The 64,687-nt window shown below is 47.3% G+C and overlaps 2 pseudogenes; both read left to right on the top strand.

Moving 5' to 3' along the window:
• Positions 1–9,584: 9,584 nt before the first annotated feature.
• Positions 9,585–30,615, top strand: LOC102146184 (zinc finger protein 669-like; annotated as a pseudogene).
• A 5,052-nt stretch (positions 30,616–35,667) lies between these two features.
• LOC135968962 (uncharacterized) lies at positions 35,668–40,675 on the top strand (annotated as a pseudogene).
• Positions 40,676–64,687: the final 24,012 nt, after the last annotated feature.

Genomic DNA, 64,687 nt, shown 5'->3' with positions numbered 1-64,687 from the left:
AAGTAAGTTCTGGTAAGATTTCTTTCTTTCTTTCTTTTTTTTTTTTTTTGAGACGGAGTCTGGCTCTGTCGCCCAGGCTGGAGTGCAGTGGCTGGATCTCAGCTCACTGCAAGCTCCGCCTCTCGGGTTTACGCCATTCTCCTGCCTCAGGCTCCGGAGTAGCTGGGACTACAGGCACCCGCCACCTCGCCTGGCTAGTTTTTTGTACTTTTTAGTAGAGATGAGGTTTCACCGTGTTAGCCAGGATGGTCTCGATCTCCTGACCTCGTGATCCGCCTGTCTCGGCCTCCCAAAGTGCTGGGATTACAGGCTTGAGCCACTGCGCCCGGCCAAGATTTCTTTCTTTATCTTTGGTATCTCAAATGTTTTCATTTAAATAATCTTTATAACAACTTTTTTTTTTTTTTTTTTGAGACAGAGTCTTGCTCTGTTGCCCAGGCTGGAGTGCAGTGGCATGATCTTGGCTTACTGCAAGCCCCACCTCCCAGGATTATGCCATTCTCCTGCCTCAGCCTCCTGAGTAGCTGGGACTACAGGTGCTCACCACCACACCCGGCTAATTTTTTTTGTATTTTTTTTTAGTAGAGACGAGGTTTCACCACGTTAGCCAGTATGGTCTCGATCTCCTGACCTCGTGATCCACCTGCCTCGGCCTCCCAAAGTGTTGGGATTACAGGCATGAGCCACCGTGCCCGGTCCCTATGACAACTCTTGATGTCTGAGTGGGTTCCCACACAGTCATCTGTTATAAGACTTTCTGATTCCTTTTTTTCCTTTGGTCGTTATGAATAGGGCTTCTGTACGTAATTGCATGGTAGCTTTTGTTTGGAAATAATAGCAAAGTAGCTGTCAAAATACTTATGAATGTGATTTTTGGATTGTAAGGTGAGACTTGTTTAACTTTGGGAAAAACTGCCCAACTTGTAATAGGGGAGGAAAAATAATTTTCTCTCTACCTTTATGGAATTCTTAGATGGGACCCTCTGTAACAAATGACAGATTAAAATGAGAAAAAAGTAGACAAGTTTAAAAACATGTATACCTTATGGATACATGGGAGATACTCAGGGAAAAATGAGTAAATCCCCAGCAGGTGGCTTTCAATGAAGTGTAAGTGCTATCTTCAACTTAAAGAAAGAAGATTTGAGGCTCAGTAGTGGGGAGGTAACAAGCAAAAGCACAGTAGACAAGGGTAAGTTTTCTTATACAGACTTAACTCCATGCGTTCTCTGTTGGTAAGACTCTGTAGTGATTTAGTCATCCTTCTCTTCTTGGTTGGTGCCGAGAGAGAGAGAGAGAGAGAGAGAGAGAGAGAGAGAGAGAGAGAGATCTTTTAAATGGGGATTTCTTTTATAGATGTAAATTTTCCTTACACAAGGGTAACTTCTACTCTGTTTGCAGAACTTCCTTTTTTAGCATTTTTTTCAAAGTAATCAGCTCAGAATAATTCTTATGCCAAAGGGACATATTTTGGGGTGGCATATTCTGGTTTCCTACCATCATATTTTGAGGTGGCATATTCTGGTGTTACACACTGTCTTCCACCAGCAATGAAAAGAGTTCTTGTTTTTCCTCCAGCAATTTGTGATTTTTTTTAGAGTTTAGCAGTTCTAACAGATATAGAGCAGCCGTGCTATCTCATTGTGGTTTTCAGTTCTGTAGTACGTTGAGCATCTTTTTGTATGTTTACTTGCCATCCGTAGATCGTCTTTGGTGAGGTGTCTGTTCAGAACTGTGTGCATTTTTAATTGAGATGTTTAACTTATTGTTTAGTTTCAAGAATTTTGTCTATATTTTGAATACAGATTCTCAGATCTGTATTTTGCCAATTTTTTTTTCAATATGTGGCTTGTCTTTTTATTTCCTTAACAAGGTCTTTTCCAGAGTATAAACTGTAAATATTAAGAAATCCACATTGTCATTTCTTCGGCGTGTATCAACCTTGTGTGTCATTTGTTAAAATTCATGACCAAACCCAAAGGCACATAGCTTTTCTTCCATAGTTTCTTCTAGAAATTGTATAGTTTTGCATTTTTAGTGTAATGATGATTTTGAGTGATTATTTGTGTACATTGTAAACTTTTCATCTACACGCATATAATTTCCTATGGTTTCCAATAATCGTTCCCTCACTATTTTTGGGAAAGACACAGGGTAGTGGGCTCTGTTAGAGCAGATAGACAGCTAGACATGAACAGGAGGGGGAGCTCCTGGAAAAGGGAAAGTCTGGGAAGGCTCACCTGGAGGGACCACGAAAAATTCACGTTTAGTGGCATCTGTAATGCTGGAGTGGATGGGCACTTGTGAATTGCGGGTAGGAGGGAGAAGCAGAAAGAAACACCCTAGAAATCCTCTTAAGATGCCCCAGTCATCATTCACTCTGCAGTAATAATATCACAATATTGCTGGCTACATGCTGATAAGGACAAAGGGGACATTCTTCAAAGAAACCTGGCACCATAAGTACAGATTAGGGCAGAGAAGCACATTGAAAAGAGATAGACGCAGTAGGTCCAAATGTGACCGCCGTCAGCCTGCCTGGGATGGCGGGAAGGAGCCTGGTGCCAGAGTGGATTCCAACCGATCACCACATACGTGCCTCATCCAGCAGTGAGGAGGTCCCACAAGCCTAAGTGGGGCAAGTTGGGGACCTAAGGCAGTAGCAGGAAAACCAGACAAAGAAAACAGGGGGAGACTTGAGACAGAGGCAGGAATGTGAAGAAGTCCAAAATAAAATTCCCTGCACAGGACTCTCAGGCTGCTTTCCTGCACGATCAGCCTACTCCTATTTTTCTACAGTAAGCTCTTCACACTGTATTTTTTTGAACGAAGTTATCTGCCATCTTGTATTGCCTCTTGGTAACAATCTTTCTTCCAAGTTAGACAAGAACCGGGACATCAATTTCCAGAACTGATGGCGATTAATAACTGGCGCTCCGACTTTAAGCGGTACAGGAGGCGGCCTTTAGGGGGCGCCAGCCATCACACGTGGAGCAAGAGGGCCCTGCATAGTCCCCATGTGCCTGCAGGTGTTCTGCTGCGACGACATTGCCAGCAAGAGGGCCCAGCAGTGTCCCCAGCTTCCAGCAGGGGGCGTACGACGACTATACTGTGAGCAAGAGGACCCTGCAGTGTCCTTAGCTGCCAGCAGGTGGCGTACCACGAGTATACTGTGAACAAGAGGATCCTGCAGTGTCCTTAGCTGCCAGCAGGTGGCGCACGGGCACCACACCATGAGCAAGAGGACCCTGCAGTGTCCTGGTTGGCAGCAGTGGCGTGCTGCCACCACACTGTGAGTAAGAGGATCCTGTAGTGCCCTCAGCGGCCAGAGGGGGCGTGCCCCCACTACAAGGCAAGCAAGAGGGCCCGGCAGTGTCCCCAGCTGCCACTTCACTTGGAGCAAGAGGGCCCGGCAGTGTCCCCAACTGCCAGCATCGGGAGTGCTGCCACTACACTGTGACCCAGAGAGCCCTGCAATGTCCCCAACTGCCAGCAGGCGGCGCGCCGTCACTATACTGCGAGCAAGAGGGCCCGGCAGTGCCCCGGCGCCAGCAGAGGGCGCTGACCACCACTGTAAGAAAGAGGGCCCTGCAGTTGCTCTAGACGCCAGCAGGCGGCGCAGTGGCACAGCACCGTGAGCAAGACAGCACTGTAGTGCGCGGCTGCAAGCAGGGGGCACCCGAGCCCGGCTTTTCAGATTACTGATGTTCCCCCGTCTCTCCGCCGCTCCCCCGGCGGCGTGCGTCTGTGCGCCTGCACCGCGCCCCCTCAGGCCCACACAGCGTGCGTCTCCGCGCCTGCGCCGCCCTGCCCCGCCGCCCCGACTCGCGGGCGTGCTACCCTGCGCCTGGGCCGGCCTGCGACTCTGCGCCTGCGCCGGCCTGCGCCGCGCCGGCGCGCGTCTCTGCGCCTGCGACTCTGGGCCTGCGCTGCGCCGGCGCGCCACTCTGAGCTTGCAACTCTGCGCCCGCGCCGCGCCGCCCCGGCGCGCGACTGTGTGCCTCCGCCGCGCCGGCCTGCGGGGACTGTGCCGCGCCAGCGCGCGACTCTGCGCCTGCGCCAGTCTGCGACTATACGCCTGCGACTCTGCGCCGGCCTGCGACTCTGCGCCTGCGTCGCGCCCGCCTGCGACACTGTGCCTGCGCCGGCCTGCGCCGCGCCGGCCCGCGACTATTCTCCTGCGACTCTGCGCCTGCCCCGGCCTGCGCCGCGCCGGCCCGCGACTCTGCGCCTGCGCCGTCATGCGCCGCGCCGGCCCGCGACTCTGCGACTGCGCCGGTCTGTGCCGGCCTGCGCCGCGCTGGCGCGCGACTCTAGGCCTGCGCCGCACCGGCCTGCGACTCTGCTCCTGCGTCGCTCCGGCCTGCGACTCTGGGCCGGGGCGCGACTGTGCGCCCGCCCTGGCCTGCGACTTTGCGCCCGCGCCGCGCTGGCCTGCGTCTCTGGGCCTGCGCCGCGCAGGCCTGCGCCGCGCCGGCCTGCAACTCTGGGTCTGCGCCAGGCCGGCCTGCGACTCTGTGCCTGCTCCGGCGCAGCCTGCTATTGTGCGCCTGCGCTGCGCCGGCGCGCGACTCTGCGCCTGCGCCGCCTGCGCCACGTCCGCGCCCGACTCTGGGCCTGCGCCGCCCCGGCCTGAGACTCTGAGCCTGCGCCGCGCCGGCGCTGTGCCTCTGCGAGGGCGGAGTTGTATGGTCCTTATCACAGATCCAGAAAGCATCACGAGGGCGGAACTGTGTTCTCCTTTGCGCAGACCTCTGGGGTACCGCGAAGGGGGAGCAGCGTTCTCCTCAGCCCAGGTCAGCACGTGGGGTGCACCGCGAGGGCGGTGCTGCGTTCTGCTCAGCACAGACAAGGGGTACACCGCGAAGGCGGAGCAGCGTTCTCCTCAGCCTCGCTTTGGGGTAACGCGGGGCCGTATCCACGGCGAACAAACTCCTTTCTGTTTGTAGCCTTGAGTAATGAAGGTCAGAGACTAGTTAGAATGGTTCAGTGTGGAAAACGGGAAACCAAAAGCCGCTCTCAATCTTGCGCACCGAGGTTCTCCCCACCCAGGGCTAGGCGGCCTCAGTGCGAGGTCCACACCGTGGCCCGGAACACAAATGCAGCATACGCAGACATGACACCCCAAAGACGACACCCCCAGTGCTCACGGAACAAGTACCTCTAATGCTAATGCACTGCCTCAGTAGAAAAGTTAATGCAAGATCTGCATTCCCCACGCTGCCCTGGAGTGCTAAGACAGCGATCATAATAACACTGACATAGTCAATGCGAACGTAGCAATAGGGTTAGGGTTTGGGTTAGAGTTAGGGGTGGGAGATAGGGGTTATGGTTTAGGGCTAGGGCTAGAGTTTTAGGGTTAGGGTTTTAGGGTTAGGGTTCGGGTTAGGGGTTCGGGTTCGGGCTAGGGCTAGGGGGTTAGGGTTACGGTTAGGGGTTCGGGTTAGTGTTAGGGTTAGGGCTGGGGGGTTGGGGTTAGGATTAGGGTTTAGGGCTAGGGTTAGGGGTTAGGGTCAGGGTTAAGGGTTAGGCTTAGGGTTATTGTTAGGGTTTTAGGGCTAGGGCTATGGTTAGGGGTTAGGTGTTAGGGTTTAGGGGTAGGGTTAGGGGTTGGGGTTAGGGTTAGGGGTTGGGTTAGGTTTAGGGTTAGGGTTTGTGTTAGGGTTTGGGTTAGGGTTAGGGTTATGGTTAGTGTTAGGGGTGGGACAGGGCTTCGTCCCTCAGCTCACCTGAGACATATACCTATATGATTGCTTCCTCTGCCCTGTGTAAAATGCAGCTTCACTGAGCCACACTAAGGTGTAAGTCACTATTCCTCTACCCCCACTCACAAGTCAGTTGTGTATTCACCGAAACGCTTATGAAAGACTGAAAACAATGCAATCTTTTGTCTCTTGTCCACCTATATGCTGGAAGGCCCCCACCTTTGTGTTTTCCTGCCTTTCCAGATGGAACTCTGTCTTTGAAAAACAAACAAACAAAATGTGGTTTTGAGACATTTGGATGTGGGAGTTCTTCTTGCAGGCCAGATGTCAGACCCTTGCCTGAGACGGCGGTGGGGCCACCAAGGAGATGGTGGCCCTCATGCTGCCCCAGTCTCACTCCTACAGGCTCACCCCCAATCTGGCCCACGATGCAATGCGACTACAGAGAAGTGGAACATACTCACTTTAGGTACTGCTGATACTCATGCGCATTCTTCCCATGAACAGCATTCTTCCCATTGACCAACTCCAGCGTAATGAGGAACCGGATCAGGCTGAGCACAGGGGACAGTAGTCTGATACTAAAAACAGATGAAAGGAAATTCAAACCTGAGGAACGTTGGTATTTTCCACCTTCATCAGGAAAAAGATGTTTCACCTCATCAACATCCTTAAGTCCCAACTTCTCAAAAATAATTTTCCTAATCCTCAGAGCCCAATGCCTGCTTCCAGCCCCCAGGCCTGTGGCTGGCGGGAGTGCCCAGTGTAGCCCTTGCTCCTGGCCCATCCTGCACGTCCGCATTCCTTGCTCATCAGTCATCATCTGAGACTCTCAGACATCTGACGGTCTACCTCAGGGCTGCCAGGGACTCTGCACACTCACGGAGCACCAGGCAGGCCCAGTCTGCGCCTAGCAGCCCCCCTGCGCCCTGCCCTCTGACATCTAGGGAGGGACTCTCACTAGAGGAAAACAAATGGCCTCAATACAAAAGCAGGCTCAATGCCACCAGATTAAAGAAATCCCAACTAAAGTAAGATCTTATTTTTCCTGTGAAACTAGTTGAGACATTTAAAAATATTCTGGTTTTGGAGAGTGGTAATAATAGAATGACCTTGTCTTATAAACTGCTGGTAAGAGTGTAAATTGAGTAGCACCCTTCTGGAGGGGAATCCAGTGATATCTATTTAAAGCTTTAAAAACACAGATACCACTCAACCCAAAAGTTCTAGAAATGTATCCAAAATGGTCATTTCTTAAGGATGTAGCACATTCTAAAATATACACTGTAAGTGAAGGAACCATAATGCTGTTAATCTGCTATTAAATTAATCTGTTGTTATATTTTAAATCCAAATCCAGTTAATCCGCTGTTATACTTTAAATCCAAATATTCATTTAGGTAGATAGAACCCACATTTCCATAGGCCAAATTACAAACACTATTTAAAATAGTATGTACTATAACTTTCTATGAAAATCAGCATGGGGAGTCCTCACAGTCCTCAGATAACATCATTTCATTCAACACCGTTTCATCACAACATCAGTGAGAAAAGAAATTGATACGCCGTGAGGGCCATGGTCTGTGTGGAGAAGCACGTTCTGCATGGGTTTTCTCCCATCCCCCAGTTTCCTCCCACATCCCAGAGCCGTGCACATTAGGTGAACTGGCCTATCTCCATGGTCCCAGAGTGAGTGTGGGTGTGTGACTGGCCCTGCGAAGGAACCACGTCCGGTCCAGGGTGGGTCCTGCCTTGTACCCGGAGCTGCTGGGATAGGCTCCAGCCACCTACAACTCTGAACTGGAATGAACAGGTTGGAAAATGAATGAATGAATGAATGAATAGAAATTATAAGAACTTGTAAAGTCTACCATCATCATGCAAGTGCTCGACAGTGCATGTCGGTACAAAAGTGCTCAGTGACCCACACATTGGTTCCTGTTGGTGCTGGAGCTGTGGGTGGGGGGAAGGGGGCGGGCCTGGGGAGGTCTCGCTCTACAAACATTTACTGCCTCATTTAACCACCACAGGACTGCCGGACTGCCGTCACTCACTGCCTCGCCAAACAGTGAGTAGTTCTCACTTGTTTTTATTCATCTTTCTTAAATGTCCATAGAGCTCATATGTGCCTCAATGTTTAACACTGTAAGTGTTTTGGGTCTTTCTTTAGAAGTTTGGCAATATTTTTATGACCAGAAACATGCTGTGGGAACTTAACTTTTGTTTCCACCCTGCAAGGAAAATAAATCTCAGTACCCCAAACTCACTAAGCCAAAGGGAAAAGTCAAGCTGGGAACTGCCTCAGGCAAACCTGCCTCCCATTTTATTCCTAAATAATGTGGCTACAAGAGAAAAAAGCTACATACAGACCTCCCTCACAGTTTGTCCACAAGGAAATGCCTCGTGGGCCTCAAGATCTCTACCCGGAAAGACTTCTGCTGAATTTCACCCTGGCAATGCAGTTGCCAGCTGATCTTCCCAGGGGTGGGACAGGGCGTCATCCCTCAGCTCACCTGAGACAAATACCTATATGATTGCTTCCTCTACCCTGTGTAAAATGCAGCTTCACTGAGCCACACTAAGGTGTAAGTCACTATTCCTCTACCCCCACTCACAAGTCAATTGTGTATTCACCGAAAGGCCTATGAAAGACTCAAAACAATGCAATCCTTTGTCTCTTGTCCACCTATATGCTGGAAGGCCCCCACCTTTGTGTTTTCCTGTCTTTCCAGATGGAACCAATGTACACCTTACACCTACTGACTGATGTCTTATGTCTCCTTAAAATGTATAAAAATGTATAAAAGCGAGCTGCGCCCCAAGTACCTGGGGCACATGCTGTCAGGATCTCCTGAGGCTGCCACAGCACGTCCTTAACCCTGGGAAAGTAAACTTTCTAAAAGGATTGAGACCTGTCTCAGATACGTTGGGCTCATACTTTCAGTTGTGAACTCCAAGTATATCAACACCTGTCGATGGGTTCAGTGAGGGGCCTACTGTGTGTGTCTTCAGTGGGGACTGGAACTGCATCTGTGACAACTTCCTGCCCCACAGTGCCCCTCCAAAACAGGAAAGTGAGCGCACACCTACTCCATATACGCAGGTAGTTTTGCCGCTGGCGAGACCGCAGCATCCTCTCCACCTGCAGAGCTCACGGAGCAGCTGGGGCCACCTGCAAACAGAGCCAGACTTGGAGCAGGCATTGTGATCCTCACCTGTACTTCAGTCTCCTGTACCTGCAAGGCTGCGGCTTTCTGGGAGCCAGGACTAGCTGCGTATCACTGGTGGGTCTGCAGGGACAACCGTGACAGGGGGCAAGTGTTAATTGAATACACTGAATTGTGGCAAACAGAATGTGACATTCACAGCCTCATCAGATGTGCCACGCTTGCACAGAGATTGTCAAAACTGATCTCATAATTCCTCTTGAAGTAGTAACAGTGAGATTCTAAGACTACTTTATAAAATCTAAAACATAGAAAATGTCTAAGTTTGCTATGCTAATCTGCAGAATCAATGTTTTAACAGTTGTCAGGATGTCCTGGAACTTACGTCTCAGTAGGAAGATGATCCAAGTCCTTTAAAACACAATGATTCTCAGGCACATGGTGATACAGCTCATCCGTCATTTTTGTAATTAAAGAGTGGCTGGCATTTGTTTCAGAATTATCTTCTAATCTGAAAAATAGAAAATATTTAAAGATACATGACAATTAAAATGCCCACATTAGGGCCCATGCACAATAATGGTTAATGGTTCACTGAGCAGCAACCTGACTGTGAATCTTAGTTTCCCCAAATATAAAATGTAAAAAGCCACCATCACGGGACAGTGGAGAAAGAAATGATGCCCCATGCGAAAAGCAAAGTCCAATGATGACTGATGACGAGACAATGAACAACCTGCGTATTCCTCCTGCTGAACAAGTATGTCTGCTGTTGTCTACGATTCCAGAATGCATGCCTCCATCCCCACTTCTCTCCTGAGCTTCAGACCCATCTTTCTTTCTGCCTACTCAGTAGTTCTCATGGACGCCATTGTCTACCCCCACAAAACCTGCCCCTCGTTCCATGTTCAGTCTCCACCAGGGCCCCAGGCCAGCTGGAAGATCTCATTCAGCATCACTTGCAGCTCCTCACAGCCACCAAGGCCCAGAAATTCCCACTTCCCCTTTTATCTTCCAACAGCCTCGCTAAAGAAGAAATGCTGCTGAAACTAACAGTACCAGACAAGCTTGATGTCAGCCAGGCCCCAGGATGCCACGTACCTGACTGTTTCCCAAGTGGGTTCTTTTGGGAAAGGCAACAGAGCCCAAACCCTGATACTCTCCTCAAAGCTCAGCACCTGGGATGAAATGTTTTATTGACTTTGTAGATTTCACGGTAACTTCCTAGAAAATCTGTTTTTAGATTGTTATGGATGTTACATCACTCTCTAGAAAATACGTATCTATAAAATTATTACAAATTCTAAACATTTTAAAACCAGAGGGCAGGTGTCAGTTCTTCAGTACAGATGGGGGAAGGCTGGGGAAACTACCAGGGGATTGGTAGGAAGTGAATGTCTGGGGTGGCTATGACCATATCCACAGGTTCTTTCGACACCTGCCATTGAGAGGGAGGACCCCACCAAATCTGCACGAGCTCTGATGACTGGCCTGGAACCAGCAGAACACAGCAGGTGTGAAGATGCTGCGTGTTATGCAAAGCCATGTCAGAGGGGCAGGTGCCTCTCCAGTTCAGGCCGCGCTCGAGGTGCAGCCACTGTCACCTTGAGACTGTCCCTGCAGGACCCCCATGAGGCCTCTGGCCAACTTCCAGTCTTCTCAGATGCAACATGCACGAAGCCCTGGGGGACCACAGCCGTCCACACCCAGGCCAGGCCACAGGACAGATCCCTCGGCAGATGCTCCCCATTTCTAACCCACTAGCACATGAACAAGTCAAACGGTGGCTGCTGACACCACGGAGCGTGAGTGGTCTCAACAGCAGGAATAACCGAAGCCCAGGATGCAAAGCTGCCTGAATACCTGTGAGATGCCAGGAGGGGGACAGGAAGTGGTAAGGACCCAAATAGCCACCGTGGGGCGCAGGAGAGGATGGTCTGGAGCCTCAGCAGCTCTGGTTGGAAGACAAAGGCTGCCTTCTTGAAGCTCCTCTTCCTTCCTAAGTCTTCCCTCCTCCCTACCTGCCCACCTCTACCTTCCTAAGGGCTTGCGCTTGGAAAGCATGGCAATCCCCACTGGTAAAGCTGATCTGAGGCGCCAATGGGGAATGGCATCCGACCAGTGCAGCCCGATGCTCTGCCTCCAAGCCACACCTCCAGGAGGCTGTTTTCCCAACTTCACTGCTGACAACCCCCTTCTGACTATTTTCCTTAAGGCATTCTCAAGGAGGCCTCCGACTTCTCAAGGCACCATTTCTTTAAAGTGCCTTTGCAAATCTCTCCTGACCCGCTGTGTGTTGATTTTACAGCTTCCTTTTAGAGGTAGTCTCATTTATGCATTTTCACCTGCACAGCTGTCACGATGCTTATATTCTTGGGGACTGTCTTTTTCATCCCCTTGCACTACCCTTGTATCCTCCCGTATGTAGAATAAAACACCTTCACTGATTGCCAAATTGGAACTTCCTGGCAGAAATGCTTAAAAAATTGTTTGTTTCAGTAAGTTAACAAAAGCTAGTCCGTGTAGGAGAAGAAAAACTGACATTACTCACCACTGACAAATAAAAACTGCTCCCAGCTCTGCGTTACTGCCTACAGCAATAAAAGCCTGGCAGGGGATTCAGCAAAAACACTTCCCAGTGCTCATCCATTTAACACTAAAAACCTCAGTGCCATCAGCACTGCATTACTTTCAACAGCGAGACACGGAACTTGAGGCTCAGAAGACTAAGCAACCAGGCCAGGGCCACAGCAAGCACCATGCTGGCTAGAAAGCTGGATCTGCCCAACTCAAAGTCTGACTCAGCAGTCAAACTGCACCCTTCCAGCATCTCTGCAAAAGACAGGTGGTTTCAGAGACGTACACATCCCTCCCAGCACCCTGCATTCGGCATACCTGTTTTTTAGGCTGAAAAACCGGATGGCAGCGAGAACCTTCTTCAAGACTAATCAACAATTCTACTGCTGCTTTTTCCTAGTTTAGAGAAAACAGTGGCTACTATCGTGTTTGGGTAGACTTAGTTTTCTTCTATTGAACTGTAGGCCAATTAGAGTCCCCATTTCTCATTATCTTTCTTCAAATAATTTTTTGCAGCTAGAAAAGCAAACCCTTCACTAAAGTAGGTTTCACATGGCAAGGAAATCACAGCAAATAAAATGATTTTAAATGGAGGCCATTAACAATAATAGATCACAAATGCCACACCCAACCTCTGTGCACAAAACTGGAGATGAATAAGAAAAAAAGGATTTCAAACAATTGGAAATTTAACTAGGAAATAGTTATTTAAACACTAAAAAACAATACAACTAAAAAAAATCACATAATCATTTAATTGCTAAGCACATACATATTTTTACAAGAATAAAAATTAGATCATTTGAAGCTGATATAACCACATAACTTAAAAATCCAAGTCAGTCAACAAACCTATGAGAAACAAAGTCAGTGAATTGATAGTTGACAAATTAAAAAATCTGTAACTACCTACAATTCTTTTTTCTTTTCTTTTTTCTTTTTTTTTTTTTGAGACACAGTCTTACTCTTTTTGCCCAGGCTGGAGTGCACTGGTGCGATCTCAGCTCACTGCAACATCTGCCTCCCAGGTTCAAGTGATTCTCCAGCTTCAGCCTCCTGAGTAGCTGGGATTACAGGCACCCACCACCACGTCTGGCTAATTTTTTTTGTATTTTTATTAGAGACGGGGTTTTACTACGTTTGGCCACACTGGTCTTGAACTCCTGACCTCAGGTGAACCACCTGCCTCGGCCTCCCAAAGTGCTGGGATTATAGGTGTTAGCCACTGCACCCGGCCCGCTACCTACAATTCTTAAAAACACAAAACAAACAACTCAAGTAGCTAGATGTTAACTATGGAAGAAATGTGCTGGCCTTCCCTTCACTCAGATGTGTGAGCCTGGAGTGCACTAGGGAGTGTGCTGGGCAGAACACGGGAGGCACACACATGTGCCTGCATGGGTGATGTCCCCACAGGGCAGACCCACATGCAGCATATGTGTGCCACTGCAGAGCAGCGTATGTATCCCACTGCAGAGCGGTGTATATGTGCCACTGTAGAGCAGCCTATATATCCCACTGCAGAGCAGTGTATGTGTCACTGCAGAGCAGCGTACATATCCCACTGCAGAGCAGTGTATGTGTGCTACTGCAGAGCAGCGTATGTGTGCCACTGCAGAGCAGCGTATATATCCCACTGCACAGCAGTGTATGTGTCACTGCAGAGCAGCGTACATGTGTCACTGCAGAGCAGTGTATGTGTGCCACTGCAGAGCAGTGTATATATCCCACTGCAGAGCGGTGTATGTGTGCCACTGCAGAGCACCTGGCTTCTGTTCCAAGATAGAACCCATCTGAGTGCTTCTGAGGAGAGGATGACATGTTGGGGAAGGATCAGTCTGGCTGCTGTGTTATGACAAGGGGAAGGGCTCGCAGAAGTCTGTGGGCAGACCAGTCAGTGCCAGCGACATTCCAGGGAGGGACCAAGGCGGTATGGCCAGGTGGTGGCACAGGAGGGACAGGAAGAAGCAGATGTGGAACATATTTCTTTTTTTTTTATTTTTCTTTTTTTGAGACGGAGTCTTGCTCTGTCATTCAGGCTGGAAAGCAGTAGCACAATCTTGGTTCACTATAACATCTGCCTTCCGTGTTCAAGCTATTCTCAGGACTACAGGCACCCACCGCCATGCCCAGCTAGTTTTTGTATTTTTATTAGAGACAGGGTTTCACCATGTTGGCCAGGCTGGTCTCGAACTTCTGACCTCAGGTGATCCACCTGCCTTGACCTCCCAAAGTGCTGGGATTACAGGCATGAGCCACCGTGCCCGGACTGTGGAACATATTTCTAAAACCTGTTCCAAGGACGGAGTATGAAGAGAGGAGAGGAATCTGAGGCTTCCAACCTGAGCAGCCACCTGGGAGGCTGGAGGTGCCACATAGATGGGAGGACTTGAGTAATGGAGATGGGGAGACACTGTGTCCCTGAATAAGCTTCAATATTGTGAAAAATGTCAATTATCCCTAACTCAATCCATGAGGTATTCTTATTTGTTTTCGGGGTTTTATGTTTGTCCAAGTTTATACAGAATAATAACTATTAATTTTTTTTAAAGTAAAGCTAGACTCTGTACCTTACTCTCAAGATGAAATAAATTCCAGTTGGATCCAAAGACGTAAATGGAAAAATAAAGAAAAAATAGGTAGGGCACGTTGGCTCATGCCTGTAATCCCAGCACTTTGGGAGGCTGACGCGGGTGGAACATAAGGTCAGGAGTTCAAGACCAGTCTGACCAACATGATGATACCCCGCCTCTATTAAAAATACAAAAAAACTAGCCGGGCGTGGTGGCAGGCACCTGTAATCCCAGCTACTCGGGAGGTTGAGGCAGAGAACTGCTCGAACCCAGGAGGCAGAGGTTGCAGTGAGCTGAGATTGTGCTACTGCACTCCAGCCTGGGTGACAGAGTGAGACTGTCTCAAAAAAAAAAAAAAAAAAAAAAAAAAAAAAAAGAAAAAGAAAAAATAGAAGTACCAGAGAAAATGTATACCTATATTTTTAATTTTGAAAAGCCAAGATTCTTTTCAGAATGACTCCAAATGTGAAGCCAGAGAAAAAAAATCAAAACCTATGAACAAATAACAAAGCAATATGTACACAAATAAGGCTAATGAACCAGTGGGAAAAATGAAACTGAAATAAATGGAGAAAATACATTAATAGGCAATTAATGAAATAATTATAAACATCTAGTAAACATAAAAAAAGAATGAAAATAAAAACAATCTTGGCTGGATATGATGGCTCGCGCCTGTGGTCCCAGCTACTCGGGAGGCTGAGGCAAGAGGATGGCTTGAGCCCAGGAGGTCGAGGCTATCATAAGCCATGACTGCACCACTGCACTGTAGCCTGGGCGACAGAGCGAGACCCTGTCTCATAAAAAATAAATAAATAAAAGAAAAGAATTTTAAAAACCTTATTGATATCTTTTGTCTTAGAACTTTACTTTTTAAGAGTATTTACGTAAGTGCCCAAATGAACAAAGATGTTCATTTCAGCATAATAATTAGGAATTTTCTACATCAGGAACATTACAACTCATCCATCAATGAAGGACTGCTTAGGTAAATAATAACATATTGATAAAATGGAATATCAAACAGCTGACAAAAAGAATAAGGCACAACAAAGATGCCAAAAACACACTGTTAATGAAAAATGCTAGCTATAAAATACAGTACCTTCCTACAAACTCACTTTGGTAGACTCATAGCAAAAATGTGGTAGCAACACTACCTAATTATTAACAGTAATTATTTCTGGGAGATGGAATTCTTGAGGGCTGTTACTTTTCACATTAGTTTTTCTATTTCTAGTAATTTTTCTTTGAACATTTAAACATTTTTAAAATAACTGTCAAATGTATAATTTGAAAAAAAGATTAAAATGTCAATAACAAATATTCTAACCTAAATTATTTACTTTGAAATAATAAAAGAATTAGTTTATTGATGATGCAAATATCCTACCCCATCGATGCAGCAAACATCTGTAAAAATTTCCTAATATTTGGTTAATCCTGTTTTATAATTTCCTCTTTGATTTTCAATACTTAACTGATGTTACATACAAAAGCAAATGTGGTTTTAAGAAACAAGTTAAATTGTTTTAGTTAAGATTAATATTGATTGATCTGTGATAGAGAATATAAACTTATGTGTAATCCAGTCACTTTTTTTTCTGATGGAAGATACTGTAACTCAGATATACTAAAAGATGATTAATAGTTAATTACATTTGAAAAATAAACTATATCCTTTCATAGCTGAATGAGTTAACCTAATTAATGATTTTCTTCCCTGTAAATTACCTTAAAAACTGATAGTAGACCTTCATCAACAGATCTGAGTAACAGTACAACAGAAAATGCAAGCAACTGATTGGTTGTTTCTTTTGAAAATTCATGTAAGTTAATCTCCCCGTGGCTTAAATGATCTCTTATGCGGGGACCCTCCTGATGGTTCAGGAAATCCCAGATAAATTCCTTTAAGAAATTAAACAGAGAAAATGTTTTCTTCGTATCCGCAGCAGAGAGCCATGCCTGGTGTTGCTAACAGAAGGAAAGAGTGAATCCATCAAGTCCTCTGAAGCCCTGGGTGGGACCCTGCTGCGGAGAGCTGTTCTCCTACACCCACGGGACAGAAAAGGGAGCTGGAGAGACTGTGGGGGAAGGCAGAGCTGCCCAGGTGGTACTGGAGTCTCATCAAATTCCAGTCTTTCTTGTTTTCACAAGGTGTGCCTCACAATATCGCAGTTGGTTGTACACCCCCTGCAGTACAAAGAATAATATTCTTTTCTCTTCCTTTAGCTCTTGAGAACAATATCACATGGCGGGGGACACGCCATGCACTATTGGAAGTAATATCATTCTCTCTTATTCTGGATAGTAGGAACAATATCTCAGGCGGGATGGACAACCCCTGTGATACTGAGAGTAATATCATCCTCTCCCAACGAAGATATTAGGAACCATATCACAGGGGGCGTGTACACTTCTTTGATATTGGTAGTGATATCATCCTCTCCTCCCTGGGTATAGGAAACAATGTGACAGGCGGGGTGGACACCCCCCACGTCTTGGGGAGTAATTTCCCTCCCTGGATATTAGGATCCATGGTGGACACACAGCGTGTTTACGATTCTAAGAGTAATATCATCTCCCCCTCTAGACATTATGAACAGTATCAAAGACGGGTGTACACCCTCTGCAATATAGGGAGGAATATCATCCTCTCCCTGCCTGAATATTAGGAACAATATCAAAGGAGTGTTTATGACCCCTACGATATTGGGAGTAATATCATCCTCTCCCAGGTGGAAATTAGGAACAGTATCACTGGGGGTGTGTACACCCCTGCGATGTTGAAAGTCGTATCATCCTCTCCCCTCTTGCATCATGGGAACAACATCCCTGGGGGGTGTACACTTTCTGCGATATTGGGAGTAACATCATCTTCTGTGCCTTGGAATATTCAGGATAATATCACAGGGGGAGGGGGCGTGTACATCTTCTGCAATATTGGGAATATTATCCTCTCTACCCCTGCAAATTTGGAAAGATATCACAGAGTGGGTGTTCACCTCCTGCAATATGGGGATTAATACCATCTTCTCCCCTTCGGGATATCAGGAAGACTATCACACAGGGGTGTACAGTGTCTGCGATACTGGGAGTAATATCAGCCTCTCAGCCTTGAGATATTGAGAAGAATGTCACAGGGTGGATGTACATCCCCTGCCATATTTGGAGTAATATCAACCGCTCCCCTCCATGGATATTTGGAACAATATCCCAGGCTGGGTGTACGCCTCCTGCTCTACGGGGAGTAATATCATCCTCTCCCTCCCAGGATATTCATTACAATATCACTGGGCGGGTGAACACAGCCTGTGAATTATTATCATCCTCTCCCCCTCCGGATACTAGGAACAATATCGCAGAAGAGCTGTACCCTCCCTGTGATATTGGGAGTAATATAATACACACTTTCCATGAATATTAGGAGCAGTATCACCGGGTGGCTGTCCATTCATTGCTATGTTTGGAGTCATGTCATACTCTACCCCCATTTATATTAGGATCAGTGTCACGTGGTGAGTGTACACCTACTGTGATATTAAAACTAAAAGCATGCTCTCTGTCCCTGGATATTAGGAACAGCATCACAGGTAGGTGTACACCCCCTGTGGTATTAGGAGTAATAATATAATTAATTATTAAACATTAATGATTGATTTTAATAATTATCAATGATACTATTAATTAATAGGAATCCATTTATTAATTATGGATAATTATTTTAAATATATGATTATGCATACTTAAAATTAATTATTAACATTAATCACATTTAACAATATTATTAGTTCTTAATATTAATTATTATTTTATTACCACCATCACTTAGTATTGATTTAAGTAACGTTATTGCTGATATCATTATTTTATTAACAGTGATATTACTATTAATTATTAATAATAATCGTTAACATTTTTAACCAGTATTAATTTTTACTATCTTTATTGTGATTATTAACATCGATGATTACTCTTAATTTTTCTTATATTTATTAATATTAATAATTAATAGACTTGTTCCTGATATCCGGTGGGGAGAGGATATTACTCCCAATATCGAAGAAAGTGTACACCCCTCTATGATGTTATTCCTAATAGCCAGGGGGTAGAGGATGACATTATTGAAACTATTGCAGTGGGTGTACAACCCTTCGGTCACCTCGTTCCTTATATCCTGGGTGGGAGAGGATGATAGGACTCCAAATATCGCAGGGGGCGTAGACCTCCCCCGTGATATTGTCCCTAACATCCAAAGGTGGAAAGGATGACATTTCTTCCGATTTCACAGGGGGTGTACACCACCCCTGTGATATGGTTCCTAATATCCAGGAGGCGAGAGGATGATATTAGTTTCAATATTGCAGGAGGTGTACACTCTCTAGTGATATTGTTCTTAATATCCAGGGACGGAGAGGACTATATCACTCCCAATAGAGCAGGGGGTGTACACCCCTTCTGTGACATTGTTCCTAATAGCCAGCAGAGGAGAGGAAGATATTACCCCCAATAACACAAGGGGGTGTATACCTTATATCCTGGAAGGGAGATGATGATATTAGTAGCAATATCGTGGGGGGTGTACACACCCACTGTGATATTGTTCCGAATATCCAGAGAAAGAGAAAATGATATGACTCTCAATACACAGGAGTACACAGGAGGTGTACATCCTCCTGTGATATTATTTCTTATATTCAGGGGGAGAGGATGATACTACTCTCAATATCACAGGGGTTGTACACACCTCCTGCAGTATTGTTCTTAGTATCCCGAAGGGGAGAGCATAATATTACTCTCAATATGGCAGGGGGTGTACACCTCCTTTGTAATATTGTTCTGAATAGCCATGATGGGAGAGGATAGGACTCCCAATATCACAAGAAGTGTACAGCCGAGGCCAGGCGCGGTGGCTCAAGCCTGTAATCCCAGCACTTTGGGAGGCCGAGACGGGCGGATCACGAGGTCAGGAGATCGAGACCATCCTGGCTAACACGGTGAAACCCCGTCTCTACTAAAAAATACAAAAAACTAGCCGGGCGAGGTGGTGGGCGCCTGTAGTCCCAGCTACTCGGGAGGCTGAGGCAGGAGAATTGCGTAAACCTGGGAGGCGGAGCTTGCAGTGAGCTGAGATCCGGCCACTGCACTCCAGCCTGGGCGGCAGAGCGAGACTCTGTCTCAAAAAAAAAAAAAAAAAAAAAAAGAAGTGTATAGCTGCCTGTGATATAGTTCCTAACATCTAGGTAGGGAGAGGATGATATTACTGCCCATATCACACGAGTTGTAAAACCACTTCAATATTTTGCCTACAATCCTGAGGGGAGAGGATGATATTACTCCCAATATCGAAGAAGGCTTACACCCCACTGTGACACTACACCCAATATCCACGTTGGAAGATGAAGACATTACGCCCAATATCACAGGGGATGTACACCCACCTTGGGATATTGTTCCTTATATCGAGAGGGGGAGAAGATGCTATTGCTCCCAATAACACAGGGGCTGCGGAGGTACACCCCTCCTGTGATATTATTCTTAATATCGTAGGGAAGCGAGGAGGATACTACACCCAATATCGCAGGGTGTACACCCACCCAGTGATAATGTTCTTAATGTACTCCACCTCCCACCACCAGGGATATCAGTCCTAATATCCAGGGGAAGAGAGGATAACATTATGCCCAATATCGCAGGGGAGTGTACACACCCTCTGTGATGTTGTTCCTAGTATCCAAAGGTAGAGACGATGATATTACTGGCCATATCGCAGGGGGTGTACACCCTTCTATGATACTGTTTTTGACATTCAGTAGGGGAGAGGACAACATTAATCCCAATATCGCAGAAGGTGTACAGACCCCTGTGATGTAGACCCTAATGTACAGGGGAAAGAGAAGAATATTGCTCTTGATATCACAGGGGCTGTAACCACCCTGCCCCCCATATATTGTTCCTAATATGCAGCGGGGTGGAGGCTCATAGTACTCCCAATATCCCAGAAGGTGCACACACCTGTGATATAGTTCCTAATATCCAGCGGGAAAGAGGCTGATTTTACTTTAGATATTGCAGTGGGTGTACAGCGCCCCCAAACCCGGGGTATCGTTCCTAATATCCAGGCGGGAAGAAGATGACATGGCTGACAATATCGAAGTGGGTGGACACTTCTTTTTTTTTTTTTTTTTTTTTTGAGACGGAGTCTTGCTCTGTCACCCAGGCTGGAGTGCAGTGGCCGGATCTCAGCTCACTGCAAGCTCCGCCTCCCGGGTTTACGCCATTCTCCTGCCTCAGCCTCCCGAGTAGCTGGGACTACAGGCGCCCGCCACCGCGCCCGGCTAGTTTTTTGTATTTTTAGTAGAGACGGGGTTTCACCGTGTTAGCCAGGATGGTCTCGATCTCCTGACCTCGTGATCCGCCCGCCTCGGCCTCCCAAAGTGCTGGGATTACAGGCTTGAGCCACCGCGCCCGGCCAGGTGGACACTTCTTCAGTGATATGGTTCCTGATATCCAGGAGGTGAGTGGATATTATTCCCAATAAAGTAGGAACCGTTCAGTCACCCTGGGATTTTGTCCTTAATAACCACAAGGGAGAGGTGATATTACTACCAATATTGCAAGGGGTGTACATCCCTCCTGTGATATTGTTTCTTATATCCAGGAAAGGAGAAGATGGTATTAGTACCAGTATTGAAGGGATGGGCAGCCCCCATGGGATATTGTTCTAAAGATGCAGGTTGAAAGAGGATGAGACTTCCTCCAATACAACAAGGGGTGTACACCCTGCCTGTGATATGAATCCGAAAACCTAGAAGAAGAGAGAATGACATTGCTTCCAAAAACACACGAGGTGTACACCCACCCTGTGATATTGTTCCTGTCATCTAAAGGAAGAGATGATGATACTACTCCCACTACTGGAGAAGGTACACACCCCCCTGTGATATTGTTCCTCATAACTTGGGGGGAGAGCATGATATTACTTCCCGTATGACAGTGGCTTCACACCCAGTCTGTGATATTGCTCCTAATTTCCAGTAGGTAAAGTATGATGTTCCTGCCAAGAGAGTTTGGGTGTACAGCCGCCCTGTTATATGTCTCCGAATATTCAGGGAAAAATAGGAAGACATTACCCAAAATCTCCAAAAAAGTGTACACCCATTGTGTGATATGGTTCCTAATATTGGGAGGTGCAGAGGATGGTAATCTTTCTCCCATCGCAGGCTGTGTACACATAACCTGTGAAATTGTTCCTAATATCATGAACAAAAGAGACTGCTAATAATGGACACACATTTCAGGGGGGAATAATTATTAAGATCCACATCGTAAAGCGGAGTAATAGCGATCCTCTCTCTCCCCCTCACTGTTACAATCCACATCGCAGGGGGTGAGAAACCCCCCACGATATGGGGAGTAATAGCATCTCCTTCTCTCCCCCTGGCCTTATATAAGGAGGCTGGCCTTATATAACTGCCCCCCAATGCTATCGCAGTCTTTAATGTATTCACTTAAATATTTTTCCTCATTTAGATCTGCCATTCTCTTAATAGTTCTAATTGCTGCCTGACATTCTGTATTAGCATTTTCATGAGCAAGCAGCTGAACGATCACTTTCTTGGCATGAGAATTGGAAATAGCCTTTTGAGCCGTATCCTGCAAACGGGCGATAGAATCAGGATAAGGCTCCCTTGGACCCTGTTGAAATGTGTGAAAAGAAGGATAAGCAGTAGCAGGGTCATGAATTTTTTCCCAGGCTCTTAAGCATGTAGTTCTGAGCTGATCAACAGCCTCATCACCCATTACCATCTGTTGATTTAGAGTACCCCATGCCTGTCTGATTCCAAGCAATTGATCAGGTGTGATATTAACGGGACGTTGGGCTTGAGCATTTCTGCCTGATTTGTTGCTTCATCCGTCCACCAGGTTTTCAATTGGAGAAATTCAGAGGGGGACTGGGTGGATCGGGCGAATGCCTCCCAATCCATACGTATTCAATGTCTGTTATAAACCACACATTGTAACAAGGAATGAACATAAGGGGAATTTGGCCCATATTGTCCAATTGCTTGCTTTAAGTCTTTTAATATTTTAAAAGGAAATGGCTCCCAGCATGCTTGAACAAGTTCTCTAGCCTCCTCAGCTGGTGAAATAATTACCAGAAACTGCCAAGCATTCGAATCTCCCATTTCTTGTGCCTGGCGAATGGATGCCTGGATTGTCCCTGTGCCATAATTTGTATTTGGACCCGCTCGCAGCACTCCTCTACCATAATTAACAGGTGGGCAAGCCTAGATCATTCCCTCATCCTAATTGGCTGTTGGACAAGCCTGAAGCTTCCCTTCGCCATAGTTACTGGCGGGGCCTGCAACAATGGGAGCGGCAAGGCGCGGGTCTCAGGCTCCCCTTCCAAATATTCACGAGGCTGGCCTGGGGGTGGCCATTCCAGACCTTCCCCTAAAGGTGCAGTAGGTGGCACAGTTTATTTTATAAGTCTTTGGAGATTAGCATACATACCTTCCCGTTTCTCGCCCTTTTTTAAACGAGACTGTCATAGTTCACTTAGCTGATAATTAGACTCCTGATTATTCAACTTTGCTATGTCATCCTGAAAATTCTCCTCCTCCTCAGTGTGGAAGGGCTCCAGGGCTGTTTTAATTGCAGACCACACAGACCAAGCAGAGACGGGAATATCGCGGCCCTCTTGTTGTGCTCGTTTTAAGTCTGATCCCACCTTGTCCCAATCTTCTACATTCATGATTCCATATTCTGGGAACCAAGGAGAATACTTGTCTACCAGACGGAACAAAGATGTGAGATTTTGGGTACTGACAATTACCCCTCCGCGGCGCAGTAACTGCTGCACAATGCTTAAGTAATTAGCGAACTTACTTTCAGCTCGACCCACATTTTCCCGAGGTTTCCCTGGAATTCCCCGAGCGCCCTCCTTACCCTAGAGCTTGAAGTGAAAACCTACTCGGGAGTCCGTTGTCGTCGGTTGTCCTCAGCTTTCCATGCTCTGGTGTTCTTTCACTGGATTATTTGTAGAGATTATGGGGATCCCCGCCTTGGGCACCAGAGACCAGCCTGGGCAACCGAGGGAGACCCCGGTTTCTACCAAAAAAAAAAAAAAAAATTAGCCAGGCGGGGTTTCACGCACCTGTAATCCCAGCTACTCCTTGAGAAATTAGACAAAACCTGCCACCAGAGACTGATTTTCTTCTAAAATGCTTTCTCCAAAATATTTTTAAAAGAAAAGGGGGAAATTGGAAAGGAAAATATTTTGGGCCCCCCAAATCACTAAGATAAAGGGAAAAGTCAATCTGGGAACTGCTTAGGGCAAACCTGCCTCCCATTCTATTCAAAGTTATCCGCTGCTGGCTGAGAAGAATGCATATCTTGTTGCCTCCTTTGGAAAGGCTCATCAGAAACTCAGAAGAATGCAACCGTTCCTCTCTCACCTACCTGTGACCTGGAAGCCCCTTCCTGGCTTTGAGTTGACCCACTTTTTCTTCAAGTTGTACCGGATCAAACCAGTGTTCATCTTACATATGTTGATTGATGTCTCCTGTCTCCCTAAAATGTGTAAAACTGTCAGATACAGTCAGTTTCTCTTCCAAGGTTTGGCAAGTTAACGTTCTTGTGTTTTGTTCTCGAACTCAACTTTCTTGTTCTCCATGCCTCCTTGCCCTTTGTTACTGTAAACAACCTTCCCCCCCCCGTCAGTTCTAACCAATCACTCACATCTGTTCCCTTGGTTACCTGCTCTGCACCAATTTCTCCCTTCCAAACCACACGTCCCACCGTTGTAACTCACGACTCCCTTCCCCCTTCCTTATTTGGGAAAGTATTCACAAATAGCCAACGGGGTCAGTTTAGATCTTGAGGTCTGGCCCCAGCCCATGCCAGAGGTAGGGATTGCATTAGGAATAAAAACCCCTGCTTTCCTTTGTTCCGTGTGCTCTTGCGATTGTGATTGATGCGAGCAGCACGCTTCCGCAGAGGTAAATTGCGTTGCTGAGAAAACTTTTGCTTAAGTGCTGGTTTCACTTTGCGTCACCCAGCATTTATCTCCAACAAAACCAAGCTGTGCTCTGACCACCTTGGGCAACTGTCATCAGGACATCCTGAGGCTGTGTCATGCACAAGCATCCCCAACCTTGGCAAAATAAACTTTCTAAATACTCTTATCCCCAAATGCTCAGGGAGACTGATTTGAATAATCATAGAACTCCGAGGCTGCACTCCAGCCTGGGCGACAGAGCAAGACTCTGTTTCAGAAATAATAAAATAAAATAAAATAAAATAAAAATCAAATCTCTGGTCTCCCGCACAGCCGACTCTGCGTGAATTACTCCTTCTCTATTGCTATTCCCCCCGTCTTGAGAAACCGGCTCCATCGAGGTAGCGGGCAAGATGAACCCACTGGGCAGTTACAGAATTGCCATTATATTGCTTGCAATTTTATATCTTATTATGCAAAATAGCTATAATCTTGTATACAAGGTTAAATGCGAATGTGCTCCTTGAGTGGTCAGATCCCAGCGCAGGAAGGACGCACCCCTTATAAACCGCTAGGCCAAAACGGTCATTCTGGCCTCATCCAGCCTCACGTGAGATCGCAATCTCCTGTCACTCAGGGCCTGAGGGGGCGGGGCCTGAAGCCCCAGACAATCAGGGACGCTGGAGTGGGGACCCGTCAATCAGGCGTGCCGCCGGAAAGGAGAGGGCGGCTTCCGGGATCCGGCTGGCGGGCGCTTTGTCTGGCCTCCGCCACAGTAGGCTCTTCCTGTGAGTCTCCGCTGCTACTTCCTGGCTCTGGGAGGCCCGGTGGCTCTGCAGCAGCCTCGGCCACCCTGTGACCTGCGGGTATTGGGCCATCCCTAGCTGACGCCGGGACACCCGGGAAGCCGAGGAACGGTGAGTGGACTGCGCCTGGCTTCCGGAAGTGGGGAAGAGGGCTGGGTGAAACCTGCTGGAACCAGCCATGGGCTGCGGAACCTGCGGACCGAGTCGCCGCGGGGCAGCCGGGCCTCAGTCACTTTCTGCGCAGGGCCGGGCGGCGCGGGCAGCGGGACCCCTGCGTCCTGTCTGTACCTGCGGGCGCCACTTCCGCCGGCCGGAGCCCTCTCCGGAAGCCCGCGCGTCCCCCACCCAGGTAGTGCGGTGACCACGGGAGGGTGATCCGGGAGAGCCCCGACTCGGTGTGCGTGGTTCCAGCGTGGGAGAAACTGTGGTTCATGGAGCTTCCGGTCCCACCTTTCTCCCCCTAAAATTAACCTGAGGCTTTGTTAAAACGTTAAACAGCGTGTTTGAGCAAACGCGATTCATAAACGGGTACCGCAGTCATGGTTTGTGGTTTGGGGTCCACGGGAGGGGCGTAAATGAGAGGCTTTGATAAGGTGAATGAGGAAGCAAACCATACATATATATACACACACATATATATACATATATATACACATATATACACGCACACATATATATATATATATATTTTTTTTTTTCTTTTTTTTTGAGACAGAGTCTCACCTTGTCGCCAGGCTGGAGTGCAATGGTGCAGTCTCAGCTCACTGCAACCTCTGACTCCCGGGTTCAAGCGATTCTCCTGCCTCAGCCTCCCAAGTAGCTGGGCTTATAGGCGCCACCACCACGTCCAGCTAATTTTTGTATGTTTAGTAGAGACAGGGTTTCGCCATGTTGGCTAGGTTGGTTTCGAACTCCTGACCTTAATTGATCACCCTCCTCGGCCTCCTAAAGCGCCGGGATTACAGGCGTGAGGCACCTTGGCCAAAATATTTTTCTGTTTCCAAACATTTTACATGAGAGGAAAGGGGAGAATAAATCATCTGACACTCTACTGTAAAAAAAATCTTTGTGCCTCTCTTCTTTTCATCTTTCCTAAGTGTACATATTACCAAAATGTCTTTAGGTTGAGGTCCCCCTGTGAAAACCTGACAGGGTGTTGTGTCCTCAGCCACTCTCCTGTCTTTTCCTAGTCCTGGCATTTTAGAACTGTCTGGGGATGACCCAGGATACCCACAGTGGCCATGTCTATTGGAGGGTCTAGTGAGTATCAGCCCCAGGGTCATCTCATCCCCAAGGACAGCCTGAGGTAGGGGGTAGAGTCTCTCAGGGGAGCAGCTGGATGCTTTTGGCCTTAGAGGAATCTCCTGGTATAGTTTCATCTAAAATGGTGACCCCTTAGGGTCATTAAAATTTTAGGACATTAAAAGTAATGGACAATACAATGTAATGTCATGACCTACAATGTTAGGTCATTAAAATTATTCCTCCAGCCTGAGTTTTTATTCCTCGAAGACACATTGATGGTTTGCCAATTGGATGCTGATATTGAGAGGAAAAGGCAGAAATGATTTCTGCTCTCTAGCTTGTCTCAGACTTGTGAAGAGAGAAAAACCATCCCAAAGGACAAGGAAAACCCACCCCAGAGAGGATGTGCAAGAACCTGAATATTAAAATGCACTTAAGGCACACCGGAGGACAAAGAGCAGTGCCAGTGCCTCCTAGGTGGTCACTGAGTACTTTACTGAACAAGATGGGTGTCCTAAGGGATAGAATGGCCTGCCGTGACACTTAGAAAGGTCTGCGTTGAAGTCAGCACTGCCTCTCCCTGAGTTTGTTACCTTGAAAAGGCTTGTCCGCTTATTTGAGTTTCAGGTTTTCACTGACTGTAAGATACATTTTGTCAGTACAGCTTGAAAGATAAAAATACTATTTCCAAAGAGGCTAGGTAAAATGATGTATTTCATTTGCTAAAAATTCGTATTTATTTCTTCCCCAGAGTGAGTGTAGTAAGTTTTAAAGTTCTGTTCTTTTTAAGGGTAATTTCAAATGGAATTGTAGGACTTAGCTTTGTAAATGCTACTGGTGAAATAAAAGTGTGATAGATAAATTGATGATTTATAAAGATTCACCAAAATGTCAGTTCCCCTCTTGTAGCTTGATGAAGAATTTATGACAGTGGCCACATGTGTATCCTCTTATCTGGGTGTCTGAGTGTTGTTTTTTGTTTTTTGGAGATGCTGTCTTGCTCTGTAGCCCGGCTGGAGTGCAGTGGCGCCATCTCTGCTTACTGCAACCTCCGCCTCCCAAGTTCAAGTGATTCTCCTGTGTCACCCTCTTGAGTAACTGGGATTATAGGCACCCACCACCACACCTAGCTAATTTTCATATTTTTAGTAAACACAGGGTTTTAGGCCTGGCACGGTGGCTTATGCCTGTAATCCCAGCCCTTTGGGAGGCCAAGGTGGTCGGATCATGAGGTCAGGAGTTCCAGAGCAGCCTGGCCAACATGGTGAAACCCTGTCTCTACTAAAAATACGAAAAAATTAGCTGAGCATGGTGGCAGGCACCTGTAATCCCAGCTACTCGGGAGGCTGAGGCAAGAGAATTGCTTGAACCTGGGAGGTGGAGGTTGCAGTGAGCCAAGATCTTGCCACTGCACCCCAGCCCAAGGGACAATGCGAGACTCCCTCTCAAAAACAAATAAACAAACAAACAAACAACAAAAAGACGGGATTTTTGCCATGTTGGCCAGGCTGGTCTCAACCTCCTGACCTCAGGTGATCCCCTGCCTCAGCCTCCCAAGGTGCTGGGATTACAGGCGTAAGCCACGACGCTGGGCCCACTCTATTTTCTTTTTATTCCCTAAATTTTAATATGTTTGAGTTTGTCTGTTCCTTTATGACTTTTTTCTTACATAAAAAAAATTCTGCCTAATCCTTCGTTAAAAAAAAAATCTTCCTGTGACTTCTGAAAGTATTCTGGTTTTATCTTTTGTATTTGAATATATAATAAGATGATTATTGTTCATGGAATAGAGAAGAATGCAATGCATTTTCCCAAGTAGATGCCAGCCTGGTTTGCCTCATATTTTAAAGTGCATGTAATTTCTTTTTCTTTTTTCTTTTTTTTTTTTTTTGAGACGGAGTCTCGCTCTGTCGCCCAGGCTGGAGTGCAGTGGCCGGATCTCAGCTCACTGCAAGCTCCGCCTCCCAGGTTCATGCCATTCTCCGGCCTCAGCCTCCCGAGTAGCTGGGACTACAGGCGCCCGCTACCTCGCCTGGCTAGTTTTTTGTATTTCTTAATAGAGACGGGGTTTCACCGTGTTAGCCAGGATGGTCTCGATCTCCTGATGTCGTGATCCGCCCGTCTCGGCCTCCCAAAGTGCTGAGATTACAGGCTTGAGCCACCGCGCCTGGCCTATTTTTCTATTCTGTAGTGCCTACTCTATCATTCCTCAACTTTCCATATAGATGCTGGGTCATTAAGACTTTTTTTTTCCTTTGGTCTGCTTGCTCATCTCTCTGCTAACACTGTGCTGTCCTGAATATTTTTGTTTGAAAGTCTTAGAAGTATGTTAGACAAGCCATCACTCTTTTTTTAGATGACTAAAAATGATTAGACATTGGTCATTTTTACTACATATGAAAGAGTAGTTTTTCTTGCCTAAAACCACCTGATTTGGGAATTTATGTGGTTTCATAGGAATAGCATCTGGAAGTGGTGACATTAATGTCATTTTAAAAAGCATGTGTCCTATTTCCTCTTATTCCTTTCTGCCTTGATATTGTGCAATAGAAATTTGAAAAATTGTTGTATTAGTATTGTTAAATATCAATTATTGGTTTTATTTACTACTCAATTAAATTTAATAAGCCTATTCTCTCTTGGCGTAATCACGTGGAATGGGTTCACTTTCACTGTTAACAAGTGACAGCACATGTAAAATATTGTCTACCAGGGAAATTCATTGAACACTTAGTGTTCAGACTGTGTTTTTGTGTCTGGTTCCCTAAGCACCACTGCAGTGACACAAAATAATAGACTTTCAGCAGAAGAAGTTTTGGAAAATATACTGCATAAGCCATTTAGATGCAGTGAGTCATTCTTATTACTTGGGTTAGTGGAATCCCTTTCAAAATGTAAGTTCCTAATACAAACAAAGATTGAAATTTGCGAGCAGGCATTTTTAAGAATAAGTAGTCTCAGGACTGATAATATTAACTCCCTTATGCACATCAGGTAGGACTTTAGTATGACAGATACTAGAAATGTACAAAGTGAAGTTAAAAGGTAACTCCTAGCAGCATATCGTAATCTTATTCCCTGGATTCTCTAATGAGATGGGTGTTTCTACTTTGCTGTTGCCTTTTTGAATAGTTCAATTCTAGCGTTAGTACTTCTGTGTGGGAGGGAGTATGTGTGAACAGAGTAAGAGTTGTGACAATCAAGTCATAGAATAAATGCTTGGAAATTTTAGAATCATGTAAACAGCTTGTGAATTGAGTATACATTCCCAGTGCTCTCAGTCTCACTCATCCTTCTATCCACATGTGTGGAATGTTCTAGGACTCCGTGGCTTTTGAGGATGTGGCTGTGAACTTTACCCAGCAGGAATGGGCTTTGCTAGATTCTTCTCAGAAGAATCTCTACAGAGAAGTGATGCAGGAAACCTACAGGAACCTGGCTTCTGTAGGTAAGAATGACAACACATTTCACTTAATTACAGAAGTATTTCCCTATCATCAGTGCTATTTGTGATTTGGAATGGGGCAACGGAATGATTTGGTGAATAAATCAGGCATGGGCACTGTGTACAATGAACATGAAATCTAGTAATGTTTCTATAGTTTGAAATAATTCATGATAATTTTGTGTATCTGCATTTTAGGAAAAAATGGAAAGACCAGAATATTGAAGATCACTTCAAAAAACTTGGGAAAGATACAAGATAATTTGCACCGAGAAGAGGGAATAAAGTCCTCTGATGGAATCTTAGCATGTAATGAATTTAAAAACAAGCAATCAAAGCAAATAAGAGTCACTTGAAATTCATTTCCTTTTAGAAAAATTTCACCCAAAATGTAACGTGCATCAGTGTAGCAGTCAGTGTTTGGAAAACAGTTTACTTGAAAATAGTATTACAAAATTGTGTATATGAATGTTACTATTTTGTTCATAGCCATGCAGGTGGTAGCTGTGTTTTCAGTAGTAGCCCATTTACTTTCAAATAATTCAGTCATGGCACAAAAACAAAAACAAAACTAAACAAAAATGCATTTTCCCTAGTATTGGTAGCTGTGTAAGTCGAAGACCTATGAATGAGTAGAAAGTTATTACACCAACCAATAATAATGTGCTTGTCATTTTTTTTACAGAAATCATATGGCACAGAGACTGCATGAAAGCAAAGAAGGTAGTCAGTATGGACAAGTTGTCAGCCACATTCCAAATCTTGATCTGAATGAGAACATTTCTACTGGATTAAAATAATGTGAATGCAGTATTTGTGGAAAAGTCTTTGTACATCATTCCCTCCTTAATAGGCACATCCTAGCTCACTCAGGATACAAACCATATGGACAGAAGCAATATAAATGTGAACAGTGTGGGAAACTCTGTTTCTGTTCCAGGTGTTAGAAGACACAGGATAATGCACAGTGGAAATCCAGCTTATAAATGTACGATATGTGGGAAAGCTTTTCATTTTCTCAATTCAGTTGAAAGACATCAGAGAACTCACACAGGAGAAAAACCCTATAAATGTAAACAATGTGGTAAAGCGTTCACTGTTTCCGGTTCTTGTCTAATACATGGACGAACTCACACTGGAGAGAAACCCTACGAATGTAAGGAATGTGGGAAAACACACAGATTTTCTTGTTTTAAGATGCATGAAAGGACTCACACTGGAGAGAGATGTACCAAATGTGATAAAGCCTTCAGCTGTTCCACTTCCCTTCATGACCATGGAAGCATTCATACTGGAGAGAGACCCTATGAATGTAAACAATGTGGCAAAGCTTTTAGTCATTTGAGTTCCCTTTGTAACCATAGAAGTACTCATACTGGAGAGAAACCCTATGAATGTAAACAATGTGACCAAGCCTTCAGTCGCCTCAGTTCCCTTCACCTCCATGAAAGAATTCATACTGGAGAAAAACCCTATGAATGTAAGAGATGTGGTAAAGCCTACACACTCGTTCCAGTTACCTTATGCGCCACTAAAGAAGTCATGATATAGAGGTTGGGTGCAGTGACTCAGCCTATAATCCTAGCACTTTGGGGGGCCAAGGTGTGTGTATTGCTTGAGCCCAGGAGTTCATAACCAGCCTGGATTAAAACAATGTGAAACAACCTGGGCATCGTGGTGAAACCGTCTCTACAAAAAATAAAATAATGCCGGGCTCGGTGGCTTACGCCAGCTACTCGGGAGGCTGAGGCAGGAGAATGGCTTGAACCCGGGAGGGGGAGCTTGCAGTGAGCCGAGATCGCACCACTGCGCTCCAGCTTGGGCGACAGAGGCAGACTCCGTCTCAAAACAAAAACAGAAAATAATTAGCTGGGCATGGTGGCACATTTCAGTTGTCTTAGTTCTTTTTCAAGGACATAAAAGGCCACGGGGGGTTGGGGGGAAGCCCTATGCATGCGGATCACGAGGTCAGGAGATCGAGACCATCCTGGCCAACATGGTGAAACCTCGTCTCTACTAAAAATACAAAAATAGCTGGGTGTGGTAGCATATGCTTGTAATCCCAGCTACTCAGGAGGCTGAGGCAGGAGAATCACTTGAAGCCAGGAGGTGGAGGTTGCAGGGAGCCGAGATTGTGCCACTGCACTCCAGCCTGGCGACAGAGTGAGACTCCATCTCAAAATTAAATAAATAAATAAAGCCCCTTGAATGTAAGAAATGTGGTAAAACATTTACTCTTTCCCATTCCCTCATAAACATGAAAGAGCTCACACTGCAGAGAAACCTTAAGAATGTAGGAAATTGGCCGGGCGCGGTGGCTCAAGCCTGTAATCCCAGCACTTTGGGAGGCTGAGACGGGCGGATCACGAGGTCAGGAGATCGAGACCATCCTGGCTAGCACGGTGAAACCCCGTCTCTATTAAAAAATACAAAAAAAAAAACTAGCCGGGCGCGGTGGCGGGCGCCTGTAGTCCCAGCTACTCGGGAGGCTGAGGCAGGAGAATGGCGTGAACCCAGGAGGTGGAGCTTGCAGTGAGCTGAGATCCGGCCACTGCACTCCAGCCTGGGCGGCAGAGCAAGACTCCGTCTCAAAAAAAAAAAAAAAAAAAAAGAATGTAGGAAATGTGGTCAAGCCTTCAGATTTTCCTGAAGATTTGGGAGGGCTCAGAGTGGAGAAAAGGCTTTTGAATTTAAATTTATGGTAAGGCCTTCGGTTGTATTAGTTCCATTTGAAGACATCAGCTCATTCCTGAGAAAAACCCTATGAATGTCCAAAATGTTTGAGTGTTTCATTTCTCTCATACCCACTCCAGTACATATGAAAATGCACGCTGTAGCTGGCTGGACCTTGTAAATACAAGAACGTACACAAGATTAAAACTAACAGTTTAGAAACTGCAAGAATAGTTTCAGTTTTAACATTTACTTGAAAAGCCGTGTGAAAACTCCCACTGGAAAGAAGTTCTATAAGTGAAGCTTTTCTAATTTGGAAAGCCTGATGCAAATTAATTATCGTGCAGTGCTTGAAAAAAATCTATGAAATGTTACACAAGTTACAAGTATATTGTTTTTATCAGTGGCCCATTCTTAAAGAGTCTTGAGTATGCATTTCACCTTGTTTTGCAGGGAAACCTTGAGGTGAGAGTTCTGTAAATGTTCTTTAAGCAGTAGTACTTGAATTTCATAGATAATGATATTTTCTTAAGTCTGTTGGTAGAATTTTTGTCTCTTCATTTGATAATGTGCTGGATTCATGGTTGAATTTGGACGTTTTTCTAATATGTAGGTAAGTTTAATTTTTTTATTTCATTATTATTTGTTTTTGAGATGGAGTCTCACTCTGTTGCCCAGGCTGGAGTGCAGTGGTGCGATCTCGGCTCATTGCAACTTCCGCCCCCTGGGTTTAAGCGATTCTCCTGCCTCAGCCTTCCGAGTAGCTGGGACTACAGGTAAACGCCTCTACATCCAGCTAATTCTTTGTATTTTTAGTAGAGACAGGGTTTCACCATGTTGGCTAGGCTGGTCTTGAACTCCTGACCTCATGATTTGCCTGCCTCGGCCTCTCAAAGTGCTGGGATTACAGGCATGAGCCACTGCACCCGGTCAGGTAAGTTTCATTTGTATGTGTTGTCCTGTGATTAATGGACCAGTGAATAATGATTGTGAATTCTTGGGATTGTCTTACTAGCCTCATTTGGCAAATTTTGATTATCCCTTGTCCATTATACACATCCCACCTATTTTTATTAAATGAAAAACTACTCTTGATGTAAAGATATTTATTTTTTGCTAATAATGAGTTGGTATTAATTCCTAAGTACATACAGTTTACCCGGGAGACGGAGCTTGCAGTGCGCCGAGATCACACCACTGCACTCCAGCAAGGGTGAGAGAGCAAGATTCTGTGTCAAAAAAAAAAAAAAAAAAAAAAAAAAGGAATATCCTCACTTTTTTAATGTTATACCACTCTCTGCGCTCAAGTTAATCCCTGTTTGGTCCTGTGGGAGCTTACACCATCCTCCTGTATGTAATTAATAACTGATGTCTGGCTTATCTGTTTAGTAATAGATGTTATGTGTTTAACGGTACCAGTAAACATAGGGTGCTAATTCCTTCCTCACCAGTGGGGTGCATGAGACGCAGCCCTCATGCAGGGCACCAGCTCAACTTGACCTACCTGCTGTGGGCTGACTGTTCCGTAACACATCAGCAGTCACCTGGGTCAGAACCATGAGCTGACGATGGGCGTTCCTTTTGGTCTGCACAGTGTTTTGTGGTCTTCAGGTGTTGTCATCTTCTTCCACACTAAAATGCTCTCATCTCCTAGACATCAATGTTTAACTGCACCCCAGCATGACCTTTGGCCTGTGCTTAGCAGGCCGTTTTGAGGCCCTGGCTTATGAATGCACAAAAGCACAGCACATAAGCCAACACTTAAGTCCTAATTAGCAAGAATCAGGCTGTATCTCTGTAGTCCCTGCATCTGCTCTGGTCACCATCTCTGTGTGCTTAGGGCAGCCATGTGAACATTATTAATTATTTTACACTCCAAGACAATAGTTATTATGTAAGCAGAAGTAGTGGCCTTGTTTGCTTCTTGTGCTGCTGCTCCCCTTGCTGCTGTACCATACACCCTCCTGATGAGGTGTACATCTATGGTGCCTCATGGTTCAGGCACTGCTGAGCAAAGAAAATGGGAAGAAATAGTTTGATATTAACCCCTACCGAAGCATATGAAGAAGTGTCTCAGCTGCTTTCATTGAAAAATTCCTGACCAGTGTGTGGGCTTTTCTTATAACTGCTGCTTATCAGCATGTCAAAAGTCTCATCTTCGGACTGCAAGTCCTGACGGCCTTAGTTATAGTGGCCTTACTGCATGTGGAGCTAACCCCAGGAAGATGGAGTGACACTCTCTGGAGGATTAGGTGGTCTCCTCCAATGTGGGTTGATGGGCTTCTGAACTCTTTCCTTTAACCATGCAGAGAGTCTACACTGCCAGTGATCATGTGCCACAACTCTATAGATGTAGAAATTCAAAATATTCTGAAATAGTTTCCATTGAAAGGAAATAGAAAAGCGGTCTGGTGCCACACTCCAGTTAAGAGAACTAGTAGATGGCTCACAAGAACACTCTGTCGCTACTGTCTGTGCCTCTGTCACAGCAAATATCCTGATCCTTCAGTTTTAAGGGTGCAGGGCCATTTTCCTCCCTTTCTTACTGGTAGTTCTCAAGATTACTGTATGATATTCTGGGAAGGCAATATCCTGATAATCAAGTGACATTGGTCAGAACAGCCCAGGCTCTGTTATAGTCCCTGCTCGAAACAGAATGGCCTTTAATGCTTGTGTCCAGCAAACCACATCCTGGGAGAAAACCCAATGTGGGCTGCTTTCTGGGGTCCCTCAGTTGTAGTGCGAGTGAAGCATTTATAGTCAAAACTCCATCCGTCTGCTCTGGGTAGCCTTCCTGATCTTGTGGTAGTGGTTCATATTGAATCCTAGACTTCTGTTGTCTTTTGTTTGCTATTTGTAAGTAATAAATTCACTTCATGGAATTTATCTATGAATGTATTTGGCCTCATTGTACTCAGAAAAGTTGGTAGCCATTGCACAGTGAACCCGCTTCATAATTGGTGAAAACACCTATGGCCCCCTTGTGCCACAGCAAGGAGGTTCATTCAGCCAAACATAGACTTCATGTTTATAAAACCCTATAGCACAATTATTACCATGTGGGAGGCCTTTAACAATGGCGATGCTGATTTGAAAAACTCTGAAGGAAGAAATTTACCCAAATGGGTTGGGTACATGGGAGTTCCTCCTAATTCCAAGAAACCCTTACTCCTCTCCACCTAAAAAGAGTGGAGAGGCCGGGTGCGGTGGCTCAGGCCTGTAATCCGAGCACTTTGGGAGGCGGAGGTGGGCAGATCACAAGGTCAGGGGTTCAAGACCAGCCTGACTAACATGGGGAAGCCCCATCTCTACTAAAAATAAAAAAATTAGCTGGGTGTGGTGGCAGGCACCTGTAATCCCAGCAACTCGGGAGGCTGAGGCAGGAGAATCGCTTGAACCTGGGAGGCAGAGGTTACAGTGAGTCGAGACAATGCCACTGCACTTCAGCCTAGGTGATAGGGCAAGACTCCGTCTCGGGGGGGGAAAAAAAGTGGATAATAACTGAAACAGGTTTAAAATTTCAACTAATTGGAAATGCAAGTTTACAAAAATAATATTTAAAATAAAAGGTTAAATGAGTGCTCATTGAATTTTATGCCTCCACAAAATAGGTTGTGAGTTAACTTCCACATTTATTGAAAGCCACCAAAGTTGGGAAGCCTCCGTGTCTGAAATTCACAGGTGGCTCAAATAAGAATTATACCTGGGGATACCCCAAAGTTTAAATATGGTATCCCCTATGATATTATGAGGAATTACTGTACATAAATCAGGTTGTCTTCCTTTAACTCTGAAAATCATATTATCTTGCCTAAATTCTCCATAACGCATCGCTCTGCAGTATCCCATAGTGGACATGGCTTTTCTGACCAATGAGCACTAAAATTAAGTGTGTGAGACTCACCTATGTTCTTATCAAAATGGAAATCCCTGAATCCCACCAGTTAGAATAATATGACAGAATGTCAGATTTGTGGAATATATAAGTTTTCTGTAATGTTATTAGGTATTGATTCCATTTTATTAATAGATATCAATATATATAGATTACCTATTTCTTCTGTGTTTTAGTATTAATAGATTGTGTCTTTTAATTCATCCAGTTGTCTAAGTTACCAAGTTTGTGGGTTATGGAGATTGTAATATTCTTTATGATTTTATCATCCATGGGCTCTCTAATATAAAGGCTTCTTTTAATTCTTAAAGTATTAGGTTGGTGCAAAAGTAATTGTGGTTTTGGACCATGAATTTTAAATTTGTATAACTAGGCTGCAACACATCTTTATTAATCAAAATAGAACCCATTACAATGGGCTGGGCACAGTGGCTCACGCCTGTAATCCCAGCACTTTGGGAGGCTGAGGCAGGCGGATCAGGAGGTCAGGAGTTTGAGACTAGCCTGACCAACATGGTGAAATCCCGTCTCTACTAAAAAGACAAAAAGTAGCCGGGAGTGGTGGCATGTGTCTGTAATCCCAGCTGCTCAAGAGGCTGAGGCAGGAGAATCTCTTGGACCCAGGAGGCAGAGGTTGCGGTGAGCCGAGATTGCACCTTTGCACTCTGGCCTGGATGACAGAGTGAGACTCTGTCAAAAAAAAAAAAAAAAAAAAAAAGAAAAAAGAAAAGAAACCATTACAATGAATACGTTTTTGCCAATGAGAAATAAACTTGTTTATTCTGTGCTTTCAGGGTTGGATGAACTCTTGAAAAGCATTTTCTGCATCCTGCTGGTTGTGTACTTGTTTTCCCTGCAAAAAGTTGTCAAGATGCTTAAAGAAGTGGTAGTTGGTTGGCGGTAGTGGGAGTAGTATCATCATCTCTTCCTTTAGATGACAGGAACAATATCACAGGGTGGGTGTACACCCTGTGTGTTTTTGGAAGCAATGTTATTCTCTCTTCTTTTAGGTTTTACGATTCATATCACAGGCGGGGTGTACATCCCTTGTTATATTAGATGGAATCTCATTTTCTTTCAACCTGTATCTTTAGAACAATATCCCATGGCAGCTGTCCATCCCTTCAATATTGGTACTAACACCATCTTCTCCTTTCCTGGATATAAGAAACAATATCACAGGAGGGGTGTACACCCCTTGCAATACTGGTAGTAATATCACCTCTCCCCTGTGGTTATTAAGGACAAAATCCCAAGGTGGCTGTATGATTCCTACTTTATTGGCAGTAGTATCATCTACTCACCCCCTGAATAAGAGGAACCATATCACTGAAGAAGTGTCCACCCACTTCGATATTGTCAGCCATGTCATCTTCTTCCCGCCTGGATATTAGGAACGATATCCTAGGGTTGGGGGCTGTGTACACCTACTGCAATATCGAAAGTAAAATCAGCCTCTTTCCCGCTGGATATTAGGAAGTCTATCACAGGTGTGTGTGCATCTTCTCGGGTATTGGGAGTACTATGAGCCTCCTCCCCGCTGCATATTAGGAACAATATACCGGGGGCAGAGTGGTTACAGCCCCTGTGATATTGAGAGCAATAGTCTTGTCTTTCCCCTGTACATTAGGGTCTACATCACAGGGGTCTGTACACCTTCCGTGATATTAGGATTAATGTTGTCCTCTCCCCTACTGAATGTCAAAAACAGTATCACAGAAGGGTGTACACCCCCTGCGATATGGCCAGTAATATCATCGTCTCTACCTTTGGATACTAGGAACAACATCACAGAGGGTGTGTACACTCCCCTGTGATATAGGGCATAACGTTATCCTCTCTTCCCCTGGATATTAGGACCGATATCCCTGGTGGTGGGAGGTGGAGTACATTAAGAACAATATCACTGGGTGGGTGTACACCCCCTGCGATATTGGGTGTAGTATCATCCTCGCTTCCCTAGGATATTAAGAACAATATCACAGGAGGGGTGTACCGCCACAGCCCCTGTGTTATTGGGAGCAATAGCATCTTCTCCCCCTCTCAATATAAGGAACAATATCCCAGGGTGGGTGTACATCCCCTGCGATATTGGGCGTAATGTCTTCGTCTTCCAACGTGGATATTGGGTGTAGTGTCACAGGGGGGTGTATGCCTTCTTCGATATTGGGAGCAATATCACCCTCTCCCCTCAGGATTGTAGGCAAAATATCAAAGGAGATTTACACCTCATGCGATATGAGAAGTAATATCATCCTCTCCCCACCTAGATGTTAGGAACTGTATCACAGGCTACTGTACATTTCTTGCGATATTGGGAGTCATATCATCCTCTCCCATCATGGATATTAATAACAATATTACAAAGGAGGTGTACACCCCCTGCCATATTGAGAGAAATATGTTGCTCTCCCTTTTGGGATATCAGGAACAATATCGCAGGAGTTGTGTATAACCACTGTGATATTGGGAGTAATATCATCCTCTCTCCCTGAATATAAGAAACAATATCACAGGAGGATGTACATACCCTGTGATATTGGGAGTCACATCATTTTCTCTCCCTCTGGATATTCGGAACAATATCACAGTGGATATGTACACCCCCTGCGATATTGCCACGAGTATCATCGTCTCCCTCCCAGGATATAGGGAACAATATCACAAGGGGGTGTACATCCCCTGCAATACTGGGAGTAATATCTTCCTCTCCCCCGCTGGCTGTTAGGAGCAATGTCACAGAAGGGGTGTACACTCCCTGCTCTATTGGGAGTGACATCTTCCTCTACTTCCCTGGATATTAGGAACAATGTCACTAGGGAGTGTACACCTCCTGCAATATTGAGACTAATATCATCCTCTCGCCCCCTGGATGTTAGGAACCATATTGCAGGGGTGGTGTACATCCCCTGCGAAATCGGAACAAATAACATCCTCTCCACCTTTGGAACACTTTTTAACATAGCTTCGTATGTGGGGAGGACTCGAGTGATTAATCGAATGTTTCATCAGGTGCGGTTCTTCTGTTTCCCAGTTTTGACGCAACATTTGGTGAAATTTCCAGGGACTCCTGTGGTCAGCTTCACGGTTTCACTCTGTCACTTTCTAATGCAGTATTCTTTGGGAGTCTTTCAAATTAAGCGCCATCATTTAAAAATAAGTTTTATAATATGCAGTTTCAGGTGAATTCTTTACCTTCATGTCTCAGGCAGTAGCTACCTACCTGTGGGTAGTCAGAAAGGTTCACACGGTTTTCCAAGGCGACCTTTGCATTTAGTGGAACTATTAAGAGCTCATTCCTGCTTCGGCTGTGATTGACACGCAGTGCGCATGAGGCCATGTGTGGCTTAGTGTCTTCTGCAGGCTTAGAGGTCACTTTCTGTTCTTCCCCAAGCCTGCTCTGCTGTGCCGAGTGTTCACTGCGGGCGACGGTCACACTGTCTGGCACAGGCCACCGATGCCACAGGGCAGGCTCCACGTATCGGAGCCTGCAGAATGGCAGAGTCCGGCCTCCTCGCCGCCCTTCACGGGGAGCAAAAAGCGCAAGCCTGTTATCAGAGCTGTGCTAGCCCAGAAAGCCTCTGAACAGGTTTAATTTAGGAATCAGCTCCTACCAACTGCCCATGTTTAGGATGTGTTTGAGTTTTTGTGATTTTTCCTGCACTGAAGCTACTGGGCTGGCTCTGAGTCACTGTCATGGGACTTCAGGTTGCCCCGACGGGAAGCGCAGGGGGAGGAGGGCCGCACAGAGGCTTTCGGCCGTGATAATGAAGGGCTTGTTGCCTCTTGGGACAGCGAGTTCAAACTCTTTGTAATTGTCAGCGTAAATAGTGACCCGCTGAGGACATGGCTGTAATTCAGGGTGGCATGGTGGATTGTCATCCTTGATATCAGGTACCTGCCTCTAAAATGACGGTACCCGTAGTGCGGCTCCAGGAGGGCAGCTCCTGCCAAACACACGTGCTCCTGGGCCGGCACCTGAAGCCACGGTCGTGCTGCCAGCCAGGCCTGCAGCTGTGGGTGCAGCGGGGTCTTCATGGCACTGAGCGCCTCCCTCGTTTGCTTGTGGGGCCCAACCCTCCGTCCCTCCCTGTCCCCAGTGCGGCTTCTCCCAGGGTTCTCCCAGCCCCGTGCACACCTCCGTCTTCACAGCTTCCCTAGTTTTCTCGTGGGCTGCTCAGGTGGGCGCCTGGGCAGGGATCGTGTGTTAGTCGAGTTCTTTCCAGCCTTCCTTGGCTAGTGGCTCAACAGGTTCCTTCAGATGAGTCAGCCAGCTGTGTGCCTGCATGTTCAGGATACTTGTCAGGGGCCTTCCTCAGAGCAAGACCGACACTCACCTCCTCCATAGGACTTTGGAGCCCGCCCTGGAGAGACGCCAGCCACATCCAGAGGGGCCGCCCGGGTCCCCGTGGGCTGGTGGGAGTGACTTCTGAGCCACTCGAGGCCCCACTTTGTGTTCCTACACCCCACAAAGTCACTTAAAGTGCCATGTTCTGGTGCCGTGTGCCTCTCGAGTGTGGCACACAAGCCTGGACGGGGATCTGAGAGGGCGCTGCCTTCCTCAGGCTGCGCTTGTGTTTTAGGGCCCCTGGAACACTCGTGGCTGTGATTCTAGCCACAGTCTCGGCTTCCCTAGAGGGTTTCACCCGCAGCCTGAGGGCCACATCGGCAGCCACCGAGGAGCCAGCAGACGTTGGTCTCACGCAGTCCTTCTCGACTTTGGTGACAGAGGAGACAGCAAAACTTCAGCTGGGAGCCCCAGGCCTTCTCTGCTTGGGGCCCTGGGACTGACATAGCACAGATCCTGCCATCCACGTGCTGGGGGCCCTGCTGTGCGTCTCCCTCTTCTGGTCAGGGGCCGCTCCCTAGGGCTGGGCAGCTCCGGGTCCTCGCACTCAGGGGCTCAGGGCGGGTCCTGGATGCAGAGAGAAGGAGAAGGGCTGCGGTTTGAGCCCAACTGTGTTGGCTTCATCTTCTGCCTCTTGTCGCTAAATACATTTGCAAAGTTTTCCAGATGAAAACTCAGAAGGGATTTTTAATGACTGGAATCTGTGAATTCCATGGAAGCCAAGTCTGTCCACCTCTTTCACCCATCTCACTTCTCCCCGTTGGGGCTGATTTTGGCAGCGTTCATAGGGGCAGGGACGCAAGGGATGGTGGCCAGCCCTTGGCCCTGTGTCCCTCCTCTCGTTCCCTCAGCGCCACAGCATTTCGGTGTCATCCCCTTCCCTGCATGTGTCCTTTTGAAAACCAAGTGTGGCTGGAGGGAGATGCCTGTGCCCACTCCCGTGACCTTCCCGGCCAGCCCGGCTGCAGTGGCCCCTGGGCAGGCATCTTTCTGGTGCTGTCTCCGTGCCCCTCCCACCACCTGACGCTCGTGCTCCTGAATCTTCACGCGTGTGCTCCGTGCAGCCACCTCACGGGCTCCCTGGGAATGGAGACAGTGTCTCACGCTGGTCAGAATGCTCTTCTCTGTCCACTGAATAGTCCAACACAGAATCATTCCTCTGTGATTATTTACGCTTTGTTATGTAGAACTGGAATAAAGAAAAAGTGAATTTAGACATTACAGCCATCAGGTTGAAGCTTAGTAATTGCATTAGGGAATTAAATGGAAGCATTTGAGCTTCTCGAGTTCTAATTCCACATCTTCGTATCCCCATCACCCCATACCCAGTGTCTAACAGAGCTCTTGGTCTAGGAGTTTCTTGATAAATGCTTACTGAATTGAACTGGACTGAGCTTAGCATTCCCACCCAGAGTTAGAAGCCAGTCCCTGAACAAATTGCATTTAGAACATGAGTTTGACGTTACTGTGGTAAGGGGTATCCTACACGTCATAATTCCTAGTCAATATCGGGTATTTAGTCAAATAGACTCAAGTATAGAGAAGCATAGGCCCATCTGGCAAAAGGGCAAGGCACGGTGCTTTAGGTCCAGGTCCCCAATATCAACTATGAAAATAAAACGTCAACTCCAATGACAGCCCTGTCCTCAGCTGGTCACTGCTTACGCTAACAATTATAAACAGCTTGAACTTGCTGTCCTGAGAGGCAACACACCCTCCATTCTCTCTGCAGTGTAGCTGCCTTGGTGGATGGAACATGCGCCTCCTCCCTCCCTCCCCCATCCCTCCCTCCCCCCTCCTCTCTCCCTCCTTCCCCCCTCCTCTCTCCCTCCTTCCCCCCTTCTTCTTCCTATCTTCTCTCACTTTTCTCCCCCCACCTTCTCTCCTGGACAAGGGGCAGAAGAGAGGAGACCTCCGGAATCTTCTGCTTCATCCAAGCAGCTTGGGGGCAGCATCAACAGCTGCAATTTGGCTGCCCCAGCAGGTGCCTCAGGGCAGCCTTTCTAATGGGAATCCTGGAATCATGTCTTTCCTTAATGTGTCCTAAAGGCTGGAGGACATGAAGTGAAACAATGCTCCATGCTCAGTCCTGTGATTTTGTGTATTTACTGGACTTACTTTGAAATTTAACTAAATGATACCCAAGGTAGAGCATGAAAAAAAAAGAAAAAACAGGATATGGTGTTTGAAAAACAAACAAAACCATTTGGTTTGTTGGTTTGTTCTTAGACCTTCACAGGCTCCTAGGTCACACGTTTCAGTTTCTCAGCAAGTGACATTCTCTGCAGAAGCTGTGTCAGTCTCTTCTTTGATGATGTCAGTCACAGCAGAAAGAAACACTCCGTAGGCCCCGTGCTCAGCACCTTGGCGTGAGCTCCTGCCATCTTCTGTTCATGCTCATCACAGCTCTGTGCAGTGGGCATCCTCCTGATCCCTGTGGGAGGATGGAGGATGGAGGCGTAAGGGTGAGTGATGGCAGGATCACATGAGGGGTCTCTCCCGAGGTAGGGAGGGGAACCGGCCCAGGACCTTAGTACCCATGGCATCCTTCTTCCTCCTCCTCTGCCTCTCTGTGACTGTTTGACTCAGGCTGCAGGGACAGATGAGTATGTGCAGAGCCTGTGTGCACCCCTGGGAATGTGTGCTCATATTGGCAGGGAGGGATGTGAGTGTGTACAGAGCGTGTGTGCACACCTTGGCGGTGTATGCTGGCGTTGGCAGGGACAGATGTGAGCGCGTATGGAATGTGTGTGCACACCTTGGGGATGTGTGCTGGTATTGGCAGGGACAGATGAGTACAGAGCGTGTGTGCACACCTCGGGGTATGTGCTGTTGTTGGCATGGACAGACGTGAGCCTGTACAGAGCGTGTGTGCACACCTGGGGGTGTGTGCTTATGTTGTTTTGTAACCGGCAAATACGTGGCTCATTGCGTCGGGTGGCCCTGCGCCCATGCTGAGTCCGTCAGTGGCCCTCGGGTTGGGGTCTCCATCTGCCCAGACAGCACTCGAGTGGCTTGAGGTTTCAGATTCTTCCTCTATGGATACTTGGGCCTCCTCAGGACCAAACATCAGAACCAGCCAACTGCAAACTACAAGAACGTTCAAATGCATCTTCAGTAGGAAAAACAAAAGCAATTGGAAAAATTTTCCAACGTGACCCCGTGGTTAAGCCGTTAGATACTCCAGCCAACAGATTGAGTCACTTTAAAATTCACACCAATTAAAATGGTTGTGAGAGTTGCAGAGCTTTACCGCTAAACCTTGAAATAATTGAAGCATTCTGCTCCACTTGCTTAGAAACTAGGGTTGGGGATACCTTTCAGTCCAAAGTAGCAACCTTCTAAATCCAGCTTAGATGCGAGGCTCCCACTGACACAGGAAGAGACAGTGGCCCTTGATTATTCTCCTGTGTTCAGATACTGTGTAATTTTTTTTTTTTTTTTTTTGTATCCTGATCATCACTTCTGCTTTTCCAATTCAAACTAAAGGGAGTTTAGTTCTGTTTTGGAGAAGCTGTGGTTAGTGGTTTCTTTTCATGGTTTGCTTAATCTCTTAAGTCTGGTGCTTACATTACCCAAATAGACTTTTCTTTAGTACGACAGTGCCATAACCCAGGGCTTCTCCCTCCATATCTGCTCCCCAGGGGGCTCCCTAGGAATGGGCGCTGGAGATCCAGCCCCCCTCCATGTGCCATTTTCTTTGAGTCCAAGGTAGCTTTGGCTCAGAGAAGAAAAGAGGCCTCCGGGTTAGGTGCCTCTGACTGCTTGCTTGTGAAATGTTTAATGATAAGGCGACTTCCAAACTAATTTACACATTGATAGTTGTAGCTTGAAGTATCACCGCAGTCATAAGAACAAGAAACACTCCCATAAAGTAGATAAGCAGAAAAAAGCCATAGAAGTTTAATAAAGCGCAAATAAAATGGTGTTGTAAGAATGTCCAGTGGGAAATGCTCTCAGTCCAGCCAGATCCAGCTGTGGCGTCAGTCCAGCTGTGGCATCCTCCTGTAAAAACATTCAGCCACGTGTGGCCCTGATCGCAATCACTACTCTGAATTGTGATCCAGAATGTTGTTGGGGGCCGATGCCGGGACTGTTCCAGCAGTTGAGTCTGATTGGGCGTCACGGTGGTGATGTGCTTAGCGCGGCCAGCTGGGCTGAGTGGTGGCCACCCGTGCACTCGCCACGTGCAGCCGTTATTCTGGTGATGGGGTTGCATGCGGCGCGGCTTGTCCACCTGGGCAATTAAAGTACTGGGAACCCAACCGCGGGCGGGTGCCTCCCGACATGGGAGCTGTCTTTTTTATCCAGGGCCCTCTGGCGCTGCAGACCCCTGCCGCCAGTCTGAGCTCACAAGGAGGTACCGGAGGGCTCTGCTGGGGCATGGAGGTCCCTGAGCAGGTGGTCACTTATTGCTTGTGGAGTGGTCCATGGCCTGTGAGTTTATTCTCGGGGTTTGTGTGGGCGAGGTTAACCAGTTCACAGCTGGGCACTTACCCCTTACACAGGTGACACTAGTTAAAGTGGAATCTATATTAGCTCACACGGGAGTGTGTGAGGAGCTGGGAGGGTGGGGAGGCTTGGCCTTAGCACTAGATCCCGGTCTCCTGACATTTCTGCGTCTTCCAGTTGCGGGGCCGTCAGAGCCGCTGTGGGTCCTGAAGACAGTGGGTGCCATATGGACCAGGGGATGCAGAAGCCTCTAGAGGCTGCGGGAGGCAAGGAGACGGTCGCTTCCCCAGAGCCAGCCCTGCCGACACTTTGACGTTAGCTGGTGGGACCTGTTTTGGACTCCAGCTTCCAGAAATGTGAGAAAATAAGTCAGTGTTTAGGGCGCTAAATTTGGGGTGATTTAGTGGAGAAATAGAAAACTAGCCCACAAAGGTGCACGCATTGAAATGTGCTCTGTCCAGGTGTTCACAGTGGTGTGAGGGGGATGGCATCAGGGTTCTGGGAACTGTGCAGTTTTACTGAAGGAAGGGGGCTCGCCACGCCTTTCCTCATATAACTGAAGGTATGTATGCCTGCCACACTGCCCAGGAGACAGGGACTAGAATTCTGACTTTATTTCTTATGGGAACCAAGCCACAGTCAGAACACGGTGAGGGCCGAGACGAGCTTCCTACAGCCTGAACTGGGAAGAGGAATCGCAAGTAGTTTGTGTTTTTCTACACAGACCTGTCCTTTTCAGGTTTTGTTAAGTTTTGGAAAAAGGGAGAAGCCAGGCACACCTCGGCGAGGGACAATGTTTCTGGAGGTGGTGCGGCTTCAGCCTGAACGTGGCCGTGTGGTTGGGAGGCTCAGAAACTGCCCTCCATGGGCACTCATCTATTCCTTATTGCAGTAATACCTCGTTTACAGAAATCCACAGAAATTACAGTGCGAGAGGCTTCTGGTCTGGATGGGTTTGTGTGGACCGAGGTCACGGGGTGTTGTCCCAAGTGCTAATCCTGATCTGGCAGAGGCTCTGTTCCCAAATAATTATTCCACAGTTTCAGAGCCTATATCTGAGTGATAGTCTTTGAACTTTGTTGCATAAAAGGAAACAAAGTATGTCTTGAGGGTCTAAAAATCCATGTGGTAATCATGGCTGTAAACTCATACATGGGGCTTTGGGATGGAGTGAAAACCACCGTCACCTGGCGTGGACGCTGCGTGGTATTTTTAGCATGGTGGCCTGCTCGTGCCTTGAACTCTACCTGCAGTGTGAGCAACAGCTGTGCATTTGAGAAATGTGGACAGGTCAGCTTGCTCCTCCAGGGGCCTGCAGGCATCCGGGTGAGGGGCCTGGGATGAGGCCACATCAGTGGGAAAGAGCTTGGTTGTGTCAGCAGATATGTCTGCCTCTACAGGCCCGCAAGCCAGCCAGAACCCAGTTTTCCTTTGGTCATCTAATGCCAGAAAAAACCTGTTTCTTAGAGATTCTCATAATTTATATTAATGAACCATTTGACCGTACATAAAATGTTATAAATGCATGAGGCTTTACAACTTGGCAGATGTGTAACTCACATGTCGTTGTACCAAACTGTTGAAGATATTTGTTTCACTTGAAGGTTGTTAGCATTTTATGTGCAAAGCAAATGCCAGTAGCATTTTGAAGGAGTATTTTGGAATTTTAAACACAGTGGGATAGTGCTGGGTCTCTGGGATACTGGTGAGGTGGACGTGACCTCAAGCTCTTGTAGCTTGCAAGCAGGATTGCTAAATTGTCACAACTGCAGTGCTGGAAAGTCAAAGTGGATTTCTGTAAATGAGGTATTAGTGCAATAAGGAACAGATGAGTGCCCGTGGAGGGCGGTTTCTGAGCCTCCCAGACACCCCAGGAGGAAGCGGGGGACGGGGGCAGTTACCCACCAGAACCTGGACGGTGAAGCTGGGTTTGCTGGTGGCCCTGCTTGGCAGGTCATTACGTGCAATAAGAAATAGGTGAGTGCCCTTGAGAGCGGTTTCTCGGCCCCCTTCAGAACCGCAAGTGGAAGACGCTCCAAGATGGGGGGTGGGGGTTCGGTTATCCACAGGAGCCTGGATGGTGGAGCTGGGTTTGCTGGTGGTCCTGCGTGGCAGGTCATTATATGCACTAAGGAACAGGTGACTGCCCTTGAGGGCGGTTTCTTGGCCTGCTTTGGAACTGCAAGTGGAAGACGCCCCAAAGTGAGGAGGGGCTGGTGGTCGGTTATCCAGTGGGGCCGGATTTTCTGGTGGCCGCTGCATGGCAGGTCACTGCGTGGAGCGATGGGAGGGGAGTGGAGTGGGAATAGAGGATGCACCCTCCACAGCTGCTGCTGGGAGTTGGCTCTGGTAGCAGAAGGGGCATAGATAGAGGGATTCCCATCAGGGGCAACACGACTGGGGTCCCACGTGTGGTGGATGCCGAGGTGTGGCTATATGTAATCTCAGTCTGCACAGCCGTCCTGGTGAGTGGGTTCAGTTACCTTCCCATCTCACATTTGAGAAATCCCGGGGGCTCACATCACAGCTAGGTGGGTTGGAACTAATGTCTCAGGCAGGACGTTGGCCCCAGAGCCCAGATCTTACCCGCCCCCGCTCTTTTCAGTCCACCCAGCTTGTAGAGAGGGTTGTGTGGTGGTGGGTGGCGGCTGAGAAACCAACACAGTAGAAGCCGGGGAGGAAATAAACCAGGCAGGAGACACGGGCAGTGCTTGGGAGGTCTGCACGGGGTGTGGGTGTGGGAGACACCTCTGGGCCTGTGAACCCCGTTCTGTGCTCCTGGCTTGCCCAACCTTGGCCCTCAGCCACATGCTGCGTGCTTTAGGTGAAATCTCAGTCGCTCGTGTGGTGCGGGCATCTTTTCTCCCTGGCTTTGCCTCTCTTTAAATCACGGAGTCTCAGTGGGGATGGCGGGGCGGTTGGTGGTCCATGGAATTTGCCCTCCACCTTCTCATCCTTGTCCTGTCCTGTCTGGCCTGTTACCTGAATCTGTGTCTCTTCAGAGCCTGCAAATGAGTGGAGGCCACGACAGCTTCTCACTGACTGACCTCTCAAACTTTTATTCATCAGAATAGTGTTAAATGCCGATTCCTAGGCACCCCCATCGGACTCTACGCCTGCCTGGCATGGGTACTTTGGGGAAGGTACAGAGGATTGCTGGGCGGTTCCAGGGGGGAATTTGCATTGTTGAATGTCTATTGTGTTCCTTCCAGCACTCTACTTTCCACGCACACGTGGCATTAAACCTGGAAGACCTCTGGGTGCTGTGCTGGTGAGGAAGCCCCGGCTGGACGAGGGGCTGCTGGGGCTCGGACTTGATTCCCGGGCTGGGGGCTGGGGGCTGCGGGCTTATTCTCTTCAGTGGGTCTGCTGATGGGATGCCCTGAGAAGTCCTGCTGTGCACTCAGGGGAAGGTGCAGAGACAGGCTCAGAAAAGACAGACCATGGATTTAAAAATTCCTACTGGAAAATCTTTTATGAGCAAAGTAATTTGCATCTAACTGAAGACAATCATTGCTTGAATAATTGGTTTGTTTACAAAGTTGGTCCTATGAACAGATTAAAGTTTTCATTCATGCCTTATCTATAATGTAAATAGGAGCTATTACCGCAACTTAAATTAGCTTTAAATTTCGTATCAGATTGCAGTCCAGATTACAAACGGCTGCTTGATAATCTAATTGATAAAACGGAGGAATTTAGTGCTTGGAACCCAGAGTGAAGGGAACAGAATTGCTTTGGTTTCTCAAAAGGGTGTTGACTGAGTGGTGACCTGGGGTGAAGAGAAGTGGCTAGAGTCATTACACTCGAGGAGATGATCTGCCCCCGCCTTTCTCAGCTGTCTTCTGGACAAAACAAAGGGTGATAAATGGAAAAAATTCAGCACTGAGTTCGTCTATGCCCTGAGCTTCTCATACAGTCATTAATGGGCTGTATCTGTGAAGCCTCCATACAGGCACAAAGGAATTAGGCTAGAGTAAGGCGGCCGGCGACCTCTGGCGTCTGGACCTCGTGTCATTTCCTAAAGCCCTTTTGGGTGAAATGACAGTGGCAATGTCGTTGTTCGGAGGAGTGTAATCTCACGTATGAGACGCAGATTTTAAATGATGCAGATTTTAAACACCAAAGTCAGGAAGCTTGGTGGGAGTGGCTGTCTTCCAAGTGGTTTTCTGTGCTGCCATGGATGAGGCGTGGATGTGTCATCTGTTGGTGAGATCCACTGGTGAAAGGGGCTAAGCAAACCATGGAGGTCGGGGGTGTGAAGCTGCATCTCTTCTGGCATCCCAAGGAAATACATCTTGTAAAACTTGTGAATTTGACCCTGACCCTAACCCTGAGTGTTGAAGTCTGGTGCAGTGTCTTGAGCCCTCTTCTGCATTGAGGGTGAGTGACTGTAAATGACCGATTCCTCAGTGGTGAAAGTTCAAATGTAGCTTCCCTGAGGAAGCCAGACCTCGGTCACCCGTATCTCCATTGTAAACACTGCTGCCCCTACGCGGGTGGCTGCAAGTTTCCAGGCCTTCCTTGGAGAAGCAGCCGTGAGGTGCTTGATGATTTGATAACATCAGCCACCTTCTGTCTTCTGTCTAATCACGGTACAAATGATTCTCCTACAAGGAAATGGATCTGGTTTCTTCCCGATCGTTGGAAGAAGCAGCCCGCCTAGGGACTCCACTGTCCTCTGCACTTTCACAGCGAAGCCTGTGTCTGTCTCCAAGGAGTGTCACGTGTGTCGTGGGAGTCTCTTCCTTAATTCTTCCTGCTTTTGATAGCTCGGGTAGCTCTGCCTGTTTCAGCCGGGATGAGCAGCAGGTGGTCTCTGGCTACTGTGGGACTAGGGCTTGGGGGTGCATCATCACATCCGGTGGCCTGTCCAGGTGGGCATCATTGTCTTTTGCCTGTTGCCTGAGGCAGCTGTGATGCCATGGGGGTCATGCTTGTCAGGGCCACCCCAGTTCTTCCCGTGTACACCTCTCCTGCTGGAGTGCCTTTCCTTATGATGACTTGTTGAATTAGCGTGGAGAATGCAGAGAGGCTCTGGGCCTCTCTCTCTCCCATTCTTACTCCCTGGAGCTGTGAAGCCCGACAAGGGAGCCCATAGCCAGAGGCTCCTTTAAATTGAATTATAATAAAGATTTGATTACATAGCTAAACACATTTGAAAAGAACTTCACAGATTAAATTCCAGATTCAACCCTTCAGGCCCAGTGGCCACGTTTCGGGGCTCAGCAGCTGTAGGTGGCTGTTATCTTTCTGTGTTGGCTGAGCAGATTGGGGCGTTTCCAGTTCAGGCAACTCTCTTGCATGGCTCTGCCTGTGGTGAGGGCACCTAGGCTGGAGAGCCTCGTGGGGATCCCTTAGGCCTCCGGCTGCAGCCAGGCTGCACGGTTCCTGTGCCCCGGGTCCTCTGCAGGCCCAGATGGATCCCACCACAGAGCCAGCACTGCTAGACTTGGGTATTGTGTGCAGACAGCAGAGGGTCACGTCCGGGCCTTGCAGGGGATGGGGCGACTGGTCTCCTTGGCCAGGCTCCTGTTTCCGAGTCTTCAGGGGAAATGCATCCACCATCCACCATCCACACCGTGCACCAGAGGAAAACTGCAGGCTTCTCTGTGGATGGTGAATTGAGATCATGCAGAGTGACTAGGTTTGGGCTCCTGACCAGCGTGGAACCTGATACCTTTAGGTGGAACCTGACATGCCTCCATGTGTACATGGCAAAGAGAATGCAGCATTGTCAGCTTGAATCCAGATGTGCTCCCGTTTTGAGGTGGAAGGTTCTGGGAGTATTGGCCATTGGTGATTGTGCTGCCGTGGAGGACTTTGAATGCAGGCACTGGTTTGGGATAACCCTGGTTTCCTGGTCCTGTATGTGGGCATCTCTGAATATCCTGGACTGGAGGAAGGCAGGGCAGATGGGAGGGTGACAAGAGGTGTTAGGTGTTTCCAGCTTTGGGGACTGATGCCATCAGATGGCCGAGATCAGGATGGTGGTGGCCAGGGACCAAAGCAGGGGTGCGTGGAAATGCCATGTTCCTCGGAGCATGGGGAGGACCTCTTGAACTCTATTCCTGGACAACAGTTCTTCCATTCTCAGGAATCTGTGCCATTGTAATTGAGTAGCAAATTCTGTAATTGCTCTAATTACTTACTGTTAAGTCCCCATCCCAATTACCATAAATTAGCAACAGTGATAACAGTTTGCCTGGTCAAACTTTACCAAGAAAAACCAGTGGACCTAGTTTTAGTTGCCTCCAGTTCCGTCCAAATCAGATTCCTTAGCGGCTTGTGTCCCCACACTTGCTGCCGTTCCTCCTGGGCCTGGCAGGCACATTCCAGACATTCACATCTCAGCTCAGATGCAGGCGTGCACATTATTTATAGAAAATCGCACTGCGCTGTGATCGGCTTGAGCTGACGTTCTCTAGGTGGGAGGTGGAGGTTCAAAAGTTCTAATGGGATGAAATTAGAAATATGAATTTTAAAAATTCACGTGTTATGAACTCTGTTCAGTGATTTTCTCTGAAATGAGAGACTATTTGCAGATGAGGCAGTCAGCCTGCAGCTCTCCTTAGATCTGTCCTAGACCTCGATGCCATCCTTCGGCCTCTTCCTGGGTGTGGGGTGCTCTGCTTGAAGCAAAACCAAAGGAAAGAACGTGGTCTGCATCACTACTGCAGCCAGCTCAACGCGCACACCCACTGGGAGGGGGGTTTGATCACTTAACATTTTAAATGCATTTAACATTCAACCAGCAAGTCAGCCAGTGCTTTCTGTAAGCAAGCTGCCTGGCTCATGGGAACCTGGCACTTGACTTTTTGGAAGAGAGTCTTTGCTTCTGTGGAGTCTCAATATTTGTCTCCTTTCTTGAGACTCTGCTCAAAGTGATGAACGTGAGTAAATTAGGACCTTTTTTTTTTTTTGTAAATTGGACCACAGAGCTCTCTAGGCAGAGTCAGGGGAGTAAACGGCTGTGAAAGATGCTGCCTGATGTGAGCCATGGCCAGGCACTTTGGAACCTGGGATCCCATCTCCAGCCTTTCAAAGGACACAGACGAATATAAAATGCAGATGAGAGAGTTCATAATTTGGGCATCTCTGTTCTTTTGAAATCAAAGTGCAAAGAAAAAGTTTTGCCTTGAGGTCTTAACCCATACTTGTTTTTCTCCTGAGGTTTTAAGATTTTCTTAACTGCTTTTTTCTCCCCCAATCCTTGAGGAAGTTCTATCTTCGTATCTTCTTAAAAGATATGGTTAAATTCAACACTGAAATATAAAAACATGCTTTCATATTTTTCTTTAAACTGATGTATCTGACATTGGTGAAGAACTAACTGGGAGTATTGGTTTATTTTTATTTTTTTGAGACAGTCTTGCTGTGTTGCCCAGGCTGGAATGCAGTGGCACGATCTTGGCTCACTGCAGCCTCACCTCTTGGTTCACGCCATTCTCCTGCCTCAGCCTCCTGAGTAGCTGGGATTATAAGTGCCTGCCACCATGGCTGGTTCATTTTTGTATTAGTAGAGACGGGGTTTCAACATGTTGGCCAGGCTGGTCTTGAACTCCTGACCTCAGGTGATTCGCTCACCTTGGCCTCCCAAAGTGCTGGGATTACAGGCACGAGCCACCACACTCGGCCTGGGATATTCTTGATTATAACTGTAACATATCCCTTTAATAAAAACAAAACAGAACAACAACAACAACAACAAAACAGCTGTCTGAAAAGTCTCGAAATTAAAGAGCTCACTTGGACAGGGATTTGGACACCAGTTGAATGGCCCAGCACACCATAGTTACATGGGCCACTCGGCCTGTTAGGTCCTTAGGGTATTTGAAGTCATATGGATATTTGCATTTCTGCCTCTGGATATCGTGTTAGTATTCGGCTAGTGTTTGAGGGCCAGGCTCAGATCCGGGAAAACAAGAGCCCCTGCCCTCACGGCACTTCTCTTCCATGTGTGTGTGTTAGGAAAATAGAAAGCATAAGATATTTTTTTCAATGAGCTGGGAAGATGGAAAAACAAGCTTAAGATGTTGACTTGTTCAGAAGAAGGGAAGTGCAAGGAACACTCAGCTTTGTTGCTGCTGAAGGAGGCCCCTGGTGGAGGCTGTTTCAGAGGTGGGGTTTCTCTGAGAAAGGTGGTAAGAGGCAAATAGGATGCCCCATCTGGTTTGCCAGAGATGGGGAAAGTTAGTATCCCCAAAACAGCTTCAGCATTCTGGCAAAGCTTTGGAAAACCAGCTACGGTGTAGGACCTTGTTGGCCACTGGGTAGAAGGAAAACATTGCTGGTCCTCAGGGCTGTACTGTTGTTCCACTGCTATAAAGAACTATCTGAGGCTGGGTAATAAGGGAAAAAATATTTAATCGGCATACAGTTCTGTGGGTTGTACAGGCTTCTACATCTGGGGAAACTGACAATCAGAGTGGAAGGTGAAGGGGAGGCCGGCATGTCTTCACATGGCTGGAAGGGGAGAGAGAGTGAAGGGGAAGGTGCCGTGCACCTCCAAACAACCAGATCTCAGGAGAACTATCATGAGGACAGCACTTGGGGGATTGTGCTAAACCATTAGAAACCACCCCCATGAGTCAATCACCTCCCACCAGGGCTCACCTCCAACATAGGGTTAGAGTTCAGCATGAGATTTGGGTGGGGACACACAGCCACACCATGTCAGGCTTCCCATTCTTCTGCAAGTGCTTCGCAAATGGTTCTGTCATTGGTTTTTGTTTCTGTTGATACATAATATATGTACATATTTTCAGAGTGCATGTGATACCTTGATTCACCCCTATATTGATGAAATCTGTGTACTTGGGATGTCTTTCACTTTAAATAGTTTCTTTTCCTTGTGCTGGTTATGTTAAGTTATTCTCTCCTAGCTGTTTTGAAATACACAGTAGATGACCCACTGCCATCCCCCTGCTGATTTATCAATAGTAGGTCTCGTGTTCCCATTAGGCTGTGTGTTTGTGCACATTACCAGCCTCTGCCCATCCTGCTTATGAGTGGGCTCTGCTGGGCCCTGTTGACCACCTACTTTTGGCCTCCACGAGATCTGCTCTCAGTTCCTGCTTATGAGTGAGAACATGCGCCGTTTCCTTGCTTGACTCGTTTGCTTAACGTAATGTCCTCCAACTCCATCCATGCTGCCGCGGATGACAGGGCTCTCCGCTGTGTGGTGGAGTATTGCTCCTGTGTGTGTTCGGGCCACGTTCCCTTCATCCCCTGTTGACGGGCACTCAGGTGATTCCAGACCTTGGCTACTGTGGATGGAAGCTGAGAGCAGTCACTGGCTTTATACTCGGGGGACGTGAGCCACTTTGATGTTCTCAAGCAGCCTATCCCCAAAGCCCTCTGTAGAATGCCGCATTCGTTTGTACTCATGGCTTCTTCCACTAGGATGAACAGCTGGGAAGGGGCTTTGAGTGAATGCTTGGGTTTCTGTCTTTAATTGGTACCCAGCTACACTGGCCAAGCAGGGGTCCCAGTGACCCTGGACACTACCTCACATAAGGTCCAAAGATGCAGTTAGGTTCCTTTTTTAACTTAAAAAAAAATGCTTTTGACCTGGGTAAGCTATGGCATTATCAGTTAGAGTTTTTCATATTGGAAAGGTGTATATTTTATTTTCTAAGAAGGAAAGAAATCCTGTTAAATACTCTAACCACAGATTAAATCATGTCAGGGAAAGAGGTACTATTTTGGGGGAAAATTACCCCTTCATGTCAAAGATCAAGGAGATGACTTACATTGTTTAATTGAGTTAATTATGAAATCTTAAGTGGTTTTAAGAAGATGAGCTGTGGATCCTACAAGACATGAGACTGATACTGATTTAATGTTAGTCAGCCCTGACAGAATGTGGCTAATATTTAAAGCTTGCTCCAGTATTGCTTGATAGATTGTAAGTTAATGTAAAGATCTGTTTGACGCTTTTATTTTACAAAATATTATTGAGAAAAAGTTTGACAGCCAAGGAACGGCCTTCAACCAATTTCTTCCTAATTTCTATCACCAGAAAATTTTGTCCTGTTAATTCCAGAATTTACTTTTGGAAAGTTCCCGTAAGGAGAGCAGAGGTATTGGTGGTTGAATGGTGACTTGAATTTAGGTGAAGATCGTTAAATATTTCATAGTCATGTTTGTCTTGGTGGTTTTAGCAATTTTATATTAAACTTAGAACTGTGAGTCAAACCAAATGTGTTCTTTTGCTTTTGTGATACTCCTTTGTATGATTATACTGGTAAAGAATGATAAAATGTGTATTGGGTATTTTTTCTGTGTAGATATTAGGATTTTTAGGGGAACAAATTAATCATTCTTCTAATATACACTGTGCTGTGTGTTGGGTCCTTTGTATATTAGTTGAATCACTCTAATGAGGACCACTTGAAAGTCTGTTTCTATAGCAGATCTTTTATATGTTGACTTGTGTTATGCAAAATCCTTCATCCTCTAAGAAGACTAAGCAATGGGTTGGAGGAGAGATTTAATCACCCATTAGGTCTATTCCGAATGCCCAGAATTGAATGCAAGTACTAATTATGTTTTTGAAGTGGTGTGTGTGTGTATGGGTGTGTGTAGTGGACTCCTTTTTAGGTCATGGGAGGGAGGTAAAGCGAAGATGAGATTTGCTGATGAACATTTGTGCACATGCTAGTGGAGAAGTCATATGACTTGACTGCACCTGCGTACTCTGATTTTGGTTTCGTTAGTGTCGGTAGCCACAAGCCTCAACTGCCTCTGGGACCCACCCTGAGGGGCTGTGGTGAGGGTTATTACAGAGTCGTGCGTCTTAGTGAAGGGCACAAACGGCCTTGTGGGCCTACTTTGGCTTTGTTTGAACGTCTAGATTGTTAAACTAAGTTTAACATTTTGAGGATTATAAATTGTGATTCTTGTCTAAGAAGAGGTTTCTGTTGTCTCTGAAGACAGGAGCCCCAATACAGATGGTCCCTGGCTCCCAATGGTTACATTTGTGATTTTTTTTTCAACCTTGTGATGGTGTGAACTAGTCACACTCAGTGCATTGTTTGGCCCAAGATGGGCTGCCTCTGGATGAACCCGTTGTAAGTTGAAACTATGATGTCAAATGCACTTTCTATTTAGGATATTTTCAGCTTACGCTGGGTTTATTGGAACAGTTTCATCCCATGGTAAGTCAGGGAGCATATGTGCTCATAAAAGTGGAGACAATCTCATAGATACCGTGAGATATAATGTCTCTGATGTTATAGAGATACGATGAAAACAATCAAGTGGGACTTGGAAGCCTTGGAGGGACTCACATGGGCGGCTCCTGGAATGCAATCTTGAGCGCCACTGGCTTCTGGATGTGACATCTGTACCTTATGCTTAGCCCAGTGTGTTATCGGCTGCTCTCGAGGGCAGAGAGGTCCAGCGTTCCTGTGTTTAGGTATTTGAGCTGCCTTAAGAGGCTAGGTCAATTCTCACTGGTGTCTTCAGGGCTTTAGGCTTTCTGAACAAGCAGGAGGAAGCACGACTTTGTAGAGCTTTGGAAATCTCAACGGACTTCAGGGCCATCCCCTTTGGCAGGAGAGAGCCCCACTGGAGGCGAGCAGGGTGCCGTGCGGGCCTCTGCTGGGCCCAGGCATGTACGGACGTTGTGAGGGCCACAGGACACAGATCGGTCTTGGTTCACAACTGGTGTCGATGGCCACGCAGCATTTCTGCCAGGTACATGAGTGCGGGGACTTGGGTTTTGGGGTGTGCGTCCTGGTTGCCTAGTTGCTTGGAAGACCCCCATTCAGACCCCAGCCTGAGTCACCGTGACAGGCCTCCCGCTTCACATGCCACACGGAAGCCGTGGCGTCAGTCACTGACGTCCACCAGGTGTCAGATGTGCGTGTGTATCTTCCTTGGTCTCGGGATGTGTCTTGTTTTGAGGTTATAGTAAACGTTCTTTACGAGGGGTTTTGGATTTTTTATGTTGTTTGCAAGGAGGCAGCAGGGAGTGCTTGAGCAATGAGATCCCCTTTCCAACCAATACAATTTCAGATCCCAGCAGGTAATTAAGGCAGCGGAGCTGTGGGATCACTTTTCCAACCAATGAGAATTCAGATCCCAGGAGGTAATGACGGCAGCGGGGCGGGTGGCAGAACCCTGAACTGTGGCTGTTTCTGGTGTCTTGCCCCGCGGACAGAGCGTGCTGGGGCCTCCGTGGTCCTCTGTGGGGTGAGTGGAGCGCATGAGCTGGGTGCTGCTGGGCCCTGGCTGGCTCCCCAGCCCGGGGTTTATGCAGGACTCGTTAGACAACTTGGAACCCAGAAAGCAGCACGAGGAGAAACGGGATTGTGCCTTTCTGGATCCTTGGTGCTTCCCAGTCTCAGACACTGAGTAGGCTCTGAGGGGTCTCGCCGGGAAGACTTGCACAGTCGGCCCCCAGGATGGAGTGGGGCTGCAGCGGGTCTTGCAGGAGCTGGAAGTGGGGGTGAGTGTCTCGCAAGCGGGACCTTTCAAGTGGGCCCAGCAGGATGCATCTGTGGAAATGGTGCCACCTAACGCAGGGCTGCGGCCAGCAGGACCTGAAAGGCTACAGCGGGCTGTGTTTCTGCTCTCTCTCTCGAGTCTCTGCACGGTTTTCCTTGTTTTTTGTCTGTTTGGAGGACGCTTCCCCCTTTCTTGCGCTTACCCAGCCTTCTGAGCTTCTTTGTTGAGTGTGACAAAGCCCTGAGAAGGCATTTTTATCGCATAATTGTGTTATCCTGGTGGCTGGATAAATGACCTGCAAATGTGGGTGACTCAGTAGCTCTGAGGGTGTTCAATATCCAAGACAGGTGGGAAGGAAATGTTCAGGCAGGCATCAGAAGATCTGTTCTCTGCTTTACATTGGGGCCCTGGTTTGCTGACAGTCTTCACACTCGATCCAAAATGGGGGATAATGAAGTCTCACGGATTCGGCTTCAGCTGAGAGCTGCCTCCAGCACAGTCTTGTGTGAGTAACAGTTTCTATGTTTGGTGCGAAGGGCGGGCGTCAGTCAGTTGATCTTATTTGTGGTGGTGCTTATGGTGGGTTTTCCGTAAGGAATGTAGACTTTATTAGCTTTGGCAAGGGAATCTTGAGTAATAAATTGGAAGAATGTCTCAGGAAATTCTGGAACCTGCAGTGAATCTGGAATCTGTATGAAATTGAGATTTGGATTCTCACGATTTCCTAATGCTACCCCGAAACCCAGTAGTTGAGACAGTCGTAGAGCTTCAGTTGTGCTGCCCCGGTTCCCCATTTTAAAAGGAACACGTTGCTTTCCTCTAGAATGTTCTGAGCTCTGAGTGCTGCCGGCAGAGTGACCAGCTCTCTGCATCAGAGGGGAAGCCAGGGCTGTGTTCACGGCGTCGCGGCAGCCGGGAGCTGACCCTGGACCTCAGGCACGTGTGATGCTGACCATTTTCTGTAAACTCCAAGGGTGTAGTGGTCTCCTTGGCCGTTTACAGTCTTCTGAAGCTTTTGATGTGTCTGCACTTTGTAGATTTTTCAGAAGTAGACAGCCTTTTCCCACACCCTTGGGCTGAGTTTCATCAGAGGCTGGTGTGTGGGAAGCACCACACCCACATTCTGACAGGGAAGACTCTGGTGCCCAACTGAGGTCAGAGTGGAAATTTGTTCTTCCTTCCCTCCAGTCTGGTCCAGCTGCTCCCTGCTTGGCCAGAAGAAAATCATGCTTATTCAAGTCGTAGGCAAACCCCCGAAGTCAAACATTTGTCTTTTTTCTTTAATATGCCCATTTAGTTTATATGGAATGATAGCTAGAGAAATGCCTTTTAGGGGAAAATTAATTTCCTTAATTACAGAGAACTTTTTGGATAAAAATCAGGAGGCTATTTTGTAATAAGATCTAGTTAAATACTACAGTGGAAAGCTCCTTATATTTGATCTTACACTTGGGCCCTGTGTGCGTGTCCGCATGCTCGTACTCATGACGCCAGGTGCAGATGTGAACTACGGGCACAGTACATACTTTCTGGTTGCTTCTTTGAACGTCTTATTGCTTGGCCTCTCCGACTCAAATGTTGAGTTATGTTGATTCTGTTCAGAATGTTTATCCCTCCGTCTAGGGTCCAGTCGTCTTTCAGGGAGGAACCGTCTTCCTCATCTCTGTCTCCTACAGTATTGTATATTTAATAGTCAAATATTTATAGGTTACATGGGTGACTGATCTGTTCATTAGGAGGAAAACAATGCCAATTTTCACATCATTATAATGGACTTGTTAAATGATTGTTAGTCTAATGAAGTTTCCATGGCAAAAGAGGCTTTGCAGATGTGAGTGTAACGGACAGTGAGATGGGGGAGGACCCTGGGTTGTCCAGGTGCGTCCAGTGTCTTCACATGTGCCTTTTGAGAAGGCAGTACGAGGGTCTGTCTCAGAGGAGGAGACCTGAGGACGAGATAGAGGCCAGAGGGCTGTGGGGGTGAGGGCGAGTGTGGGGCAGGGGCAGGGTCCGGAGGGGTGCAGGGCTGAGGCCGGGGCAGTGGTAGGAGGGGTGTGGGGCTGTGAGTCAAGCTGCATGGTGGCTTCTATGAATTGGGAGACTCCAGGCAGGAATACAAGCTACTGACCCCTTGACTTCAGCCCTGGGACTCCTGACTTCCAGGGCTGAGAGGAGGTTTGCATTTGTGGTAATTTGTTGCAGCAGCAATAGGAAGCTAATGCATTGTATCTGTTCTTCACCTCCAAACCTTTGAAAAGTGACCCTGTTGTATCGGCCTTTTGTGTGCCCTAAATTCTAATGAGATGGTTTGTAGGAAATAATGGACACAAACGATGGCAGAACACAAAGTTGGACAGAAGCAGTGTCTTCTGTGGTTCTGTAGTTTGGGTCTGGGAAGTTAGATTTCGGTCAGAGTGTGTGGTCTTGTTCAGCGTGTACCTGGAGTACTTGTTCAGAGCTCCTGGGGGAGTGGTCTTTAACACTGTTAGGATTAAAACTCCAAGCACATCAGGGCCAGAGTTCCTGAGTCAGTGTTAGGTGACCTTTGAATAAGAGTTGGCGTGTAGAATCTGCCCACTTTACTAGTATGAAGCAGCAAAATCTTTTTTTTTTTTATTTTTTGAGATGGAGTCTCGTTCTGTCACCCAGACTGAAGTACAGTGGCGAGGCCTCGGCTCACTGCAACCTCCGCCGCCTGTGCTCAAGTGAGTCTCCTGCTTCAGCCTCCAAATTGCATGATTTATTTTCCTGTTTTATATACTTAGTATGTGAAAACTCTGCAAACTTTATTAATACAAATGACATGCCAGAACTTAGGAGAATCTGGTATTTTCCCATGCAAATTAGTAGTGATGTGGAATTCCTGGGCTGATTTGGTTTTATAAGACATGGGGCAGATTCTTTGCCTTATTTCTGTGGAACTAACAATTGTTAATCACCCAGCACTCTTACCTCCCCCTACAGCTCAGGTGAGGGGGGTGTTACCCCCACTGTCGTGATGAGAGGCAGGAGACTGAGGCTTAGATGAGCAGGTGACACATTACTGTCCAGCCCCACCCACCCTGTAGTTTCCTGCCATGGCTCAGCTGTCTTCCTGCAAGAAAGGACAGACACCCTGGTGCTGGGTAGAATTCCTTGTGAACCCCTTTCCATCCTCCAGGGAGTTCTTGCTTTACGGTGGTGGCTCATGGGGAGTCCTCTGGCCCACTGAGAAAGTGACTCATGTTGTGACATTACTGTCTCTGTCCGGCTGCTGTCGATTGGGTGATTTGTAAAGAGACATTTATTGCTCACAGCTCTGGAAGCTGGAAAGTCCAAGGTCAAGGCAGTCCAAGGTCAAGGCACCTGCAGATCTGGTGCCCCAGGGCCTGTGGCTCACAGACGGCAGCATCTCGCCGGGTCTTGCGTGGCAGCGGTCGTCTCGTCAGAACTCACGTGGTGGAGGAGCAGGAGGGCTCCTCTAGGCCTCCCAAGAAGGACACCAACCCCAGTCCTGAGAGCAGGACCTCCCAAAGGCCCCACCTCTTAATGTATCCCGTCGGAGATGGTTTCAGCATGAGGTTTTGGGGACATTCAGGCCAGAGCCATTGCTCTGCTGTGGTGGTAGGGCTGCATGGCATCATTACTGCAGCAGAGCCACAGCTTATCTGCATTTGCTGCAGGAGGAAGACGCAGGTGCCTGTGCAAGTTGGGGTTCGGTGCAAGAAGTGGAGACCCTCTGGGAATCTTAGCAGGAGGAACTTAAGGCTTTGAGAACTGATACCTTAGGACTGTAGTTTTCTTCAGACTGTAAAAACCTTGGTGTGTGACAATACTGAACATTGCCTGAGCCCTGTGATCCTGCAAAACAGTGATGGTTAAGACATTCCCCTTCCCTACAACTGCGCCCCCACTTTTACTGCAAGAAGCCCCTTCCCATGTGGCTTAGGCTGACTGGCGGATGACCATTTACCGAGGACAAGACCAGATACAGGTCTTCAAACCCCCCTTCTCAGCCTTATAAGTGATTAGCTAAACTGCCTGTTCCCACTGATCAATCACTTCCCACCTTGAAATGGTTCTTCGTGGTGCAGTTGCGACTAGGGGGGTGGACTTGTCTTTGACTGTCGCCTTCCACAGAGGACAGTTAGGGTGGGCAGGAAAGAATTCTCTGCTACAGGTCTGCATTCCAGGCTGTTTCCAGAAGTGGGAATTCTGGTGCCCTGGAGTGTGGGAATGGATTTCTAGTGTCCCAGCTTCAGGTGGAGTTGAAATTGAGTGAGGCAACCCACCACACCCATCTGGAGCCAGGAACTAGAGCCATTTTTAAAGTGGCAGTTTCTCCATAAGATTACCCAAAAAATGCGCTCAGCACGTTTCTTTCTTTCTCATATGCATTTGGCCATCTAAAATGGGAATGGTGGTTTTTTGAAGCAGGGATGTAGTTTTAAATTTTGAGTATTGTAAACCTTAATGTAGCTTCTTAAAATGTTTGCCTGATTATCTGGAGATTTACTAAACCTTTGGAGTGGTAATAATGAGTTGATCTATATGACTTTGCTTTCTATGATGCAATGAAAGTACTCTAATTAAAACCTCTGTAGTTGGGTCAGCACGCGATTGGCCAAAACAAATTTTGCTTTTTGGGTTTCTTTAACCAAACAAGGGAGTAGAGTGTAGGCTGAAGTGGCAAATTCATTTCACAGCACGCCAGAGCCCTCAATGATTCAGCAGCCTTCTCAGGTGAACGTGTAACGTGCTGTGAGTCTTGGCAAGCCTGGCTACTGATGTGTGCACGTGACACCACAGAGCCACACCTAGGAAGATGTGGTTTCTGTAACAAGCTTTGGAAAACCAAAGTTCAACTAAATTATCCAACTTTGTTACAGAAAAAGCTTAGACCAGATGGCCAAAGACCTGATTGTTTCATGGTTGAGACATGGTTATAAAATTGCCCTTACTTGGTGCTAATCAGTGTTGGCCCACAGTGATACTCCTCCAACCTCACTGAATAGTTTGGAGACTGATATGAGACTGTGAAAATCTCCTTAAGATGAAAAGGGCTCTGGGGCACCCGGGAATATCCGCACACCCGTGGCCATTCCCCTATAAGGTGGAGAGGACGACTGCGTCACGCGGGAGCATCCGCACACCAGTGGCCGTCCTCTTTAAGATGGAAAGGGCTGCTGGGGTGCCCCGCAATATCTGCACACCCGCGGCCATTGTGGCTGTCCCCCTTTCTGCTCAGTCACCTCTGTGTTCCCGCATTGAGGCTTTGGGACACTCATGAACAGCTCGTACCCTGGGCTGGTGAGGAAAGAGTGGGAGGTTGTTCTGAGGCTCTGTCACTGTCTGCCCTGTCATGAGCTGGGCAAGGCAGTGGCAGTGACCCTGGAGGAGTCTGGTCAGTGAGGGCTCCGGCAGGCAGTGCTGAGGCTTGAGGTGGCTCTGCCAGTCGTAACCAAATGTCTTCCCTCTTATTTCCATGATTCCTTCTAGTTCTGCACCTTGCACTGCAGAGTCTCTGTGTATCTATAAATACACATGAGTTACGATACAGGTGTCTCTTTCCCCTCTTTCAGGGGCTGGGCCCAGGGAGTGAAGTGCAAGACCCCCTTACTGCTGTATGCCCACCAGCACGAGGCACTGCCTGCCCTGCTGACGAATGCCTACAGCGAGTCCTGGAAGCCTCCTTCTGAGCACCTGGCCTGTTGACGGTGTATACGGGAGACAACGGAGCTCCCCTTGCCCCACCCTGAGCAGAGACTGGGGAGGCGGCGGCAGCACTGCCCCCGTGGTGCATCCTTGGTGCATGGAGGAAAGTCTGTTTAGCCGGGCGAGGTGGCGGGCGCCTGTAGTCCCAGCTACTCGGGAGGCTGAGGCAAGAGAATGGCGTAAGCCCAGGAGGCGGAGCTTGCAGTGAGCTGAGATCCGGCCACTGCACTCCAGGCTGGGCGACAGAGTGAGACTGTCTCAAGAAAAAAAAAAGAAAAAAAAAAAAAACAGCCCATCCTCTCAAAAGCAGGGTGACAACCACATTTACTTCTGGAATCTTAAAAAAAGGCCCGTCTCTTTGAGAGAAGAACATGGCATGTATGTGTGTACCTCCTTTGTTTTTTTTGAGACAGTTTCCCTCTGTCACCCAGGCCCCAGGGACTGACTGATTTTCCCACAGGAAATGTGTATAATTGCGTGTCTGTTTTGTGGGCTGGCCATTTGGATTGAGGGAATGTCTGTGTTGTGATTCCTTATTGATTCGAAGGTTGGAAAGGTTTGTGCTCAATACAGGGTCTCTTGGTGCTATGGGAAATGTGATCGCAACTGCCTTCTGGGTGGGGAGAGCCCTCGAGGCCATCAGTGGTGGCCGGTGTCGGCCTTCGCTTCCCTGGGTGAGCTGCCCTCAGGGTGGGAAGGGAGGCCCTCGGTGGTGGCCGCTGTTGGCCTTCGCCTCCCTGGGTGAGTGCTGCTCCATCCCCGGCTCTCCGACTCCTTGCCTGCACCTTCCTCATTGGAAGCCGTGATCCATCAACTTTGTCCACGCGTGTCCTGCAGACTAGTGCTGACTGCAGGTTCAGGAGTGGTCAGAGGAGGCCAGAGGAGGCCCTCGTGATGCGAAGCTAAACGTTTAATGATGGCGCTGCTGAGTGCATGAGCCACGTCAGCCCAAGAGTCTGAGTAAGAGGAAACCGCGGGGTGGAGGGAAGACTGGACAGATGGGTGCTTTCCTTGGCCCCTGGGAGCACGGCTATGTCCATGCTCAGACCTCCTGGTTTCTCCCATATTTCCATAAATAGCAAGGGAAGGATATGGGGCACCCAGGGACCTCAGGGGTATAAGCTGTGTCCTCGCGTGGCCCCAGCTGTGGCCAGTGACGTTATTCTTTTTAACCTCAGGCTTATTTTCTATAAAAACACAAAGGGACAGAAGTAGTTCAAGGGCGTGTAAAGACTTACGTAATTGTTAATAGGCCTACTTTTATGCTTTCTTATGTATTAAGAGCAAATCATGAAACAAACTCATTTCTGTTTGAAGAAATCTTTACTGCTCTCATTTTTGTGGCAAGCAGCATTGATTCTTTGCTTAGTGAGCGTTAGTGCCCTCCTGCCCAGTGCTCCTGCCTGGCGTGTCCTCGCACACACCTCTGTCCATTGGTCTCCGTTCACTTTTCCGCCTAGAATTGTAGGAGGGGCGCTGGGATCTTAGGGCTAGAAAGAAACCCTGAAGACCACTTTTAGGGGCGACTTTTAGTCAGGGCTTCCAGAGAGACAGCCAGCCAGGTGTGCGTGTGTCTCCAGGGCGAGGCCTGCTGCAGGGGCTACAGAGTCCAAGAAGCCCCAGGACCCACAGCCTGCAAGCTATA

Source organism: Macaca fascicularis, chromosome 20, assembly GCF_037993035.2.
Source record: "Macaca fascicularis isolate 582-1 chromosome 20, T2T-MFA8v1.1".
In the NCBI taxonomy this organism is placed as follows: Eukaryota; Metazoa; Chordata; class Mammalia; order Primates; family Cercopithecidae; genus Macaca; species Macaca fascicularis.
This window is presented reverse-complemented; position numbering and strand designations above follow the sequence as displayed.